The sequence below is a fragment of the Lissotriton helveticus genome, chromosome 4_1 (assembly GCF_964261635.1).
Source record: "Lissotriton helveticus chromosome 4_1, aLisHel1.1, whole genome shotgun sequence".
In the NCBI taxonomy this organism is placed as follows: domain Eukaryota; kingdom Metazoa; phylum Chordata; class Amphibia; order Caudata; family Salamandridae; genus Lissotriton; species Lissotriton helveticus.
The window spans coordinates 597,665,204-597,737,292 of NC_136063.1; positions in this window are offsets into that span (position 1 = coordinate 597,665,204).

Consider the following 72,089-nt stretch of genomic DNA (forward strand, 5'->3'; position numbering starts at 1 on the left):
ATTCCCCAAGAACATGTTATGCTATTTGCAAGAGTGCTAATAAGACACAAAGTTTATCATACGTGTTTAAATATTTATAGGACACTAAAAGCAAGCCCTCAATTGGCAAACAACTTAATTAAATGATTTTTCGAGTAATTAGCAGCAGATACTTCCCTATCTGCTTTGCATATCATTTGCCTGGTTCTCTGCGTGCTACAGCCCTCCTGTCAGTCAAACCTGGCTTCAGGTATATTTTCTTACTCTGCAGGGAAAATCTTCAAAAATTACATCTGAATTTGAAATATTTTGATTACCATTTTTTTATCTGACAAATTCTATTTTTCAGTTCATCTCCTATATGTCCCAGTAAAGCAGCACCATCCGGGGGATTTAGGGCCTGAAGATGAATTTCTGTATCAAGCCATGACAGACTTTCCAAAATGCTCTCCAGAGAACAAATTGAATCAATCTAGAATCAACAAACAGTGCAGTTAATTAATGAGTACACCATAAGGGAGCCTTTTTAAACAATGTTGACTGCTGCTGCCTCAGGACCAATAGCACCAGAAGTTATTGCTGGTTTGAAAGAAATGAGTTCTAAGCGTCACCCAAGGCGCATTTTGCTTACAATCGTTGTTCACTACAACTTTCCCTTTCGGTTCCACTGGAGGGAAGGTACAGCGTATTTGCTAAATTACTTTTTAAGCGATGCTTCCCCACGCCAGTAGCCTCAGGTACAGCAGTGAGGCTGCTACAGTGTTAACAACAGCAGATAAACTGACGTAGTTTAACAACAACATTTAGAGAGCGAATTATATCCATCCTTAACTTTGAAGTTTAGGTACAAAGTTGCACGGAAGTTTTTTTTGGGTTTCTTACAAGTTTAAGACTGAGCATGATTCATAATAGATTAGCACCCCAGTTACATTTCAGTGTAGTAAAGTGACATCTCCGAGAGTATATGGCAGAATTGTATTATTTATCTATGATATGCGGTCATTTATGCCATTTATATACATCCAATTAAGATAAAATGGTACAATTTCGGCCGCAGATAGAACATACCATTGGGATTTTTTCAGGTTTTAAATTAATCTGGTGACATGGGTATTCCCAGGCGAGTGGTAGAGAGACAGACCTTCCCAATGTTTTTTTTCACATGCATATTGCGCATTTAAATTTCGCACCCAAAAAAGTTAGTGCTTAATTTGTTCTGGTGTTTACCGGTTGCTGTCAGTCTATTTCTAATAAACGCACATGAGTAAAATGTTTAACAATTCAATATACAATTACAAAATAATCCCAGGGTGCTCTGCCCATTTTTGTAGCTTTGGGCCATCTGGTATCGTCCATATCAATGCATTTGTAGGACTGTAATGGTAAGTAGGTGTTGTTGGTAGCGTTGGCAGATAATGTAGGCCATGCAGACTGCAGGGACTTCCAGAGAAATATCTTAGGCCCTGGCACTTAATACTTTCCAATTTAAGCACTGGGAATACGGATGTAAAATCCCCACACACGACGACATTTTAGAGTGTACACAGAAACAAATAAATCGGCGATACCATTGAGTTTCTCCTAGGGCATTCAAAGGACATTTAAACTCTCTTTTTATCCTAGTAGGGTTTGAATACTTTGAAAATAAGTGAAAGTGTCATCCGGTTGCAGATTCTATGGGCCCGATTCACAGAACTAACTTAAGACAAAATCCTTAACTTACTACTTTTGGTATTCACAGAAGTTAGGATTTTGTCTTAAATTTGTCTTAAAACAGACTTAAGACAGACTTAAGACAAAATCCTAACTTAAGTCTGTCTTAAGACAAACTTAAGACAAAATCCTAACTTAAGTCTGTCTTAAGACAAACTTAAGACAAAATCCTAACTTCTGTGAAAACTAAAAGTAGTAAGTTTAGGATTTTGTCTTAAGTTAGTTCTGTGAATCGGGCCCTATATTTACAGACTGTGCTCATTTATTAAATCATACTACTGAAACATCATAATTCTGGAAATCCATAGAACAGTCTCTATTTTTCATATTTCTGTAATCTACTAAGCCTCTGCAACATTTCACTTGAGAAGGTATAAATGTATCTATTGAACGTAGGATCCTAGCATATCCATAATCAGGTTAATGGTTTTGTTTCAGACATTTACATCTTATAATCAATCATCGGGAAACTGATGAGTTGAGGCTGCCTCAGATTTCGTCCCAGAGTTTTTTAAAGATAGTTTCCTACACTGGCTTGCAGGAACAATTGAGTGGAACTCTGAGAAAGGCCAGAACTGCCTGCTGGGTGTATTGAATGTCTACAGAATTGAGAGTCTCTGTCAGTCTGCAGTGTTACACTACTAAAGCAGTCAGAAGAATCGGGATGACCTGCATCAAATGGACATTGTGGGCTAGTATCCAGTGGAAGTCACTGATAAGATGCTTAAACCTTTGCAACATGCATGACATAATGCATATCTGTGAAAACAGCCACTTTTAGCAACGATTAGGCTTTTTTTTATTACTGGTATTTAGGTGCGTAAGAAACTTTATATCTCAAAAAGCATTAATCGAGTCAGCATTTTATTAAACCTTAAATTCCGTTCAAAGTGGTTGGCCAATATTGACCTAAATGAGATGTAACTGGTAAATACCTAATTTGACATAATTTTAAGCCAACAGTTTTAGCCACTGGTAAGGCATGTCAGTATAAATAGATTTTTTGAAATGAGTAGAATGGTGTACACGCCTTACAACAAAACTTAAAATCCTTTTACAAAACCGTTTGTAAGTGAGTCACCCATAGATGATGCCTTTTTCAACAATGTATAATGTCTCAGATTTGTATTGAACTTCTGGAAATAAATATCTCTACCTTATAAATCTCCAGGTTATATGAATGCTGTCAATAGTACTGACAACACTTTAATGTCAGCCTGTGCACAGAAATCCACAGATGAATGATGTACTGTAAACATAAACTTTACTTTTTCTTACATATTTTGGCAATAGGACTTTGATTTGAACCAAAACCTATTTGTAACACATGCCTACAATTCACACTTGTTCCACTCAGTCTCTACCTTGTTCAAATTAAGCACTGTTCACTCTTACAATTTTGCTAATAGATATAGTGTACACCAGTCACAGCCCGTGGAGGGAGTTCCATGGGGTGGAAAGGCGGGGCGGGCGAGGGGCAGGGTGGGGGGTAGTAAACACTGGAATATGGATGATCGGAGGTAAGGAAACAATTAAATAAATAAAACGGATTTCATTGCGCGCCCTGCATTGCTGATATGGGAGGCTTTCCAAGGAATTAAGAACTTGGAGGATCACCAGTAAAGGACCCCAATGAAGGTGGTGGTATATTAATAGTACCCTTTTAATAGTGGACCATATTGAAGCTGGTACCACTCAGACTGATGCCATCAGAATTAAGTATGGTATTTTAAAACTTATTACTTTCATCACAAATAGCAGAGTGACAAGAAGTGGGTCCTGATGAATGCCATTGACACACCAAAACCTTGGACTAACGCAGTGATGGGAATGGCTCCACTTAACTCTCTGCACAGTACTCACCTGCTCTGCCCGGGGCCAGCTGCTTCGCCGTGCCGCACCGCACGCCTTGAAGGGAACGGCCAGGCGGTCACGGCCACAACTCCCAGAAGGCTTTGCGTGGCGCAGGGCGCTGCGAGAGGACGTTATCGGAGGTCGCAGGAGGCCTTCCTAGGCAGCGCGGCCATCCCGCAGCACGGGACGCGCACAGGCGTGCCCTGACGTTGCCTGGGCGAAGCCCGGGCCAAGGGCCGGCCCGTCCGTGTCCATCAGTGGCAGGAAGAGGCAGGGCTGGGCTACCCCTCCAACGTCTGTTTTGCCTTGTTGGCCAGAGCATGGAACTGGAGATCGAGCTGTGATTGACACCGCCCACAGGTACTGTTGTAGCTATTTTTGCGGTGACTGTTCTATTTGGAGACTTTGACCCATCACAGAAAACTGTAAAGACTGGATCTATTTTACCACCTTATATCCTAGCTAACAAGTGTCACATTATAGCAAGTTGTGCTAGAGTGTTGTATATCGAACCCTGCCTGTTCAAGCTTGACAATATTAATAATGGGTAAAAGAAAGTTGCTGGGTGTGGGTGAGGATGGAGGAGAGACAGGAAGCATTAGCTCAAATCGGCTTAGGGGGGGTAAAAGCAAAAGGGCAAGGAATCTCCAAACACATGCAAGTAGTAACTGTGTATTAGATAGGATAGACACCCTGATAGAAGAGTGTGAGGGTATCCTTGAGCTAGAGCCAATGAGGCAAGCATCGAGGGACTCACCTACTAACAAGTTGGCACATGCAGATAAAATGCTCATTACTACCATTCTGGCTATGTTCCAGAGGGATGTATGACGTTACAACGCACACTTTTACAACGCATACCATTACAACGCATTTTTTACACCGCAACATCCATTACAACGCACACCATTACAACGCATACCATTACAACGAATACTTTAAAAATACCTTTACAACGCATTCCACTACAACGCATAGTACATTTACAACGCATACCATTACAACGCATTACACTATTTTGCATATAAGGTAAGTGTTGGATAGTGAAGGGGTTAAAATTACTATTCTAACTCCAGGGGGTGCAACAGTCGGGTAAGTGTTGGATAGTGTAGGGGTTAAAATTACTATTCTAACTCCAGGGGGTGCAACAGTAGGGTAAGTGTTGGATGGTAATGTATGCGTTGTAATGGTATGCGTTGTAAATACTGCGTTGTAATGGTATGCGTTGTAGTGGTGTGCGTTGTAGTGTCATGCGTTGTAATGACTGCGTTGTAAATGCATGCGTTGTAATGGATTTTGCGTTGTAAAAGTTTCGTTGTAATGGTAGTGCGTTGTAAAAATTGTGTTAAAAACGTTGTATACCGTTCCAGAGATGCAAGAAAGGCAGATAAAGCACAAATGAGGGAGAATTGTCCAATGAGGATATAGCCAATATAGACCAAATTGCTACAGTGTTGCAGTGCACAAATAGGTACCTCCCACTACAAGATATTGAAACTAATGAATCAGGAGGCGATGGGGGGGGGTACATCAGTTATCCCCGAACACTCCACACCAGGGTGGGTCAAAACCATGTAAGGTCTACCAAGATTTAATCTTACAGATTAGTGCAATGAGGAAAGAAATGGGTGTAATGAGAGGCCAGATTGAGGAGCTAATTATGCTAGTGAAAACTTTGACCTCGGGTCAATTGCAACCAAGGGCCACAAGGGAAGGTATACTTATCCCCCCACATTCAAATCAAACACAGGCTTCTGGTGCCACATTTAACTCAGGTAGGCCTAGGGACGGGACTAAACTGTCATCTTTAACACGCCCGCGAGCACCCCCTAAGTCCTATCCAGACTAACCCTATTAATAATAACATCGGAAATTATTTACCAACAAACTCTGTCAGGGCTCAGGTATATCAGAACGGCACTAGGGCATTACGTCTTACCCAGCCAAGGCCTAGGGAGGAAAGTATGCATTTGGCATGCAGTTCTATGGAAACGCAAAATTCATCAAAAATTGTCATGGTGAATGTTCCAAAACTTGCCATGACAAACAGGCCAGAGAGTGAGGATTCCCTAATAAATAAATCATTCCCTAATAAATAAATCAATCAACTGGACAAGGCATGTGAGAGGGTGCCGGTAGGTGATTAGTGAAGACATAGTTAGAACCCCTAGGCTAGTAGCAACAGCAAATTCCCTGAATAGCATTGACCTTACGATAGCTAGGGCACATATAGTGGAAAATCTTTTTGCCCTAGAATTTCGCACTAGTGCACCAGGAATATCAAACATACAGTTTAGTCGCCCATCGAGGGGAGGTGATAATGTTCGCCAACATGGGTCCGATCCTCCCAGGCCTATGGGGGGAATCAACATTGGAAAATATTGATTGACTCGCGGGTAATCTGGATAGGGGGCAGCAGGGAAAACTGACTATGGAGGTGGCCCCCAAAACAATTTCATTTGGGTCTGATTCCCAATTAGTAGAGCAGGAACAAGTTGTAGGAGTGGAACCCTTGTTAAACAACCAAAAAGTAGGGATTATACAAGATAGTACCCGAAGTCTAAGCATACCAGTTGTAAACATCAAATCAGCGGACAAAGGGGCATCAGTAATGAATACCCTCATGACATGGAACATTGCAGGATTAGGTTCAACTGTGGGATCCCCAGAGCGGCATGCTTTAATGGAGAGGTTTGACGTCTGTCTGTTACAAGATACTTGGTCAGAGGTACCCATTTTTTGTGCTGGCTGTTTGGATTTTTATATTCCAACTATTAAAAGATTATGAGGGAGACCATCAGGAGGTCTGACAATGTGGGTGAGGCAAGATAGGGGGCTGAATATTCAAACTATCCCAACCCACAATCATGGCATTCAGGCAATCAGACTGTCTAGGGGCTCCAAGGGGATAGCAGTAATATACAATATGTTTGTGCATGGCTCAAGAGGGAAAAGGTCGGGTGTTTTAGCGGCACTTGACAATCTTCTGGAGAGTAACCAGCCATCCCTACCTTTGATTATAGAGGGAGATTTTAACACAACGTTTGAGCCACTCTTGAATGAGGAGGGCAACTCATGTTGGTGGGAGGGTGCTGGCTGAGGGAGGTGATGAGTTGGTCGGTGGTGATCTCGGTCCAGCTTCTGCGGGGAACCTGTTGCGGGTGGTGGTAGGTCATGGTTCTCCTGAAGTTGAAGTGTACGCAGCTGTGATCTGTCCAGTGAAGTCCGGTAGAGTGGCTGAAGGAGATGTGCTTGCTGGAGGAGAAGATGGGTTCTAGCGTGTGGCCGGCGTAGTGGGTGGGGGTGTCCACCAGTTGCTTGAGTCCGATGTTGGCGAGGTTGTCCAGCAGGGTGGTGGTGTTGCTGTCATTGTTGTTCTCCAGGTGGAAGTTGAGGTCCCCTAGGAGGATGTAGTCTGAGGAGGTGAGGGCGTGCTGGCTGACGAAGTCTGCGATGGCTTCGCTGAATTGTGTGCGTGGTCCCGGTGGTCTGTAGATGAGAGTGCCTCTGAATGTGGGCTTGGGGTCGGTGTGTATCTGTAAGTGAAGGTGCTCGGCAGCGGTGAGGGTGTCGTCAGAGTTGGTCGTGATTCGGATGGTGTTTTTGTGGACGATGGCGATACCTCCTCCCGTTTGGTTGACGCGGTCCTTCCGGGTGATCTTGTAGCCATCCGGCATGGCTATGTCGATGTCGGGGGCTGAGGAGGCGTTCATCCAGGTTTCCGTGAGGAAGGCGACGTCCGGTGCTGTTGTGTCGAGGAGGTTCCAGAGTTCGACGGCATGTCTGTGGACGGAGCGGGTGTTGAGCAGGATGCACTTGAGGTGATTGTTACTGGTGCCTGGCCTGGCGGGTGCGGTGCAGGTCCGGAGGCAGGTGAATTGGCAGGCTTGGCAGGTGAAGGGTCCGTCGGTGCCTTTCGGGTTGGCTTGGTAGCAGGCGGGGTTTCGGCCGGTGTTGAGTGCGTGGAGGGTGGATGCGTCGTAAGTCCGTCGCGTGGGCTGGCAACGAAGGAGGCCAGGGGTCCTGGTGCTGGGCGCGGTCCAGGTGAGGACGGGCGTAGACGGGCTTGCCTTTGGCGCGCCTTTGGCGCACAAACGGTGCGCTCGCTGCGCGCGCGCGCTGTGCGTACGCGTGGACTCCGCCATAAATGGCGAAGTGGGAGGGAGGAGCAGCTGGGAGGCGGGAGTGGGGCAGCGAATGGGGAGGGGATACAGAAAAGAAAGGTGCGGGGCTGCAGGGGAGCAGCAGCGGGGGGAAGAGCGGGAAAAACGGAGGCGAGGGGGAAGTAAAGAACAACGAAAAATATAGAGTCACTGGCAGCAGAAAAAGTAGAACAGTAATAACAGGCACAGCACAATACCAAAGCGAATAATCCTCAGCTGCAGGAGCAGCGGCGAATCACGGGCAGAAACAGACACGGACTACGAGACCCAGAATCCTCAGCTGTGGGGCAGTGATGAACTCGCAGCAGTAGCGGAGGACCTTGGGCACACTCAGGGGGGTCCGCGCAGTGTGTGGGGCGACCGGCCCTGGAGCAGGGTCAGGGGTCACAGGTCACCACTGCGTGAACTCCGCCATAAATGGCCAAGTGGGAGGGAGGAGCAGCTGGGGAGGCAGGAGCGGGGCGGCGAATGGGGAGGGGATACAGAAAAGAAAGGGGCAGGGCCGCAGGGGAGCAGCGGTGGGGAGTGGGGGGAAGAGCGGGAAAAACGGAGGCAAGGGGGAAGTAAAAAACAACGAAAAATATAGAGTCACAGGCAGCAGAAAAGTAGAACAGTAATAACAGGCACAGCACAATACCAAAGCGAATAATCCTCAGCTGCAGGAGCAGCGGCGAATCACGGGCAGAAACAGACACGGACTACCAGACCCAGAATCCTCAGCTGCGGGGCAGCGGCGAACTCGCGGCATTAGCGGGGGACCTTGGGCACACTCACGGGGGTCCGCACAGTGTGTGGAGCGACTGGCCCTGGAGCAGGGTCAGGGGTCACAGCTCACCACTGCGTGGACTCCACCATAAATGGCCAAGTGGGAGGGAGGAGCAGCTGGGAGGTGGGAGCAGAGCAGTGAATGGGGGGGGGATACAGAAAAGAAAGGGGCGGGCCGCAGGAGAGCAGCGGCGGGGATCGGGGAGCGGGGGGGAAGAGCGGGAAAACAGAGGCCAGGGGGCAGTAAAAACTACGAAAAATAAACAGTCAAAGGCAGCAGAAAAAGATGAACAGTAAAAACAGGCACAGCACAATACCAAAGCGAATAATACTCAGCTGCAGGAGCAGCGGCGAACTCGCGGCAGTAGAGGGGGACTTTGGGCACACTCACGGGGGTCCGCACAGTGTGTGGAGCAACCGGCCCTGGAGCAGGGTCAGGGGTCACCCCTGGCTTGCTGCTGATGCTACTTCAAATGTGCATCCAGCTCAGGCTGAGTCACCGCCAATATGCGGCCCATTAGTGGTGTCATGCTGCGCTGTGCCAAACGCCCAATGCGAGCAAGCAGCCCGAAGGTCATTTGATATTTGATATTTATGGGTATTTGTAGAGCGCAGACATTCGCTCCGGAAGGAGCATCTTGGCGCTGAGTTAGCATGCAGCGAGTACGGGAGAGATGGTACATGGTGAGAAAGCTAAAACTAGATAGCTGCCAGTACAGAGGTGTCTGATTGTTGGTAGATCCATGTCTTTAGGAGTTTTCTAAAGGTGCTCTCTTTGTCAGTTAATCTAAGCTTGACAGGTAGATTATTCCATGCCCTAGCTGCCAGGACGGTAAAGGTTTTCCCGCCCCTGGTTTTATACTTAAATCTTGGGATGGTAATAAGATTAGTACCAGAGGATCTCAAACATCGTGAGGGGTTGTAATGTATGAAGCGCTTTGCGAAGTAATGGGGTCCTGAGTTTTTCATAGTTTTAAAAACAGTAAGGAGAAGTTTGAAAAGAATCCTTTTGTGTAATGGTAGCCAATGGAGAGTGTTCAGCGCCATTGAAGCTGATGACCTTCTGGGAAGTCCCAGCACCAATCTAGCAGCTGCATGTTGTATGCTTTGCAGCTTTTTAAGGGTGGACTTTTTCACTCCCGCCATTAAACCATTACAGTAATCAAGTCGGGAGAGTATCAAAGCTACCGTGACTGATTTTCGAGCTGCAATGGGGAGGAGATCAAAAAAATTGTTTAAAGACTTAATGAGTCCAAAACACTGTCCGGCAGTGATCCTGACGTGGTCATCGAAAGAAAGGGATGAATCGAATTGCACGCCCAGGTTCCGTGCTGAATGTACAGCGCTGAGTGGGGCCTCAGATCCTGTAGGCCACGTTCTTTGCCAGCCCAGTTGTGAGGGGGAACACAGTCCCTGCACATCTCACACACATGCAGGATGCCAACACTGAAACCCCTATATGGCCTGCCCGCATCTCCAGTCCATTGTTGGGTTGAGCAACACATACATCACATATCAACCTGTGTCTGGGGGTGTACTCACTGTGTCCAAAACTGCGCAGCACTCAATGTCCCTGCCCTGTGAATAGATAACTGTGTCATGGATGTCACATTGAGGGACATGAACTCACAAATAGAAATTCCTCAACACAAGGCCAGTCATGTGCAATCTACAGTGCTGAGATAGTGTATAACTGAAGTGCAATGATAAAATACCGATGTAATACACTGTAAGTGTAGTGATGTGTCCTTGACTTTGTGGGCGGGCACTGTGCTGGCCAGCTGGGCTCACACTGAGATGGACAACAGGGGCACACACAGCCATTCAGCCAAGCAATCACTGTCCTGACTCCTGCATGAACAACCTTCTGCATCACTGTATGGCTGACAACACAACATAGGTCACTCATACCTACATCTGCAGGTAGGGAAACCTGTGGCATTGGGACACATACCTTCCCCCTGGAGACAGCGTGTTTGGAAGTGCATGACACAACCCCACACTCTCAGGCACATACTGCATCAGCCCAACTACATGTGTGACCCCCTGCCCTACACCCCCACTTTTAAGGACTTACCACGACATTTGGGGCACCATATAGCCTTGGGTACTGTGTGAGCACTTCGTCCACCAGGACCTCCAACTCCTCGCTTGTGAATGGACTGGCACGGCTCTTCTCTGTCCTTGCCATCACTCTGGACATGAGACAACTGCAGCAGAATTGGGTGGTGAGGGGTCTCGGGCAGCAGTCCCTGGAGGAATTAGCAGATGAGGGGTCTCTGGCAGCAGGCTCTGGAGGTAGCAGCAGCAGGTCAGGGGTCTCAGGCAGGAGTCCCTGGAAGCAGCAGCAGATGAGGGGTCTCTGGCAGCAGGCACTGGAGGCACAGCAGCAGGTCAGGGGTCTCATGTAGCAGTCCCTGGAGGCAGCAGGAGATGAAGGGTCTCTGGCAGCAGGTTCGGGAGGTAACAGCAGCAGTTCTTGGGTCTCTGGCAGCAGGCTCTGGGATCATTGGAAATGTGAGGCTCCCTCCCACACATATATAGCCCTCTGTGGTGGTTTCAAAATTGCCAAGCTGCAGCAATTGGTGGTCCAGATCTGCCTCTTTCAAATGCATCCAATGACCGCCTCCGCTGTGGTGGAGCTCGCCGACCGTGATTTTCAAAACTGCATCATTCCACCGCAATCCACGTTCCCATTGGCTGTAAATGCATGCTCCATGATGGTGACACACCGCAGGGGCCCGGTGCACGCTACCACGATGGTGTATCTTTCAAATGCATCCAATGTCCGCCTACCCGGTGGCGGAGCACACCTACCGCGATTTTCATAATTGCATCATGCCACCACAATCAATGTTCCCATTGGCTGTAAGGGCATGCTCCATGGCGGTGACACACCGCTGGGGCCAGGCGTTGGCTACCACGATTTGGGTGGCGGAGCATACCCACCGCAATTTGGGCATGTCTCCATTCCTATCGCTACCACACTTGTGTGAATGGGGGTCCTCTTGACACATCGCTGGGGTCAGGTGGAAGCTACCACAATTTTGGTGGTGGAGCATACCCAACGCGATTTGGGCATGTCTCCATGCCTATCACTACCGCACTTATGTGAATGGGGGCTGCTGGTGACACACCGCTGGGGCCAGGCTGTAGCTACCACGATTTGGGTAACATACAATCACATGAGGTACCGCGATTTGGGTGGCGGAGCATACCCAGTGCCATTTGGGTTTGTCGCCATGCCTATCACTACCGCATCTGTGTGAATGGGGGGTTGTTCTGGTGACACACCGCTGGGGCCAGGAGGTAGCTACCACGATTTGGGTGACATACAATGGCAATGGCCATCTTGCACACATCAACAGTGTGCAGTGGCCACATGGTCAATAGCACATCATTGTGCACACAATGCCAATGTTCCATTTACTCCACTAGTGAATACACATGCCATGTTTGTGTATGTGATTTTGTAGATTGGCCTGTACTCCCTCTCTCCTCTCAATGAATGATGTACTTTTTGGAATGACCTCTTTTCTCTGCTCATGCACACAATCATCATTTCTGCGCCAACTGTTGTCATTGTGTTGTGGATAAGTGCCAGGTTGAAATTAGGCATTAAGTGGTGATAGGTACAGCTGCTAGGTATGAGATAGTGGGGTTGATTTGTTACACATATGCTGGATGCTATACTCCCAAGCGTGCCCATGTGTAATGTGGCCATATCCCTATGCACAATCACATTGACCAAGGTGGTGTTTGAGGTACTTGTTTTGTGTGAGTTGACAGGTGTGCCCTTTGTGTAGATGAAGGTGTCCCTTCATGTAAGCTGGTCTGTAACTCAATTTTGATGGCAGTCATTGTTGGCATTGTGTCATCCAGAATGTGAGATTCTGTGCCCATCTCATGATGTATTGCATTGACATGTGTCCACTTTCATCTCAACTAGGAGGAGGCTAAATCTGCTTTGTCACATGACAGTGCTGGAGGACATGGAGGATGTGGCGATCATCCGGAAATTCGGTCTTGATAGAGCCACCCTAAAAACCCTGTTATATGTTGGAGCCCCACCTGTAGCCTCGCTGGACATATCCAACAGCTTTCCCCCAACTTATAAGGTGATGGCAGCCCTGCATTTTTTGCCACTGGAACGTTCCAGCAGACTGTTGCCAGCGCAGGTGGGAAATCACCACCGATGTTCAGCATGGTGCTGCGTGATGTTCTGTCCGCCATGATGATATACAAGGACAGATATATCCATTTCCCCAGGGGTGCTGAATTGCCTGCTGTGAAGGGAGACTTCTATCCCCTTGGGCACATCCCCCATGTTGTTGGTGCCATTGATTGCACCCATGTCGGTCTTGTGTCACCACAGGCAAGTGAGCACATTTACAGGAATCGCAAACATTACCACTCCATAAATGTGCAAGTGGTGTGCCTGGCAGATATGATCATCTCCCACGTGTGTGCCAGATTCCCAGGCTCAGCCCATGACTCCTACATCCTGCATAACAGCATTGTGCCCCAGCAGATGGCTAATCTGCTTCCATGCGTGCATGGATTGTGGGTGAGTATGCCTAGTCGTATGGTGTGCTGGGTGTGTGACCTGCTGCCCTCTGCCTCAGCGACATTGCGATGTCTATTTGTGTTTGTCATACCTAGGTGACTCTGCATATCCCAACCATCCCTGGTTCCTGAGCTCACAGCAGAATCTGAGGACCCCGGCTGAAGTCCGCTACAATGAGGCCTATGGGAGGACACGTTGTGTGGTGGAGCGTACTTTTGGTCTACTAAAGTCACGTTTCCGTTGCCTGGACAAGAGCAGAGGTGCACCGGCATACTCGCCCAGGACTGTGTGTCAGATTGTAGTGGCATGCTGCATGCTCCACAACTTAGACATTCACAAGGAGATTCCCCTGCTCCTGGATGATGATGAGGACCCAAGGCCCGTACCTGTAAACCAACCCGTGTCCAGTGATGAGGACAGTGGAGAAGAGGAAGGTGTTTACCTGCGTCAACAGCTTATCACCCGCTACTTCACTTAAAGGTGGGCGACAATGTATAACATACCCATTGTCTGATGATATTGCTGCTGTCGTGAAGGGGTATGTGAGAATTGTAACAGCAGCCAGTTGTAGACTCAGCAGTGGTTGGCAATGTTTCCGGAACTGGTCATTTGGGGACATCTACAGGACGTGTATATTGACACTTGTTGCCCATTGTGACATATACATGTTGGCTTATCTGGATGGTGGGTGTAGTGTGTTGTCTGTGATGCTACACCCAGACCAGTGAATGTTGTTCTGTTGTGTTTCCCTAGGTGCCTTCAACCTCTCCTTGCCTTCATACACTCCAGTCTCCTGGTACATTGTAATCATGGTGAAGACTGTACATCCTGGAATAAACACAGAGCTGACACAACAACATGTGTCTGTAAGGCGTGTTTATTTACAATGGGGACATGTGACAGGGGGGTGGATATCTACAATAAGATGATTGGTTAGGCAGTGATTTGACAGTCATGGTACATGAGGTAATCAGGTAGTCACCACATGGATGTGGCGACCCAGTCCAACAGACAGATCCCATTCACAAGGCAGTGTGGGGAAGGAAAGTCCAAAGAGTCAATGCAGTGGTGAAGAGGGTTGCCATCAGGGCTGGCTCTGTGACTGGCATGTGGCAGGTGCTATTCCTCCAGATACAACCCAGGGTCTTCTTAGGACTGCCCCTTCGTCGCTTGGGAGGGGCCCCTGCTGCATGGCCAGTGGGGCCTCAGGAATCACCCGTCTCTGGGGGCGCAGGGGAGGATGGGGAACTGTCATCCTGCGGCCCACCAGAGGGAGGTGGAGGTGTTGTTTGTGGCGCAGGCCTGTCCCTCAGTACCGCCACTTACTGGCCCAATAGGTCCACAATTTGTCCCATGCGGGTGTCAATGGACTTCATCAGCAGGATGAGCTCACATAACAGTTCATACTACCGACCTGTTTGTCCCTGGTCCTGTTCATAAGTGCCAAGGACTCTGGTGATGTGGTCCAGGGATTGGGTCCCAGCATCCTGGTGTCTGTGGGTGACCCTGTCCCTCCCACCTACTCCGCTGCCACAGATCTGTTGCCTCACCATAGTGTGCACCCGCATCCTCTCCCTGCCGTCCTCAGTCGGTGGTGTGAGGTGGTCATCCTCTGATACAGGGAGGATGTTGCAGGCAGCACTGGTGGTGGTGGTGGCGGTGGCCCACAGGCCATATTAGCAGGGGTCTGCAATGAAGTTGTTATAGCAGCAGATATTGTGGGGGGGACTATTGGGTCCTGGGACCTGTTGCTTCCTGGCACACCAGATGGGCCAGCATCGAGTTCATCGTCCAGAGGATCCTGGGAGTCAACATCCGAGAATACATGTACCGGGGGAGACTGGCTCTGCAGGTTGCTGGTGTTATCCTCTGCAGTGAGTTCTTGGTCACGTGTGGATCAGATCGGAAATGGTCATTGTAGTGCACCCCGCAAGCTCTGTATTAGCTCTGTGTCATTCACTGTTTGTATACTACACAATTGACTGATCATCACATTGTTTTCTATGTGCACTACTCTGCCTCCTGATATGATGCAGTGGTACATGCATTACTTGTCCATGGTGTGAGGTGTCAATGCATACCATGCGACCCGTGCATAATTTATGCCATCTAGGGACTGGCACATGTTTTTCATTGAGGACTCTTTGTTGATTTGTCTGACCTGGCAGATGTTTACATCTGGGCATGGACTGGCCATTGCCATTTCCTGCATATCTTTGTTATGTCATGTGCATATCTTGATTTGTACCACCACACATGCTTTCTTATTTTTTTAATGGTCCTTGTTGCTCTGGCCCCATGGCGATACACATGTCAATAGGTGCTGTGCATGTTTGTGCCCAGACTTTATTCTACATCTGCATTGGAGTGTGACACTTTAGTAGCTGTGACTGTTTCCGTTGCTTAGCTGTGTGCACCCTGTGCATGGAAATGGGCTCGGTGTGCATATTTGGGCAATGAGAGGGCTGGTGTTGTCATATGGCACAATTTCTTTTGTGACAAATGTGTGGGTGCATGTACTGGCTACTTACCTGTTACGTGCTCACATTAGGCTTTGTAATGTGACACATCTGTGTGTGCGTGGTGAAGGCTTACATCCTGCTCAGTGGTGTCATAAGACAGAATAATATGTCTACCTACCTGTTAGTTTGTTTGAGGTGGGCCATTATATGCCACATGCATCTGGGTGGTATGGAGAGCTCCATCTTGCGCTACTGGGGAACAAGGGTACATGGTGGGAGTAGTAATGCAGGCCTCCCACCCACAAACAGCCCTCCATCCTGCTCCATCCTGCTGTGGTGTGGACCAGAGGACATGGTGGGACTAGTGGTACAGGCCTCTCACACACAGACACCCTCCCATAGAAAATGGCTACCTACCTGTGAGTTTGCTGTGGGTAATGTAATAGGCTGACACATGCTTCTGGGTTGGGTGGGGGAGGGCTCCATCTTGCTGGGCTGTGGGACAGGAGGCATGGTGGGAGTAGTGGTGAAGGCTTCCCCCCAAACAGTCCTCCCAGGGAAGACGGCTACCTACCTGTTATATGAAGGGGAACAATGCAATGGCTTCCAACTGCTTCTGGGTGGGGGAGTGCTCCGTCCTGCTGGGCTGTGGGACAAGGGGCATGGTGGGAGTAGTGGTGTAGGCCTCGCAACCCCAAACATCCCTCCCAGAGAAGATGGCTACCTACCTCTTAGGTGAAGGTAAACAATGCAATGGCTTCCAACTACTTCTGGATGGGGGAGTGCTCCATCCTGCTGGGGTGTGGGACAGGGGGCATGGTGCGAGTATTAGTGCAGGCCTCCCCCCAACAACCCTCCCAGGGAAGATGGCTACCTGCCTATTGGTTTGATGAGGGTAATGTAATGGCAGGCACATGGTTCTGGGTGGGGTAAGGGGAGTGCTCCATCCTGCTGGGGAGTGGGACAGGTGGCATGGTAGGAGTAGTGTTGAAGGCCTCCCCCAAACAGTTCTCCGAGGGAAGATGGCTACCTACCTGTTAGGTGAAGGTGAACAATGCAATGGCTTCCAACTGCTTCTGGCTGGTGTGGGGGAGGGCTCCGTCTTACTGGGCTGTGGGCCAGGGGGCATGTTGGGGTTAGTAGTGCAGGTCTGCCACACCCAGATACCCTCCCAGGGAAGATGGCTACCTACCTGTAAGTTTGTTGGGTGTACTGCAATGGCTTCCAACTGCTTCTTGGTGGGGTGGGTGGAGGGTTCCATCTTGCTGGGCTGTGGGCCAGGGGGCATGGTGGGAGTGGTAGTGCAGGCCTGTCACCCACAAACAGCCCTCCCAGGGAAGATGGCTACTAACCTGTGAGTTTGCTGTGGGCAATGTAATAGGCTGACACATGCTTTTGGGTGGGGTGGGGGTGAGCTCCACCTTTCTGGGCTATGTGCCAGGGGGCATGGTGGGAGTGGTAGTACAGTCCTTCCACTCCCAGACACCCTCCCATGGAATATGGCTACCTTCCTGTAAGTTTGCTGGGTGTACTGCAATGGCTTCCAACTGCTTCTGGGAGTGGTGGGGAAGGGCTCCATCTTGCTCAGCTGTGGGCCAGGGGGCATGGTGGGAGTGGTAGTGCAGGCCTGCCACCCACAAACAGCCCTCCCAGGGAAGATGTCTCACTTCCTGTTAGGTGAAGGTGAACAATGCAATTGCTTCTAACTGCTTCTGGGTGGGGAGTGCTCCATCCTGCTGGGGTGTGGGACAGGGGGCATGGTGGGAGTAGCAGTACAGGGCTCCCCCAACAGCCCTCCCAGGGAAGATGACTACCGACCTGTTAGTTTGATGAGGGTCATGTAATGGCTGACACATGCTTCTGGGTGGGGTGGGGGAGTGCTTCATAATGCTGGGGTGTGGGACAGGGGGCATGGTGGGAGTAGTGGTACAGGCCTCCTTCCCAAACAGTCCTCCCAGGAAAGATGGCTACCTACCTGTTAGATGAAGGTGAACAATGCAATGCCTTCCAACTGCTTCTGGGTGCGAGTGCGAGAGTGCTCCAGCCTGCTGGGGTGTGGGACAGGGGGCATGGTGGGAGTAGTGGTGCAGGCCTCCTACCCCTAAACAGCCCTCCCAGGGAAGATGGCTACCTACCTGTTAGGTGAAGGTGAACAATGCAATGGCTACCAACTGTTTCTGGGTGGGAGAGTGCTCCATCCTGCTGAGGTGTGGGAAAGGGGGCATGGTGGGAGTAGTAGTGCAGGCCTCCCCTCAACAGCCCTCCCAGGGAGATGGCTACTTACCTGTTGGGTGAAAGTGAACAATGCAATGGCTTCCAACTGCTTCTGGGTGGTATGGGGGAGGGCTCCATCTTGCTGGGCTGTGGGCCAGGGGGCATGGTGGGAGTTGTAGTGCAGACCTGCCACAACCAGATACCCTCCCACGGAAGATGGCTACCTACCTGTAAGTTTGTTGGGTGTACTGCAAAGGCTTCCAACTGCCTCTAGGTGGGGTGGGGGAGGGCTTCATCTTGCTGGGCTGTGGGCCAGGGGGCATGGTGGGAGTAGGAGGAGAGGCCTCCCACACCCAGACACCCTCACTGTGGTGAAGATGGCTACCTACCTGTAAGTGTGTTGGGTGTACTGCAATGGCTTCCAACTTCTTGTGGGTGGGGTGGGGTGAAGGCTCCATCTTGCTGTGCTGTGGGCCAGAGAGCATGGTGGGAGTAGTAGTGCAGGCTTCCCACCCACCAACAACCCTCCCAGGGAAGATGGCTACCTACCTATAAGTGTGTTGGGTGTACTGCAATGGCTTCCAACTGGTTATGTGTGGGGTTGGGGGAGGGCTCCATCTTGCTGGGCTGTGGGCCAGGGTGCATGGTGGCAGTAGTAGGAGAGGCCTCCCACCCACAAACAGCCCTCCCAGGGAAGATGGCTACCTACCTGTGGGTTTGCTGTGGGTAATGTAATAGGCTGACACATGCTTCTGGGTGGGGTGGGGGAGGGCTACATCTTTCTGGGCTGTGTGCCAGGGGGCATGGTGGGAGTAGTAGTACATGCCTCCCACTCCCAGACACCCTCCCATGGAAGATGACTACCTACCTGTAAGTTTGTTGGGTGTACTGCAATGGCTTCCAACTGCTTCTGGGTGTGGTGGGGTGAGGGCTCCATCTTGCTGGGCTGTGGGCTAGGGGGCATGGTGGGAGTTGTAGTGCAGGCCTCCCACCCACAAACAGCCCTCCCAGGGAAGATGGCTCACTACCTGTTAGGTGAAGGTGAACAATGCAATGGCTTCCAACTGCTTCTGTGTGGGGGAGTGCTCCGTCCTGCTGAGGGCCAGTGGGCATGGTGGGAGTAGTAGTGCAGGCCTCCCACCCCCAAACAGCCCTCCCAGGGAAGATGGCTACCTACCTGTTAGTTTGATGGGGGTAATGTATGGCTGACACATGCTTCTGGATTGGGTGGGGGAGAGCTCCATCATGCTGGGGTGTGGGACAGGGGGCATGGTGGGAGTAGTGGAGCAGGCCTCCCCCCAAACAGCCCTCCCAGGGAATGTGGCGACCTACCTGTTGGGTAAAGGTGAACAATGCAGTGTCTTCCAACTGCTTCTGGGTGAGGTGGGGGAGGGCTCCATCTTGCAGGGCTGTGGGCCAGGGGGCATGGTGGGAATAGTAGTACAGGCCTCCCACCCACAGACACCCTCCCAGGGAATATGGATACCTACCTTTTAGTTTGATGAGGGTTGTATAATGGCTGATACATGCTTCTGGGTGGGGTGGGGGGAGATCTCCATCTTGCTGATGCTGTGGGACAAGGGGGCATGGTGGGAGTTGTAGTGCTAGGTACCTGTACACATGCCCCCAAGGTAATGTTGATGGCTACGTTTGTGGTGAATGGGAGTGGGTGAATATTGGATCTGTGAGACATGTTTTTGGGAGTGTGTGGTGCAGATGAATTTAATTTGTGCTAGGTGGTGTAGCTTTGTAGTTGAGCAAGACAGTACATATCAGTGTGGTGGTAGTCATTTGTTTGTACTTACCAGCCTCCACTCCTCAGCCTACTCCTGTGAGACTCTCTGGATGAAGTATGGCAAGCACCTTTTCCTCCCATGGTGTGAATGGTTTTGGTGGAATGGGAGGGCCACTGCCAGTCCTCCCAACCAGCTCACGGTTCTTGCTATTCTTCTCTTTGACAACCCTCTTCAGAACGTGCCACCGGTTCATGATCTCCTTTTTTGACCGCGGGTGGTCCCTACTGCATTGATCCTTTGGACTATCCTTGTCCACATTTGTATCCTTGTGGCTAATGGTATCTGTTGGACCAGGCTACCAAAGAGTTGTGGTTCCACTCTGACTATCTCATTTACCACGACTGTCAACTCACTGTCTGCGAATTTGGGCATTTTATGTGTTGGCATGGTGTGTGGTCTGCAAAGTGTTTGTGGGTGCAGGGGTGTGAGTGGTGGGTGTAGTAGTGATGTGTGTGGCGTGTGATGTGCAGGGGGTTGGTGGTGCAGGTGTGGAAATGGTGGTGGTGCTGTGTGTGGTGTGAGTAGTACTGGTGTGTTGCTTTGCCTATCCTTTGTTGTGAGGGTTGGTGGCCTTCAGTCTTGGAAAGTTGCAAACGATTATGGTCAAGGAAGGGGCTGGTTTTATACTCAGCTAAGTGGGTGTGTCCAAATGGGGTATTGCTGTCAAGTGTGTTGTGTGTGTTGTCCTAGGAATGGTATTTTTCTTTTTGCCATGTGTTTGTGTAATTGGGGTGTGTTTTGTGTATTTGGGGGGCATGGCTAGTTTGCTGTGTGCACTTTTTGGCCTTATTGTGGGTTTTTTGCTTTGTCTGCCATATTTTCCACAGATTGTCCGCAGCGGTGGCTATGCTGCAGCTCTTCCACTGGCTCTCCCATTCATTCCAGTGTGCGACCGCGGCGGTCAGAAACAGTGGAACGTACCGCAGGACCATCGAGGACATCCTAATTTCCCGTGCTGTGTCTCCGCTATGGTTGCGGCGAGTTGGTGTTTTTCCGCAGCAAATCCGACCGCCGTGGACGGATTTTGGCCATCACCACCCACTACGGGCAGTTTTTCTTGGACCCGTTCCGCCGCTGTCTGTGTTTTTTGGCGGAAGATCCTAATTTGACCGCCGTTTTTATCAACGGTACCGGCGGGAAGTTGTTTTCCGCTTCCATGGCAGTCGGGGTAGTTTTCCGATCGCCATCCTAATAGGCCCCTAAGTGTTTTGCCCAGAATCACAGGATGCTGAGCATTGTTGCCGAGACTGGAACCCTGTTCTCCAGATTTAAGGTCTACCGCCCTAGCTGTTAGGCCACATCCGCTCCCTCTATAACATTAATTAAACCATTGCTTTTTTCAGTTAATGTCTATGGCTTTTTTAATGTAAGGGAAGATCATATTACCATACCTGGCTATACTATCTACTTAATCTTTGGATTTTCCAGTAAATTTCTAGGATTTCTTTTTACATATTCAGCCAGCACCTCCACTGAGCACAGGGTTTATCCAGTTACATCAGGTCTTTGTCACATCCCAACCCCCTGCTTGTGGGAAACCCACTGCTATCTTCCCTCTGTGATCACCTTGCTGCCCTAGCTCCCTTCCTGTTTGCCCTCTGTTCTCCATCAACATGACCCTACCTCCACCTATCATTGCCTGTGGTCAGCTTGCTCCCTCTAACCCCTCCTACCTGCCATCTGTTGTACAAGTCTGTCCCTGCCCCCTCCCTCCTGCCCTGTGTGGGCTTTTTTGCTGCCACTGCCCCTCTTGCAGTTGCCTTTCAGGATTATCTTGCAGATCCTACTCACCTCGTCCTTGCTGCTGCCCCCTTCCCCACCCTCGATTTATGGAGTCTATGCTCCTGCTCACTCTCTCCAGCCCTGCATGGTCCATTGTGCTGCCAATGCCCCTTCGCCTGCCCTGCATGGTTATCTTGCTGCACATGCCCTTCTCCACCTTCCCTCTGTTGTCCATGTGCATGCCCATGTCCCCTTTCTCTTGTGCTCCATGGTACTTTGAGCTGCCACTGCACCTTCGGCCTCCATGGTCCACTGTTCTGCCACCATCTCTGCCACCTACTCATCATGGTCAGATTACTGCCTGGGAGCCCCCTCCCTTTGCCTTCCATCATGCAAGTCCATTCACCAATCCCCTCCCTCCCTCCGCCCTCCATAGTCCATTGTGCTGCTCCTGCCCCTCCTACTTGATCTGCTTGGTCAGTAGGCTGCCCCTGTCCTCTGAGTCCAGCCCCTACCTGCTCCTTTCTTCCCTTCCTATACATGTCCCAGCTCCGTCCTTCCTGCCCACTACTGCCTGTTGCCCACCTGCCATATGTGTTCCATTGAGCTGCCTTTGCCCCTCCCACATGGCCTGCATGATCAGCTTTCTGCCTCTGCCCTTGACCTTCCCTCTGTTGTCCCTGTACGTGCCACTGCCCCATGCTCTCTATACCTGTCTTTGCCCCTCCTGCTTGCCCTGCCGGGTCTGTTGTGCTGCACTGCCTCTCCAATCTGCCCTGTATGGTATGCTTGTGGCCACTGCCCCTGCCGCCTGCCCTCCAATGTCCACACCTGTGCTCTTACTCCCTCCCTCCTGCCCTCTATGGTCGACTGTTTTACCACTCTGTCTTTTGCTAATCCTGCATGGTCCATTGTGTTACCATTGTGCCTCCCATCTGTCCTGCATGGTCAGGGTGTTCCTGCCCCAGCCACCCTCCCCCTTGCCATTTGTTGTCTGAGTTTACCACGCATCACTTGCCTCCTGCCCTCCATGATATATTGGAATGTGCCTGCCACATCCCACCTACCCTCCATGGTTTTTAGCCCCACTACTGCCCCTCTTATCTCCTCTTACATCCCCGCCCCCTGCACTTCACTGTTGTGTGCATTCTCCTGCCCCCTCATTCCTGCTCTCAAAGTTCTGTTGTGCTGCCACTGCCCCACCACCTGCCCTGCATGGTCAGCTTACTGTTCCTGTTCCCCTCCACTTGTCCTTTGTGGTCTGTGTGTGGGCCCCTGCCCCCTACCTCTTGTCCTCAACAGTCTAAGGTGCTTCAACTGTGCTCTGCCTGCCTTGTGTGGCCTATTGTGCTAGCATTACCCCTCCCTCTTGCCTTTCATGGTTTGTTGTGCCGCCACAACCTCAGTCACTTGTCCTGCATGGTTGGCTTGCTGCCCTTACTCACCTCCCCCCCTCTCCTCCAGGGTCCCTTGTTCTGCAATTGCCCTTCCTGCCGCCCTGTATGGTTCATTGTGCTACACTGCACCTTTCACCTCTCATAGTCAGCTCACTGCCTCTGCACCTGCTTCCTTCCCTTTGTCCTCCATTGTCTGAGCCTATGCCCCCGTTACCACTCTAAGGGCCAGATGTAGGTAATTCATATTTACTGACTCTTAAATACCGAATTTTACCGATTCGGTATTTAAGAGTCAGTAAATATGAAGGGGGGAGATGTAGGTATTACAGAATCTGTAAATACCGAATCTTTAAGATTCGGTATTTACCGATTCTGTAAATACCGAATCGGTATTGCCCATTGATTCCTATGGGCCTTGAAGCCCATAGGAATCAATGGGCAATACCGATTCTGTAATTACAGAATCGGTAAATACCGATTTTAGCAAGGGTGCAGGGGGTGTCACTTTGACACCCTCTAGCACCCCAAAGACGGGCATGTTTGCCATGTGACACATAGACATGCCCTAAGGGCATGTGTGTCTGTCACATGGCTAGGTGTGCATGCACACATGTGCATGCACACCTGGAATCGGTATTTTACCACCCAATTGGATTGGGTGGTAAAATACCGATTCTGTAAGGCCTTAGGGACTCTGAGAAGTCCCGCCTACATCTAGAAGGTACCGAATCGGTAAAAATACCGATTCGGTATTTTACAGATTCTGTAAATTTACCGATTCGGTAAATTTACAGAATCTCTAAAATCTGGCCCCCTACATCTCAAGATGCCAAATACCGGTCGGAAACGGCCGAATTCGGCCGTTTCCGACCGGTATTTGCCACCTACATCAGGCCCATAATCTTTAACATTCTGTATATATGATAAAAGTGTTGCACACCTGAAATCATCTTGATGGAATCAAAGCTGTAAAACGTCCAGTATTTCCTTCGGAAATGAGCAAAACAAGTTTTTTTCACACAGATATTAGGTTTAGGGCTCTAGACGAATTCAGACAAACTATCAAGTTAGATATGTCAACTTACACAAATATCGAGTTGTAAATATCGTGACAGAAATATCGACAGCAATATCGTGGTCAAGAATATAGATTTTAAGGCAAGAAATATATTTTTAGAAAATATAGAAATCATTAATATTGTTTGAAAAATTATAGTTGTTTAAAATATTGCTTGTTTTATTAGTGTTATGTATTTTAGTATATATTTTAAATGTATGTGATGTATTTTTTTGCATTAGAATTGTTTGCGTTTTTTAATATATGTTTTACACTTTTAGTACTTATGAATTTTATTTTAATTACATTTTGCATTTTCTAGTTCCGTAGCTGGTTGTGGGTTTATAGAGGAATAGGATGGGAAGTAATTTAAATATAATAAATGAATGATTATTTTTTATGCATTAATATTTATTTAATTGAGGTTTTATAGTGTTAATTGTATGAAGTAATGTATTTTTAATTAATTATTAATTGGTTATTGATTAACATTAATTAATTGGTAATTAATTATGGTAATTGTGTACATATTTTAAGTGTGGGTTGTGGGGTTTATAGGGGAAAGGGTAGGAAGTAATTTGTTTTTAATTATTTAATAATAAGTTGTTAATTAATATTAATAAATGAATTGACAATTAAATATTGAGAATTCCACCTCGTCACAACCATCGCCGGGAATAGTCCCCACAGGAGTGGGATGAATTCCCCTGCCACCTCACAAACAAGAGCCCTATATATCTTTTGACATGGGAGCTGTAGAGGTGATTACATGAATGTATATGGAGGTAGAGGGGTTTTATTGAGAACGGTAAAGAATCTACCGTAATGTGTACTTTGCATTGTGTATTTTAAACATTGTATTATTGACATGTACCTGATGCTTGTTAGAATATGCCAAAGGTAAATAAAGTTACAAACATTTTTTTTATATATGGAAATTGTGTAATTAATTTTAGGTGTGCGTTGCACGGTTTATAGGTTTAAAAGGTGGGAAGAAATATATGTTTAAGTAATTAATAATAAGCAGATCATTAAAATTAGTTAATTAATTGATATTTACTTAGGGTAATATTTTTGCTGGTAGGCTTTACCTTCATAGGGTTAAAGGGTGTGGAGTAAATTATTGTTACTTACTTTATAATTAGTTGTTAAATACTATCAGTTTTTTAATTGAAAATAATTTTTAAATGTGTGATTAATTTTTTTACAGTTTAATTTTAGCTGTGGGGTGTGGAGATTATTGGAGTAAAGTGTGGGAAGTTATTAATTTGTATGAGTTTTAATTTGTTTTTAATTAATAATATTTCTTTAATTGGCAATAAATTATGTTATTTATGGAAGTACATTTTTTAAAAATTTCGATGTTGGTGGTGAATTGTGTGGTGTTATAGGGTGGGGAAAAAACGAAATTCACGTAATATTGTTTTTGTTTCTAAATGTTTTCTAATTAAAAATTAGGTATTTGTTTGAAAGTAATGTATTTAATATACTTTTTGTAGGTATTTGTCACATGTATTTAACAATATAATATGTTTTATTTAAAAAAATATAATATTAAATATAGTTGTGTTTTAGTTTTTAACCTATTTATCTATTTTTAATTTATTATGTTTTTTAATTTTTGTTGTTGATATTTTATTTGTTTTTATTTTGAATGGCTGGAGTGGGAATATTAATTGTTACCCCTTCGTAATACTACACTTTCCCTACTGTTGCACTGCTTAGAGTGTGAATAGTAAATTTTGTCCGACGCTATCCAACACTTTCCGTACTATTGCACTCACCAGAGGGGGAATGGTAATTTTTACCCCTCCGCTACCCAATACTTTCCCTACTGTTGCACTCATTGGAGTGGGAAAAGTAATTTTTACTCTTCCTATATCCAACACTTTCCTACTGTTGCACTGACTAGAGTAGGAATGGTACATTTTATCCCTCCACTATCCAACACTTTCACAACAGTTGCACTGACTGTAGTGGGAAATTTAAGTATAAAGATTTTAATTAGTGGATTGTTTTAATTTATAACAGAATGTTTTTTTTTATAAGATCTTCTTTTATTGGCATATATATGTATGGATATATTCACTTTAAAAACACAGGTTTCAGGGACATTATAGTTAGTTGGACATTTTACTCAGACAAAACCAGAGAAATGTGTCCGTTATAGTTAGTTGAGGTAAGTTAAGTATAACTCGCGTCCCGGCAATGCACTGCGATGATATCACATATTACATCACACATGACATGGTCAGTGACATCACTGATGACATAATTCAGTGATTGTGTGTTTCAGTAACGTTTAAATATGTTACATACATATATATATATATTCACTGAAAAAACCATAGGTTATAGACCATATATAGTTAGGAATTAGCATTTAAAAAACCTTATTTTACTCACACAAAACCATTGAAATTCCATATATAGTTAGTTGCACTAACTATATATCGCGCACCCGCAATCCACTGTGATGATGTCACATATTACATCATTCATGACATGGTCAGTGACATCACTGATGACATCACTGATGACATCTCAAATGACATCACTGATGACATCACTGATGACATCTCATTTGACATCATTCTTGTGCTAATACGATAAACCTCTTCAGACTCTAATATAACCTTAGATACACTCAGTGTATACAGACACTCACACACTGTCACTCATCCATGGAGTTACTCACACACCTAGTCAGTCATGCAAAGAAACAATCTCACCTCCATTTCCTCAACTATACAGTTATACGCACCTTACTTATTCAAACATATACTAACACATATTTACTCTCTTATACAATCTCTGATACAAGTTCACAATGATCCATACAGTCACTCACACATTCAGTGGCTCTCATGCACAGTTATTTATATATGCCAACTCTCACATGTACTGTGTTTTACATATGTACTTACTATGACATGTAGCATTGAGATATCCATTCACTCATCAATACACTCATGCACACAGTCAACCGCCCATGTAGCTTTTTCCACATGCACTCTTGAACTCATACACCTAATGAATCAACTGCTCACACATCTATGCACAGAGTCACACACCTCCCAGCCACCCCCACACAAACTCAATCTCCCATACAAATACTTGGGCAACCAATCAATAACACATATAGCCTCTTGTATAGCTAATGATCAACACATGCAGCAGTTTACATCACAACAGACATACTGATGCACACATTCAGACAGTTTAGTCACTAACCCATGCATTTAGTACGACACATTTATTCACTCACTCATACAGTCAGTCACGCACCTACTAAATCCTTCATCCAGACACTTATACATCCACTCATTCTTCAATATATCAAACATATTAAAACTTTACAGAAACACACAGTCACTGGATGATGTCATCAGTGATGTCATCAGTGATGTCATTTGAGATGTCATCAGTGATGTCATCAGTGATGTCACTGACCATGTCATGAATGATGTAATATGTGACATCATCAGCAGTGGATTGCGGGTGCGCGATATATAGTTAGTGCAACTAACTATATATGGAATTTCAATGGTTTTGTGTGAGTAAAATAAGCTTTTTTAAATGCTAATTCCTAACTATATATGGTCTATAACCTATGGTTTTTTCAGTGAATTTTCAAGGTTTTGTAAATGCTAATTCCTAACTATATATGGTCTATAACCTATGGTTTTTTCAGTGAATTTCATTGGTTTTTTAAAAGATAATATCTGTAGCTGTAAAATGTATTCTTCTTTAAATCCAAAAATATATTTTATATGTTTATTAATAAATTTTTTTAAATATTTTTTTTTGTTCGCGAACCGGGAAGCTTCCCGTTAGCTCAATTTGATGCCGCGACCCGGTCCGCGCACCGGTAAACGTTCTGTTTGCGCAACTGCCGCGTTAGAAATCAACATCGTGACGCGTCGTGGAAGCGCGACGTATCACGTTGTCGCGTAATGCGTCTTATGATGCGCTGCGTTAGCGCACCCGAAAGTGCTCCGGTACGCGAACTGAGACGCTAAGCGCAGCTCCCCGGAAGCGATCCGGGGCGCGTCGCGAAAGCGCGACGTATAGCGTTGCCGCGTAATGCGTCTAATGACGCGCCGCGTTAGCGCACCCGGAAGTGCTCCGGTACGCGAACTGAGACGCTAAGCGCAGCTCCCCGGAAGCGATCCGGGGCGCGTTCCGCAGCGCGTAACATAGGTGTAACAGGTCATGTGACTTGTTAATAAAACTTTTCATTGGTTCATTTCACTTTTGGTTTCCTAATGATGTAAGGCTAGGTCAGGTGACCTAAAAATAACACTTTTCATTGGTTTAGAACTATTGTTTTTCCCAAATGATGAAAACCCCTCCTTCTTTCCTCACTCTGACTTTCATCTTTGTGAGAGGAAGACCTTTTTTGATATTTGAGCAATGGCTTCATTGGTAGCTTCAGCTGGTGGACCCCCACCACCACCACCACCTCCTCATGGGAAGAGAGGACCACCTCCACAGTTCATCAGCAACACAGAGGAGGAAGAGGATGAACAAGAGGAAGAGGAGACAGAGGGACCACAGTTTTTAGAAGAGGAGCCCCGGGTTTCTCATCGTAAAACTAGTTTTATTTGGCAGTTTTTTTCAATCCCTGAAGGGCAGAAAAAAGTTAATGCTAGATATGTGACGTGCCTCATATGTAAAGAGGACTTATCTAGAGGCACCTTAAAAAAGTATAGCTTCGGCAACTACACCATGCACCGTCACATGCTGAGGTGGCATCCATTAAACTACAGCCGGGCAGAGATGCGTGACCTGCAGGACAACCCACCAACTCCTGTGGCCACGACATCAACACAGGTATCTTTGTCAGGACCAGAGGCACAGGAAACCGTGCCAAACATTCAGGACAACTTTGTCCATATGAAGATTACCTGTTTGTATTGCGGTACATTACTGTCATGTGCCAATATGAGCATTAACTTAATCAACAGAGCATTTGAAAATCAAAAGTGCTCTAAACGCCCCAGAAAGTAAAATTTTTTTTTGCTCCTGTTGAGCCCTTTCCAATGCCTGTTTTTTGTTGTTTCCCCTCCAAAAAAAACAAAAAAAACATAAAACTGTTCAAAAAATACAAAAAAACAAAAAATGTTCAGAAAAATAAAAAAAGAATATAAAACAACAAAAACATTAAAAAAAAGTTCTTTTCAGAACTACCTCCCCTTTCAAAAAAAATTGCTAGAATGTTTAGCACTCTGGCAAGCTGTATTTCTTTTGGTTCGCTTCCTGGTTCGCTCACCGGTACGCGAACCGGGAGCGAACCAAAAAAAAAATTTTAAAAAAAAAGAAGAGTAAGTATAAGGGAAGTAAACAGAGAGTAATGTTAAAACAAAGACAGCTATAGGGTCTAAACCAGAGATACTGTTTAATAGATTTATTTACCGAAGAAAAGAGGGAAGAGGATATAATTGTGAAAAACAAAATAGATAAGGAAGTGAAAGAAAAAAAAGAGAGTAGAACAATAACAAAGAAGAGTTTCTTAGAGAATATGAGTGAATGTTCAAAATAAGATTAAAACATGTGGAATAACAGAGAGAAAAAACAAAAAGCAGAAAAGAAGAAGTAACAAAAAAAGAATAATTGAAACAGCAAAAAAAATGTAAATAACATAGGGCCATATTATCAACATAGGCAATAAAAGTTTTGCAGCTTTTATCGGCAGAAATGTGTCGCTTAAGCCGCTTTTGCGGCAGAAAACTGCCGCTAAAACCACTTTTGCAGCAGTTTTCTGCCAATAAAAACAGCAATAATTTTATTGGCTGTGTTCATAATATGCCCCTTAGTGTGCTTCAACTACACAGAAAAAGCATAATGAACAAGTAGTGAAAGAGTGATCAGTCAAAGACACTAAGAGTAATAGAGACGGAGTGAGTTAACAAGAGTGAGGAACTATGAGAAGAGAGGGACTGAGAAAAGGAGTGGAAGGAGTAGAGTAAGTAGGTAATAGAGAAAGGAATGAGGGAAGTAGCAAAGGCAGGAAACTGAGGGTTAAAGAAATGAAGCTGTGGAACTAATAGTAGGTGAATGTGATAGAAATGTAACGAAAAGACTACAAAACATTTACCTTATAATTGTCGTTAAATTACTCACTTTTTATTTTTATACTTTCAATCTGTGAAAGAGAGAACAAACATTTGAAAAATATTAAAACATGTATTTAAAAATTAGAAAAGACAAGGAAAAAGATTGAAGGAGAAGCAGTTTTTCAACAACTTTGACACTTACAGAAGCTTCTGCTTCTCCAGGCCCCCTACACAGTCCTAAAGATATACATTTTAAACTAACAGTATCTTGATGCAGATGAAGTGAGGCCTATCTTAGAACATGGTGCATTTTTTGCACTGCTGTTGTCTCACAAAAGTGTCGCAAGACACTAACATTTTAAATGATTGTTTCAAGATGCCAATAAGATGTGTCCTATCCAGAGGTTTGTTTGAGGTGAGGCCTACTCAGGGTTCCAAATGAAATTTCGAGTTGTTGAAGAGAACAGAGGACATAATACATGTGAAGGTCTACCAATGAAGTAAATCATGTCCACTTCACTCTTGAACAAACGCCAGACCTCTTCTGTGTCGGTGGACAGACCTAAAGTTCATCTGCACAATGTCATTCGTAAACTTAGGAAACACAGGTGATGTAATTGAAAAATGTGGAGTTTCTTTTCCTCATTTCACAATCACATCACCTGTGTTTCCTTTGCTTAGGTATCTCATAGTGCAGATGGAGTCTAGCATATCAAAGAGTACACAAAAGTTGAGCAGTGTATACAACAATTTTGACATTTACAGAAGACTCAGCTTCTTATCTTGTTGGAGATGAAGTGAGGCCTGTCTTGCAACATGCTGCATCTTTTGCATCACTGCTGCATCGGTTTCATGTGGCACGGGTTTTTTACAGCATGACACATCTGCCTAGATGCATCAATTTGTAATTTTGTCGCCTCATAGCAAATCTTTTCCACCGCCAATGCATCACAAAAGTGACGCACAGTGGCGCAAAAGAGGCATACACCTATCATAAATCTGTCCCTAACATTTTAAATGATTAATTCAGGATGACGATAAGGTGTGGCCTCTCCAGAGGTTTGTTTAAGGTGAGGCCTACTCAGGGTTGCAGATCAAATTTACGCTTGTTGCCTACCAATGAAGTAAGTCATGTCCACTTCACTCTTGAACAAAGGCCAGACCTCTTCTGTGTCCGTGGACAGACCTAAACTTCATCTGCACAATGTCATTCGTAAACTTAGGAAACACAGGTGATGTAATTGAAAAACGTGCAATTTCTTTTGCTCATTTCACAATCACATCACTTGTGTTTCCTTTGCTTAGGTATCTCATTGTGCAGATGTAGTCCAGCATATGAAACAGTACGCAGAAGTGCAGCACTGCATGCAACAACTTTGACACTTACAAAAGCTTCAGCTTCTGCATGCCCCCTACACAGTGCTAATTATATACATTTTAAACTGATGGTATCTTGCTGGAGATGAACTGAAACCTATCTTGCAACATGGTGCATCTTTTACACAAAAGTGACCCACAGCGGCGCAAAAGAGGCGCACGGCCATCATAAATCTGACCCTAACTTTTTAAATGATTGTTTCAAGATGCCGATAAGGTGTAACCTATCCACAGATTTGTTTCAGGTAAGTCCTACTCAGGGTTGCAGATGAAATTCAGGTTTGTTGAAGAATACAGAGGAGATAATACATGTGCAGGCCTACCAACGAAGTGAGTCATGCCCACTGCACTCTTGAACAAATGTCAGACCTCCTCTGTCTCCTGGAACAGGCCTAAACCTCATCTACACAATGTGATGTGTAATGTTAGGAAACACAGGTAATATAATAGGAAAACGTGCAATTTTTTTTGCTCATTCCACAATCATATCACCTGTTCATATCACCTGTGTTTCCTTTGCTTAGGTATCTCATTGTGGAAATGTAGTCTATCATATGAAAGACTACGTAGAATGTGAGCACTGTATGCAACAACTTTGACACTTACAGAAGCCTCTCCTTCTCCATGCCTCATACACAGTTCTAAATGTACATCATAAATGCAAACAGTACAGAATTAATTATACATGTTAAATGGTTTATTTTTGCTGTTCTCAGAATGTATCAAATTTCACTAAAAACAGTGACTTGAAGGTATTCATCATATAACAGCGGGGAAAAAAAAACACAATCAAAATGATTGTGTTTAAAAAACCCATACAACATAACAAATCAGAATTCAGAACTCCTTAAAATTAACTTACTTTCCATGACGTCGAAGGATGTCCTATGAACAGCTTACACTCTGTTGTGCTGTTATTACTTTCAGCCCGCCACTTTCTGAAAGAAAACCTCCATCGTTTTGAAAAATATGTTACATACAATAAATGACTTCTCGCTCTCTACCACACGTTTCCACAAGGCCAAATCATGTAAGAGCCATTTATAACTCTTGGAATTCTTGTAAGCCAATCCCGTCATTTTGTATTTCCGCAACTTTCAGAATTAAAATGTTGAAGATCATTTTCACAATCCTGGACTAGTAATATCTTACCCTTCTTGCTCACTCATGTTCTACATTTCCTATGACACTGATACTGCTTACTATGAAGCAGACTTACACTACCTCTATGACTACTACAATTATTTAATTCTGTACATCACTTTTAATCACCAAGCAATATAAAACAGTAGACAGCATTGCAGACTTACATTCCCTCTACTCCATGTTTTGATTGGCTGCTTCAATTAGCTTATAAAAAGAAACAGTTTTTCTGAACTCATTCAAAGTGCAGTTATTTTTCCATGACGTCAAGTGTTATGGTAAGAAGTTATGTCTCTGTACTACACTTATCCTCAAGGCCAAATCGTGTAGGAGCCATTAGAACCTCTTGAAATTCCTCAGAGCACATCCCGAGATTCTTTCCCTAAAATTTTGGTTTTAAAATCACCAGGTAAGCATTTTTAAGGTCATACGGCAATTTTTTTTTGAAAGTTAAAACAGAATCGTTGCAGAATGACCAGCCAATTCTAGACTTTAAATAAGCTGTGTAATGTCCTGATGTTATTGAAGGACCGTCATGATATATAATTGCTGCAGTTACAAAAGTCCTTCCTGATATTGACAACTGTGAAGCCACAAAATTTTTAATTAAAGTTGTCAATTTTGTTCCATCAGGCCTACATCGTTGGAACATTAAAATGACATACTGGCCATATGTTTGTATAAATAATGTGGACAGCATTGCAGACTTACATTGGCTACACTCCATGTTGTGATCAGCTGCTTTTACTAGCTTATTAAAGGACACTGATTTACTGTCTGGCAAAGTTAAATATATAAATCTTTCTGAGTCTACACTAGTAGTACTTGATACCCTACAGTTCTCGCAGTCATGCTGCCATTGATAAGAAAGCCCAAACAGGTGATCTACATCTACACCTTCAGCATGCAATACATCAAGCATATACATTAAAAACTCCTGACAATCTTGCTGAATATTTTGAGAGAATTGTGTTTGACCTGAACATCTGTCTAACAGATTTCGAATTTCAGACACACTTTCTATTTTTGTTCTATCAGTGCTACATTTCTCTAACACAGAATTCAACAAACTGCAAAATCTTTGATCCGAATTGACCACAATCTCTTCTTTTACATTTTCTAGAGAAAACAAAACATTAACCACTACATTAGCATAGCAGTTGACACCAGAACTGTTTTCAAATTGAAAACCAACAGCATCTTCAACAGAATACTTTTTCTTTCTGCTTATAACTTCAGGTTCATCGACTTTTCGTCTTTTTGCTACAACCTCTCTACTATTGGTCACATTTCTTCGTTTCCGGCCTACCACATGTTTCTCAAACAAAGGATATTGAGGCAAATGTGGCGCATACTCTCTTCTTAACCTATTGTATTCCTTAACACAATCTAGATCCGCACAAATGTTTGTGACATCACACTCAATCAAGTACAATCCCGATAAAGTTCTAACTCGTGACAATGCCACATATGCCATACCCTCCTTGAACACAGAACTGCCAATATTCACCAATGCACTGTCTACACTTAAACCTTGCGATTTATGGATTGTCACCGCATATGCCAAGCAAACAGGAAACTGCTTACGGCGAACATATAAGTCTTTTACAAGCAAAAATCTAGCAGAACAACGACCAATTAGCTGTACTTCCTCAATGCCATCAAATTTAATTTTTAAAAATTCAATTCCATCTCTATTTCTGTATTTCACAAAATCAACAACATTACCCATTGATCCATTTACCAGACCTCTTTCAACATGTAAATTCCTTCTTAAAATTATACGGCAGTTTAAGCACACATTCAGAGTCTTTTCAAAACCTGCAGTTTTAGATATAGTCTTCTCTAATGAATCCAATTTTGATTTCAAATTCTCAGACAAAATAATTGTTGATCCCATATGCTCTACTCTGTCAATAGCTTCCAGTTTCACAATCTCTTGGTTTTCTAAATGCAACATTTTGTTGTTGAAGATGGCACATTCTGCAAGAGTTGGCATCAAACATATTCCAGATTTCTTCTCAGTAATTTTCTGAAAAATATTCTCAGGCACAACATCTTGTTCTGGATATAAATTTGACAGTAAACGTGCATGTAAAGCTTCTTTCCCATGCTCGGTCACTTTTCCAATTCTAACATCTTGTAGAATATTCTTGTAAACTTCATCCTTCGCCTGACGCATATTTTCATGCAGTTCAGCATAATTGAAGTTTAACCATATATTGACGTTGCCAATGCTCCCTAGGCACTTCCTGGTATCTTCATGCGGGAGCATTTTGAACACAGGTTGTCCTTTCACTGGTGTCAGCTGCAGAAGATCTCCGAAAACAATGATGTGTTTGCCACCAAATAACACATCATACTCTGTTTTGAGAACTTCTTGCATTCTCAAATGCACAAAGGCAAGCATGACATTGGAAACCATGCTTACTTCGTCAATGATAAGAAGTTTCATTTTCCTCAAGACTCTTGAAACTTCACAACAAGCATCTCCAGATAGCTTGTGATATTGTAATTTGTTGTCATGCTCCACTGGCAGCATCAGTAAACAATGTAAAGTAATCCCTTTAATGTTATGTGCTGCCAGTCCAGTTGGAGCGGTGACAACACAAGACAGCGATGACTCAGTCCTTTCCTGCAAATAACATGAAATTGCTTTAATGAGGAAACTTTTTCCAGTTCCCGCTTCTCCACTCACGTACAGTCGGACAGGCTTCAATGACGTACATGAGCACTCTTTCTTCTCATGACTTAATCCATGATCTATTTGCTTGGTAACTTCGTCATATATTTTCCTCTGCTCAACGTTGAGTTGTCTTTCCAAGTCTTCTAAGTTAACCGCATCCTCCTGAGCATGTGCCATGGCTCTTTCCACTTCATCCATGGCAGTGGCAGCTTCATTTTCGATAACAGGTCCTCCTAGTGGATCCTGACTCAATGAAACAGAACTCTGACTGTCCTGAGAACTGTCTCTGGCAATCTCGGCTGCAATCGTTGCTTCCTGCTCGATTTCCGCATTCAACATTTCTACATATTTGGGAAAAGCAGGACATTCTATGGTCTCCTTGGCGGCAGTGAAAGAGTCTTCGTAACAGAGGAAATCTCCAAGCAGTTCCTCTTCTGCACGCCAAGGTTTGAAAAGTTGCAAAAGTGCTAAATAGAAAAACTCCTTTTTTTCAGGAGATTCGCCACTCAATTTTCGATGGTTTACCAAGTGGCATTTTCTTTGCTTGACCAGACATCCCTCACTTCCAATTACAGCATACACTCCTTTCTCAGTATCTTCTTTGATGTTCCTCTTGAATATGTAATTTTGTAGAACCTCATACAGACAAACATTCTCGAGGTGACTGCTTCAATTTGGATAATATGTATCCAACATGTTGGTCTTCAAAATGTCGGTACTGTTTGGCTCCTTTTCCGCCAAATACTCAATTTCCTGCACAGGTTTCAGAACTCGATTACGCGTTGCAGCAAGACCAAGACTCGCCCAAACGATACTCCTAGATTTGGCATAGAGACTTGCTGAAGACAACCGGTCAGAACATTCGTAAGCTCCGATTTCTCGATGCGACAACATCTTCAGACTGAAACTGTACAACTTCTTACTGAGGCTCTTTTCATGGGAAATGTCCTCCCACATATCCTTCAATTCTGTCTTTTCTTTTTTGGTGATGTAAGATGTCACATACCGAGCCACAGACATACAGTTATCAGCCACAAACTGTATATCCATGTTAGCATTCCACATGGACAAAATCACTGGGTTGTAGTCGTTGATGTACTTGGACTCTTCGTTCCTCTTCAAATTGTATGTGTTTTTCGGTGATTTCTTCATCACATTATGTCGTAGCGAAGACATCAAACTGTTTACTCTTCCTTTAGAAATCACCGGTCGTGGAAAGCCGAAACGACATTTGGTGTAGAACTTGTCCTTGTTTCCGAATTTACGACGACAGTACTTTCCACAACTTTGGCTTTGGAAACGTAGAACTTTTTCTCTTAGGCTTTTCTTCTCCTTTGCATTTGGAACAGCACACGTAGAATACTGTTGTATGAAAGTCATCACTGAGTCTTCTGGATCTGTTCCAAATTTAGGTGCATCCTTGATCCACAGCAGCATATGTATATGAGGAGCACCTCTTGCTTGGTACTCCTTTCTCCAGAAGAAATCCAACACCTCTCCAAGAGGTGGATTCTTCTTATTCATGATGAAAGACATCATAGCTTCAAATCTATGATTGAAGTACCTGCATACATTGACTGGATCCAAAGAGCACAGTTCTCCGGGTGTCTTGAATTCGATGTTTTCAATGTTTCCATTTGCCTCTCGTAGAAATTCAAGTAAGTCTTCCCAGCCATACTCGGCACAGCTCAGAGTGAGGAACCATGTGGGTCTTCCTAAGTTCCTCAGCATACATTTTAAATCACCATGGCGACGGTACCAGTACTCATTAGTACCACGCTGACACGTCATGAGATTAATCAGGTGACAATCCAAAATACTGTCTTGGACATTGACTTTATCCATAAAGTCACTTGCCGAGATGTTTTGCATGTGTATACCACTTTTCAAGATGTGGTTCACTGCATATGACAGTCCAGACAGATCGCTTTCAAACAGGAGATGAAACAAATAGGGAATACATTGTCGAAACCTAGCATCTCCTGCATACAATCGCAAAGTCCGGTATTCAGAAGCAGGAATTTGATGAGGTCGCTCATCATATCTTCCTCCCTGACCTGTTGAAAAAAGCTGTGGGAAACACCGAGCTTCCAAACTTTCCTCCCAAACACTAATGGGACTCCCTTTGGCTTGTTTCATTTGAAACAACTCAATAGCATTCCCCATGACTTCCTTGGAATGCAAAGGATGAACACTATAATGTTCATATATTTCTTCACTAGTAGAGGGTTCTACTTTCTCAATTTGACCAGCACACAAATCGCTATCCTCTTCCTCACTTACTTCCTCTTCTGCAACATATACATTCTTATAGTACTTATTATTTTTTTTCAAATACAATGTTGCCTTTTTGACTTTCCTAACATCCACTAAATCTTGCCATATTTTCTTATTCTTTGTCGGAACCCCATTAACTAAGATAACCAGAGGTTCCTCTTCCACTTTTTCTACTCCAATTGAGTTAATGTTTTTCTTCAAATCTAGAGGCAAATAAACAACTCTTCCCTTTAATCCTCTCTGTAAATCTGATGGAGGCAATTTCCCTGTCTTTGGCTCCATTCTTACAATAGCCTGAAAGGGATGGATACTTTGAATCAAAATAGATTCATAAGTATTTAAATCCTTCAATTCAGAAGGAATCTCAACCAATTCCAGATTATTATGAACTGCTCTAGCAGGCATCTGGTTTTGATTTAATTTGGTACAACAATAAGTACACACACGTTGATCCGATCCCAAATCAAAACAATTTTCTACCATCAAGTATGTTGTGAAATCCTTCCATTCACTATTATTTTCCCTTTCACTTTTTGCATATAAATCCACTAACTTAGGGGTCCATTAGGATGACGGGCGGACTTAGTCCGCCCGCCACCCCAACGGAGATCGGGACCGCCCGCCTAAAGGGCGGGGGTCCCGACATTGGCATTAGGATGCGCCCGCCACAGTGGCGGGCGCATTCCTCAAGTTTACATTGTGGCGGGCGGTGCTCACTGCACCGCCCGCCACATTGTGAAAAACAAAATGCACGCATTTGCATAATCGAAGCGGCAGGCACCGCGCGGTGCCTGCCGCTGCGATTATGCAAATGCAGGGGGGTACCACAGGTAACCCCCGTGTGCCACCCCCCTCTGGCCGTCACTCTGGGGGCCCAGAGGGGGCCCCCGCAGCAATCACCGCCTGCCTTTCCGTGGCGGCCTTGCCGCCACGGAAAGGCCTGACAATATGCGCATTGTAATATGGCTGGCGGTGTCTAACAGACACCGCCACCATATGAAACACATTCCGCCCCGGCCGCAAGGCGACCGGGGCGGAAAACAGGCGGGCGGTGTTTTTCACCGCAACGGTCCCCCCCGCCATCCTAATGTGGCGGGGGGGAATTGGGCAATGGATGTCGGGCGGATTGCCTCCGCCAGGCCGGCGGTGGCTACCGCCAGCCTGGCGGAGGCAATCCGCCCGACATCATAATGGACCCCTAAGTCTGATTCTTATAATAAGTGCGTCGACAACACACACAAGTGAAATTAGGCCTCTCACTTGATTTCACCTGAAACGTCGCAATTTCCCTCTGAAAATTATCTGCACTGGAAACCTGTACAATATCTTCCACATTACCCTCTTCTTCCTGGTCAATTTCAACATTCTCCTCTTTACTTCCAAAGTAACAAAACTCAATTTCTGCACAAATATTCTTCACATCTACTTCTGAACCATGCAAAAGAGCAGCGCATAATTGTTTAAGCATAATTGCTGGACTCTTAGCATAATATAACATTCTAACTAATTTCCTCACTTTATTATGATGCACTGCTAGCATCCTGAAATGATGAAAAACACTCTGGCATACTCTCCTGGAAAGACAAGCCAGTGAATGACCATGCAAACCTGTCACTTCTCTCACTCTGCAAGGATCTAATTCTTGCAACAACTTCATTTTCTGCTTCAAACTTTTCTTATTAAATGTCCGTACAAAATCACAAAGCAAATTGATGGAATCCTGTCGCACACTGCAAATACTACTACACTTCCAGGTGTACACAGGACCCTTAGGACGTCTTCCTAAAACATCATTACCTAACACCTCTTCTGTCTCTGTTGTCACAAGTTTTTCTTTTTCAACTGGACAAACATCTTTCACCTCATAAGCTCGACCGCTGGTGTCAACTGCATGCACCAAATCATTATCCTGGAAATAACTCTCCTCATTGAAAAATGCCTCACAACTTGAACTATGCATCCATTCTCCGGAAAAAACTTCACAAAAATTACTACGATTAACTATTCTCTTCCATCTACTATTTCTTTTGAAATCATAAATTGCCTTGTTTAGCTTCCTAATTCTATTGATTATCAAAATAAATAACTTACGTTTAATTTCAAATGCCTGATCAATAACTTTCTCAACTTTTTTTTTTCTCTTATAAAAAACCACTTTCTGTTGACCTTTCTTAATATTTTTTAACAAATTGCCAATTATCCTGTTGCGGAACATTCGTTTACGAATGTCCCTAAACTGTTGTTTCCTTCTACTATCATGCACAGAGTTATCTCATTGGCCTTTCCTTTCCGTTTAAATTGCTTCTCTTTTTCTGGACTGAAACATTTTCTGTAGTAATACTTTTTTTACTACAAATATTACTTATGAATGATTTCGTGGTCTTACCCGGTGCTTTCTTGGTGACTTGACAACTTTTTTTTGTAGAGGACTGCTGCAGTATTTGATACACCTGCTGTCTTTGACGTTTTGTAGCCTTTCTAATTCGAGCCTTAGTTGGCATTTTCAAATTTTGAAATGGTCTGCAGTTGAATCTGTGGTAAAATATAATAAAAATTTTTATTAACCACTATTACCAAACAGTAAATCAATAACAGTCGTCAAAAACTTAACACACTACTTGACATTTTTACATAGAATATTTTTTAGTGCGTTGGCAAATTTAGAATACACAAATAGCAGAAAAGAAATGGAATTCTTCTTCATTTACCTGTCCTGTTTTATATGTGAATCTGATCTAATTTTATGAGCATATTTTAATATTTTATTGAAAACACTACACATAACCTGTTTTTGAAGGTGTGTTTAATTTAAAATTAAACAGTTTACATTTTTACTTTTCATTTATTGTAAATTTTAAAAATAAATGTTTATAGTTCCATAGGCTCAAGCAGGTCAGCTTCCCACCCTATGTCATACAATTCTGACAAATCTGCATCCTCATCATGTTCTTCTTCATCCTCAGGATTTAAATCATCCAAGGGATCTACTTCCACTGATGTTTCAATTATGAGTTCAATGATGAGGTCGAGATCAACTGATTGCTGATTGTCGCTCATGTTGATGTTGTCGTTATCTTTAAAGAAAGATAACAACAATGAGATGTTGCAGAGTAAAAGACAAATCTCAGAGATTATAATAGTAAAATTGTTTAACAAGAGTAACATTTTGCAGCTATTATTTATCCATGTCCAGCGATGCTGAGGAGGTGAGGCCTATGTCCAAGTTTTCAGTGAACAGGACTCATCTCTTCTTAACCTTGGATAAGCCTCACCGACTCTGTGTCCCCTGCTCATACTTAAATGTACAGGGGCAGATTTATGCTAAGTGGCGCATCCCCACGGATGCACCAATTAATGTGCACCGCTGCTCTGCCAGCCATAGTGTGCCGAATTTACAATGTGGAGCACCATTGAGCAAAAACAGCACAGATGCGTCACACATCTGTGCCGCAAAAGCAGCACATTGCAGGAATCACGTCATAAGCGCGACATGTCTACTGCAATGCACAGGAGGAACCCTCACATTGCATGGTGTATCACTTCTTATGCCTGTTTCAAACAGGCGTAAGGATTTGATTCAGCAATGCTATAAAGCTGACTCAGTGAAATCTTCTAAATTTCACTATGTTAGTTTTACAGGGCTTTCTTGCAAATTAATGCATACCTTGCAACAAAACACCTATATGAAAACTGACGCAGGTTTCATGTGGCACAGGACTTTACAGCATGACACATCTGCCTAGATGCATCAATTTTTAAATATGTTGCCACATAGCAAATCTTTTGCACCACTGCTGCGTCACAAAAGTGACGCACAGCGGCGCAAAAGAGGCACACGCCTGTCATAAATCTGTCCCTAACATGTTAAATGATTGATTCAGGATAACGATAAGGTGTGGCCTATCCAGAGGTTTGTTTAAGGTGAGGCCTACTCAGGGTTGCAGATTAAATTTACGCTTGTTGAAGACTATAGAGGAGATAATACATGTGAAGACCTACCAATGAAGTAAGTCATGTCCACTTCACTCTTGAACAAAGGCCAGACCTCTTCTGTGTCCGTGGACAGACCTAAACCTCATCTGCACAATGTCATTCGTAAACTTAGCAAACACAGGTAATGTAATTGAAAAATGTGGAGTTTCTTTTCCTTATTTCACAATCACATCACCTGTGTTTCCTTTGCTTAGGTATCTCATAGTGCAGATGGACTCTAGCATATGAAAGAGTACACAGAAGTTGAGCAGTGTATACAACAATTTTGACATTTACAGAAGATTCAGCTTCTTATCTTGTTGGAGATGAAATGAGGCCTGTCTTGCAACATGGTGCATCTTTTCCATCACTGCTGCATCGGTTTCATGTGGCACGGGACTTTACAGCATGACACATCTTCCTAGATGCATCAATTTTTAAATATGTCGCCACATAGCAAATCTTTTGCACCGCCACTGCGTCTCAAAAGTGACGCACAGTGGCGCAAAACAGGCATACACCTATCATAAAGCTGTCCCTAACATTTTAAATGATTAATTCAGGATGACGATAAGGTGTGGCCTATCCAGAGGTTTGTTTAAGGTGAGGCCTACTCAGGGTTGCAGATCAAATTTATGCTTGTTGAAGAATACAAAGGAGATAATACATGTGAAAGCCTACCAATGAAGTAAGTCATGTCCACTTCACTCTTGAACAAAGGCCAGACCTCTTTTGTCTCTGTGGACAGACCTAAACATCATCTGCACAATGTCATTCGTAAACTTAGGAAACACAGGTGATGTAATTGAAAAATGTGGAGTTTCTTTTCCTCATTTCACAATCACATCACCTGTGTTTCCTTTGCTTAGGTATCTCATAGTGCAGATGGAGTGTAGCATATCAAAGAGTACACAGAAGTTGAGCAGTGTATACAACAATTTTGACATTTACAGAAGACTCAGGGGCAGATTTATGAAGGCCTTGCGCCGCCGATGCGTCACTTTATTTGACGCAACGGCGGTGCAAACAATGCGCCCTATTTACAACGTGACACATCTAGGAGATGCATCACGTTGTAAAACCCTGCGCCATAAGGAGGCGTTCCTGCGCAGGGGGGGGCGTTCCTGCGCAGGAACGCCTCCTAAAAGTGGCTCAGTGAAATCTATGAGATTTCACTCAGTCACTTTTAGGACAATGCTGCGTCAAAACCCTGCGCCTGCTTGAAGCAGGCATAGGTCTTGACGCAGCATTGTGGAGATGGGGCACCCCTGAGCCTTGCTGGAGCTGCGTCGCGCTTGTGATGCAGCTCCAGCAATGCGCCACCTTTACGGCACAGATGCGTCACACATCTGTGCCGTTTTTGCCCCATGGTGCGCCGCATTGTAAATGTGGCGCACCATGGGTGGCGGAGCAGCGGCGCAGGATGACTGGCGCATCCCTGGGGATGCGCCAGTCATCATAAATTTGCCCCTAAGCTTCTTATCTTGTTGGAGATGAAGTGAGGCCTGTCTTGCAACATGGTGCATCTTTTGCATCACTGCTGCATCGGTTTCATGTGGCACGGGTTTTTTACAGCATGACACATCTGCCTAGATGCATCAATTTGTAATTTTGTCACCTCATAGCAAATCTTTTCCACCGCCACTGCGTCACAAAAGTGACGCACAGTGGCGCAAAAGAGGCATACACCTATCATAAATCTGTCCCTAACATTTTAAATGATTAATTCAGGATGACGATAAGGTGTGGCCTCTCCAGAGGTTTGTTTAAGGTGAGGCCTACTCAGAGTTGCAGATCAAATTTACGCTTGTTGAAGAATACAAAGGAGATAATACATGTGAAAGCCTACCAATGAAGTAAGTCATGTCCACTTCACTCTTGAACAAAGGCCAGACCTCTTTTGTGTCCGTGGACAGAGCTAAACTTCATCTGCACAATGTCATTCGTAAACTTAGGAAACACAGGTGATGTAATTGAAAAATGTGGAGTTTCTTTTCCTCATTTCACAATCACATCACCTGTGTTTCCTTTGCTTAGGTATCTCATAGTGCAGATGTAGTCCAGCATATGAAACAGTACCCAGAAGTGCAGCACTGCATGCAACAACTTTGACACTTACAAAAGCTTCAGCTTCTGCATGCCCCCTACACATTGCTAATTATATACATTTTAAACTGATGGTATCTTACTGGAGATGAACTGAAACCTATCTTGCAACATGGTGCATCCTTTACCCAAAAGTGACCCACAGCGGCGCAAAAGAGGCGCACAGCCATCATATGCATTTGAATGACGCATTTCTGGGTCACTTTTAACATGGCTATGTTAGTCAAAGAATTAAAATCTAAATTTGCCAAGCACAGATGGGGGCATATTTACAAGGACATTGCTCCACGGGGAAAGGTCTTAAGTTAAAATGGGAAAAATAAAATCAGAGAGACTCAAATGCCTTATAAATATGCCCCAAGCAACCTATGAAGCTCTAACAGTACATTTCAAGAAACCTAATATTTTTCAAAAAATTATTTTAAACACATCAACAAAATCAATGATATACCTACATTCAAGGGGAAATGACTTACAATGCCCTAAGACACATGAAAGCGTTTTTTAAGGCCCTTGCACCATTTCTGGGTCACTTTTAACATGGCTATGTTAGTCAAAGAATTAAAATCTAAATTTGCCAAGCACAGATGGGGGCATATTTACAAGGACCTTGCTCCACGGGGAAAGGTCTTAAATTAAAATGGGAAAAATAACATCAGAGAGACTCAAATGCCTTATAAATATGCCCCAAGCAACCTCTGAAGCTCTAACAGTACATTTCAAAAAACCTAATATTTTTAAAAAAACGATTTTAAACACAGCAACAAAATCAATGATATACCTACATTCAAGGGGAAATGACTTACAATGCCCTAAGACACATGAAAGCGTTTTTTAAGGCCCTTGCACCATTTCTGGGTCACTTTTAACATGGCTATGTTAGTCAAAGAATTAAAATCTAAATTTGCCAAGCACAGATGGGGGCATATTTACAAGGACCTTGCTCCACGGGGAAAGGTCTTAAATTAAAATGGGAAAAATACCATCAGAGAGACTCAAATGCCTTATAAATATGCCCCAAGCAACCTATGAAGCTCTAACAGTACATTTCAAGAAACCTAATATTTTTTAAAAAACGATTTTAAACACAGCAAAAAAATCAATGATATACCTACATTCAAGGGGAAATGACTTACAATGCCCTAAGACACATGAAAGCGTTTTTTTAAGGCCCTTGCACCATTTCTGGGTCACTTTTAACATGGCTATGTTAGTCAAAGAATTAAAATCTAAATTTGCCAAGCACAGATGGGGGCATATTTACAAGGACCTTGCTCCACGGGGAAAGGTCTTAAATTAAAATAGGAAAAATAACATCAGAGAGACTCAAATGCCTTATAAATATGCCCCAAGCAACCTCTGAAGCTCTAACAGTACATTTCAAAAAACCTAATATTTTTAAAAAAACGATTTTAAACACAGCAACAAAATCAATGATATACCTACATTCAAGGGGAAATGACTTACAATGCCCTAAGACACATGAAAGTGTTTTTTTACGGCCCTTGCACCATTTCTGGGTCACTTTTAACATGGCTATGTTAGTCAAAGAATTAAAATCTAAATTTGCCAAGCACAGATGGGGGCATATTTACAAGGACCTTGCTCCACGGGGAAAGGTCTTAAGTTAAAATGGGAAAAATAACATCAGAGAGACTCAAATGCCTTATAAATATGCCCCAAGCAACCTATGAAGCTCTAACAGTACATTTCAAGAAAACAAATATTTTTCAAAAAACGATTTTAAACACATCATAGAAATCAATTTTATACCTACATACATCGGGACATGACTTACAATGCCCTAAGACACATGAAAGCGTTTTTTTAAGGGTCACTTTTAACATGGCTATGTAACTCAAAGAAACAAAATCTATTTGTAAAACACTTGACACAAAGCAACATTTTAAATACACAACTTTCTTCATAATTTTCTCCCTAAACCATACTATTCTCTATCTAAATTAAATGAATCTTTTCTCACCTTAGCAAATACTTTATGAGTTTCAAAACAGTCTCAGAAATACACCAATTTGTCTTCAGCAGAACAAAGGGTATGCACTCCAGAGGCTGCAGCTATAGAAAGCACAGAAATGCTGTAATTCTTCACACATATCTCTCATGTCACCCAATCAAAACTCTTCCCTCACTTTTTTCAAATCAAAACCCTTCCCCCCTCTGCCCTTTCTGCCTTTTTTGCATAGCAACCACCTCCTGGAAGACCTCTGGTGTTTGCAAGTTCACACAACAATGTTTCAATTGAACTCTGAACTCTCAGTGCACCTGCGTATCCAGTGCAATCTTTCATTAAATGATTTTTTTTTGACCATTCAAATTACATCTTTCAAAGAACTCATCCATGCACCCTAACTTTCTGTTTTCAGCAATCAAAATCCACCAATCACTGTTACTGCTTCATTAACACAGAAACTCCACAGTTTTTTTCATTTTAAACTCTTATTTTTTCAACTGCCATTTCATTACCACACTTCATCTGACTGCAGCAGAACCTTCTCTCACCATGTTTTCTGTCTGGATTGTTGGACATAGTTACATCTATTGGGCTCAGAGGTATGCTAAGAACAGAAATTTACCTAACCTCAATTTACAAGATGTGGAAATTAAGTGGTTTGGCCACAGAGGATTAAAATGTCACCAATTGATACCATTGGTGAAAACCTTTATGCATTTGCCAAAACCTGACCTGTTAATTGTGCACTGTGGAGGTAATGATTTAGGCACTTTGACTGGAGTAGGTCTGGAAATACTTTTAAAGGACACCTTTGAGCAATTAATGGCACTTTTTCCTCAAACTGCCTTGGTATATTCAAATATATGCCAAAGACAGAAATGGAGGTGGTCGAACCAATTTTGTCCACAAATTGAGAAGTCGAGGAAGCATGTAAACAAATCTGTTTCAGCTTACATGAGAGACCATGGAATGGGCTCCGTGTACAACAATAACTTGCGTTACTACATGCAAGATATCTACAGAGGAGATGGAGTTCACTTCTCAGATGAAGGGAACAGAGTTTTCATTCTGAATTTAAAAATGTGCATTGGTACCTACTTATAAGTAACTAAATGTACCATAAACCCAAAAGCTCTTCTCAGAGCTACCCTACATCTGATCACTCACAATTATTATTTTACTCTAACTTTTTTTACTAATTTTCAACAAAGTACGCTCCCCGGAGCGCTACCCGGTACGCGAACCGGAAGCTAACCGCGTGAAATTATTTTAAAAAATGTTTTTTTTTCGCACATATGGGCCTCCTCAGCCATCCTCAGAAAACCTAGGGGGTCAAAATACGTCTACCGTGTCCCCTTCTACCCATTCTGAACATTATGTGCCCTCCATCTTGTATCTTAATTCGACCGAAACACAAAATGGTGGACTCCCGTAACGCTTAAGGTTCGCGTACCGGGGCGCTCGCCAGTTCGCGTACCGGGGCGCTCCCCGAGAAGCGCTCCATTAAAAAAGGTGGGAAAGTAATTTACAGAAGAAACCCTTGAGACACTTTCACCAAATATAGATTTGCTCATACTACATACCAATCCCTACCATTTTCACAAATTTTGTTGAAATTCCATTTAGCCATTTAGCCTGTAGACCTCTCTAAATACCCTGAGGTAAATTACTTCACAAAACACATCTGAAGTGTTGGAATTCACAACCAATTAAAATGTTACTTTCATTTTCTATTTTTTTTTTTACCTGACATTTGATTGGTTATGTACCTGAATATATATAAAGGAAGAGAAGGAAACACAGCCATTTTGACTACTACTTCCTGGTGTACATTTCAATAGGATTTTCACTAATCACTTCAACTTCTTTGTAAAGGTAAGTTGTTATTTTAAAAACTGAAGTATATTGTGCACTATAAGTAAGTTGTTATTTTAAAAACTGAAGTATATTGTGCACTATAAGTTAATATGGTAAACTTTTTCTGATAGTTATATACTATCCCTCTGTAGTAGTTATAGATTTAGATAGACTTCTCTGTTATAGTTATGGATGGAGTTAGGTTTCTCTTGTATAATTATGAATTTACTTACGTTAAATCACATACACTTTTTTATATTCCTACTTCCACTCTGATACTATACACTGCCCAAAGATAAATTCACTGTTAAACACTGCCTATCTAAAATTAATCCCAACAGTGCCCTATCTCTACTAATATATTTTTTATCCAAATTTCAGACACAATGGAAGGCGAACACAAAGTTTCATTTGAAATTGTCCTGCAAGAGACCAACCAAGAAATAATTGATCCAAATTATATAGAATTTATGGATGAAACTTGGGACCAAGAACTACTGCAATGTGTGCAAGCAGTAGATGTCCTCCTTGAAAATGAGGACATTTTACACACTCAAACATTACAAGCTATGTTCAATGAAAATAACGACATTTCAGACAGTGAAATGTTAGACATTTTATTAAATTTTGAAACACAATAAATAATTGCTTAAAAAAAAATAAAAAATAAAAATAATCAACAAAACCAACAATCAATTAACATACAGTATTTGAAAAGTCTATCATTCTTTTTTCCTCATAGTACGCTCCCCGGGCCGCTTCCCGGTTCGCGAACCGGGCGCTATCCACGCAAAAAAAACAATTTTTTTTTTGTTGCCCCGCGGGGCCCTTTTAAAGCCTCCACATCAAACCTAGGGGGTCAGGGAGGATCTACTATGCCCCCTTATGGTCATTTTCGCCTTTGTTTTGACCTCCTCTTGTCTCTCGATCCTACCGAGAGACAAGATGGCGGCCGCTCCGGACTGTTTAGAATGTTGACAGACACCGAAGAGCCAATCAGCTTCGCTTCGCGAAGTTCCGTTACGCGTCAAGTACGCGAACCGGGGCGCTGCCCGGAGCGCGCTTACAGATATATATCTTTTTTTGAACGTTAATTTCTCAAAATCCACTGGAGCACATATATTGAGACCTAGCAAAGGCACATCGGGCTAACAGTCCCTACAATTTTGCCAAGTTTCGTGCAAATCCATTCAGCCGTTCGGGCTAAAAGTGAGGCCAACCGCCCTATGGAAATTAACATGGGAAAAACGCATTTTGGGACCCCCCTTTTTTCTCGGCCCCCCCTGACGAACCCCCCCCAAATTTTTAGGGCCTACCCAGAAACAAAATGTTCCATTTTCCTGAAAATTTTAGCCAATTCCGTCCACAAACGCCAAAGTTATTAGACATAGAATTTTCAAAAATCCCATAGAGAAAAAATCCTAACTATATATACCTACTGGCGACCGCCAGTAGGTAATATATATATATATATATTCACTGAAAAAACCATAGGTTATAGACCATATATAGTTAGGAATTAGCATTTAAAAAACCTTATTTTACTCACACAAAACCATTGAAATTCCATATATAGTTAGTTGCACTAACTATATATCGCGCACCCGCAATCCACTGCTGATGATGTCACATATTACATCATTCATGACATGGTCAGTGACATCACTGATGACATCACTGATGACATCTCAAATGACATCACTGATGACATCACTGATGACATCTCATTTGACATCAATGACCACATCACTGATGATATCATTCATGTGACAATACAATGCATCTCCTCACATTTTAATATAACCTCTGTTACACCCAGTGTTAAATACAGAGTATAATTTTTGAAACCATTGACACACCAATACTAGTTACTACATACGCACTCACTGATTCCTACGTCTACACACACATTCACTCATTCACCCATACAATCATTCATACATACAATCACTCATCTTTACAACACTATCATATGCACTCATACACCTATACAGACACTCACACTCTGCCACTCATCCATGGAGTTACTCACACACCTAGTCAGTCCTGTAAAGAATCAATCACACTTCCATTTTCTAATCTATACAGTTAAACATAGAGCACCTTACGTTTTCAACCATATACTAACACATACTTACTCTCTTATACAATCATTGATACAAGTACACATTGATCTGCACAGAGTCACACACCTCCCAGCCAGCCACACACACACTCAGTCTCCCATGCAAATACTTGGGCAATCAATCAATAACCCATATAGTTACTAATATAGCTACTGATCAACACATGCAGCAGTTTACAGAACAACAGACATAATGATGCACAAATTAAGACAGTTTAGTCACTAACCCATGCACTCAGTGAGACACATTTAATCACTCACTCATACATTCAGTCATGCACCTACTAAATCCTTCGTCCAGACACTTATACATCCACTCATTCTTCAATATGTAAGACATATTTTAACTTTACAGAAACATACAGTCACTGGATGTTGTAATCAGTGATGTCATCAGTGATGTCATTTGAGATGTCATCAGTGATGTCATCAGTGATGTCACTGACCATGTCATGAATGATGTAATATGTGACATCATCAGCAGTGGATTGCGGGTGCGCGATATATAGTTAGTGCAACTAACTATATATGGAATTTCAATGGTTTTGTGTGAGTAAAATAAGGTTTTTTAAATGCTAATTCCTAACTATATATGGTCTATAACCTATGGTTTTTTCAGTGAATTTTCAAGGTTTTGTAAATGCTAATTCCTAACTATATATAGTCTATAACCTATGGTTTTTTCAGTGAATTTTCAAGGTTTTGTAAATGCTAATTCCTAACTATATATGGTCTATAACCTATGGTTTTTTCAGTGAATTTCAATGGTTTTTTAATAGCAAATATCATAAGCTGTCGAATGTCAAGTACGTGGTAAGTAAAAACATTTTCGTGTTTATGCACACTGATCTGCTTTGAATGCTGCCCCCTCATTTCTATTAGGAGTACTCTCTCTTTGCAGATAGTGAAGGGTAGTTAACGCAGGCCTTTGCCCCCGTTGTAATCCGTCGTGCCTGCTTCTCTCTCCATTTGATTGATTGTTATCCAAGCATTTACTGTTTTAGAATTGGTTCTCTTTGGTTCATTCTCTATTTACAAACAAGCACAGAGTCGCAATACTCTGTTTAGTCTTTGCAGATAGTGAAAAATCGTGTAAAAAAACAAAAGGAATCGAGCAAAATCAGTAGGCCACTAATGGGATCTCTTTTTGACCTCGCTAAAATAGAAACATTAGGAACAACCTCTCATGAGAAATACGAAACTAGAGAGATGAACTGAGCTCCACACCATGATGGCTGCAAGACAGCTCGGCTCCGCCACCCACCCCGCCCAAAATAACGATAAACTCTATGCAAATATTACAAATATATACAACACACCAGCAAAGTAACAGGGTAAAACATTTTATTAAATAACTATTTACATAACTATTTTATACTTTTTGTTGCCCGATCCGGCTAGCTCAATCGATCGAGCATGAAACTCATGCACTCTGATAGTTCAAAGTTTTGAGGAGTGCTTGTTAGACTGTCTGAAGCTTATTTGCACCTGCTACAGCTTCACTATTCTCAATGTAAGTGGGGGCTGTTTGAGGACGTGACTGCATTTGAAAACAATGTGATGCGGTGCCTCCCTGAACCGCTTGACGGAGGCCCCCGAGGGACGGTGTGATGGCTTTTTTCTCTATGGGATTTTTGAAAATTCTATGTCTAATAACTTTGGCGTTTGTGGACGGAATTGGCTGAAATTTTCAGGAAAATGGAACATTTTGTTTCTGAGCAGCCCCTGAAAATTTGGGGGGGGGTCGAGAAAAAAGGGGGGTCCCAAAACGCGTTTTTCCCATGTTAATTTCCATAGGGCGGTTGGCCTCACTTTTAGCCCGAAAGGCTGAATGGATTTGCACGAAACTTGGCAAAATTGTAGGGACTGGTAGCCCGATGTGCCTTTGCTAGGTCTCAATATATGTGCTCCAGTGGATTTTGAGAAATTAACGTTCAAAAAAAGATATATATCTGTGACAGCGTCCCGGGTAGCGCTCCGTTTTGCGTACTTTTCGCGTTACAGAGCTTTGCGAAGCGAAGCTGATTGGCTCTCCGGTGTCTGTAAACATTCCAAACAGTCCGTAGCGGCCGCCATCTTGTCTCTCGGTAGGATCGAGAGACAAGAGGAGGCCAAAGCGAAGGGGCAAATGACCATAAGGGGGCATAGTAGATCCTCCCTGACCCCCTAGGTTTGATGTGGAGGCTTTAAAAGGGCCCCGCGGGGCAAAAAAAAAAAATTGTTTTTTTTCGTGGGGTGCGCCCGCTTCGCGAACCGGGAAGCGGTCTGGGGAGCGTACTACAAGAAAACAAGAATGATTGACTTTTAACTTATTGTATGTTTATAGACTTTTTTTGATTTTTTTTTTTTTTTTTTCCGAGTGACGTCTCGGCCTATCTCCACGGGATGCAGTCCCTACCATCTCGGCGTTTAAGCCCAGGGGGACCGGTAGTGTGGGAGAGATAACGTCTGTTAACGTTCGATTCGAAGGAAATCAGGAAGTGTTGAAAAACATTGTCTGCGCCATCTTGCCTTTTTTCAAATGCCACGCTTTTGTCGTGCACGGCAGCCATTTTAGATGCCTTGACCAGACCCACTCTCTGCACGCTGTGGATCCTTAGCATGGCTCCCCACCCTCGCAAGCATCTCCCCCAGGCACTGGTCACCCCCGCTCTCTGTCTTATGCATGGGCAATAAACCTCCCCCCATCTGCGCTGCTCTTCCTTGAGAATCACACCCTGTGCCCGCCCGACACCTCCCTTTCGCCCTATTCACTACCGCACCCTCTGACACTCCTCTTCCTCTGTGTCCGATTGTCCAGGCCGGTCCCAGGCTATCACCTAGCCCTGCAGATGTAGTTTATGGCCCCAGCTGTAAAGAATCACCTCTCTTCAAAGGAGTTACAGTAGATCAAGGCCCCCACCCGATGAGATCCGTCACACCACACGCGTTCCTACTATCTGAAAACCATCCTGTATTGTGATTGGGGAGGGGACCGAGCCTGAAGCGGAAGATTCCAGGGATGCCTCTTTGTACATCAAAGTTTTTACAATTATGTGTCACATTAAATATATATAGCACTCCAACAAAGTAGTAGGATAATAAAACTTTAATAACTTATAAATATATACAACGCAACAAAAACAGTAAATACATTTAAACATTTTTTTGAAAAAGAAGCAACAATGGTCAGTAGCTGTGTTTTGTGCGAATAGTCCCAAGGCAGCACAACGTGCTGAGTTCTGGACGGCACCCAGGTGATGTTACCTGGGTGCCGCACTGGTTTTGGGTATCCTACAATGCAGCTCCGAAAAACGGCGTGGGGCGTCCCGGGGGGTGCGGGGGGAGGCCTCATCAGTAGCGGTCTGTTGTGCGAATAGTCCCAAGGCAGCAGAACGCGCTGAGATGTGGATGGCACCCAGGTGATGTCCAGTAAGTTGCCGCACTGGTTTTGGTATCCTACAATGCTGCTCCGAATAACGGCGTGGGGCGCCCCGGGGGGGGGGGAGGCGGCGTGAACGGGCCTCCCCAGGTGGAGGCTCGTCTGCTGTAGTGGGGCGCCCCTTTACCGTTTCAGTTGCCATTCCGCCCGCTTTTGGTACACTGTGCCAAAATCCGCCATTCAGCTGAGTTGCGCCCACTCTTGCGGTGCAGCGATAGGCGGCTGCCACATGACTCTCAAAATGGCTGCAGGCTCTTTCCTTTTTGGGCCTGGTCCACTGAAATGGCCCTGGGACACCTTGGAACTCGGACGCTTGTCTGCTAGGGCTTGGGCTCCATTCTCGAAAGCGTCCCCTCAACCTTGAAGATTCTACAAAAGTCTTGGGGGCCCCCGACTCCCGCAGGCTTCTGGTGGGGAGCGGCTGCCATGATTGCTCGTGGAATGGCCACGACGGAGCTACGAGATGGTGGTGCTCTCATGCTGACGCCAGCTTCAGTCTGAAACATCCAGAAAGACTGTAGACTACCAATTCGATTAGTTCTGGTAGCGCCCCAACGTGACCCGGTAGAGAAGAACTTGCCCTCCCCTCTTTGACTGATGGTTCTTGTTGCCTGTCCCTTCTGTTGTCATTTAACAGAACTATTTAGCCTGCTGAAAGGGGTTGTGTTCCGACCGCTGGTTGGAGGAGACATTTTGACTATATTCTGGACCTGCGTTGTCGCGTAATGCGTCATATGACGCGCCGCGTTAGCGCATCCGGAAATGCTCCGGTGCGCAGCTTCCCGGAAGCGATCCGGGGCGCGGCGCGCGGCGCGCAGCGCGTAACGTAAGCATAACAGGTCATGTGACTTGTTAATAAAACTTTTCATTGGTTCATTTTACTTTTCTTATTCTAATGATGAAAGGCTTGGTCATATGACCTAAAAATTACACTTTTTATTACTTTCGAACATTATTTTTTCTTAAACATATATGTTATAATGTTCCAGGCTAATGTACTTTCCCGGAAAATTTACAACTGTCCTGCAAGTAAAATATATTCCTTTTTCGAGAAAAAGGGCGTTTCTTCGTCCCATGACGGAGCCGTTGAGCAAAAGAGGCTCGGCCTGCTGTCTTAGTCGCCGATACGCCTGAATATCAGATTCTTATCGATCACTTTATGTTGCAGGAGTAGAAAACACAACAGCCCTTGACCATTTATCTTTACTGCGTTCCTGCGTATTATACCTTTTACCCTTCATGTAATTGGACTGCTTTATTTCACTTGCCTTTTACTGATTCGAAAACAGTGACTATTATTAAAAACTTTACCAATGTAAATACTACTACCATGTTTTCTTTTAAAAACCTTTATTGTGAAAATGTCAGTATACAAATACGGGCCTATAACCACGTGGGCCGGCCACGGAGCAAACTGTAATCGTATATGATGAGGAGACATTCACACTGTAGAGGAACGTAACGGGCGGGCCATTAGGTTGCAAGAACTAAGGTGTCTAACAGTTGCGGAATCGGTGGACGTACATTTTATAATTAAAATACGACAGGGCCAGTTACAATAAAATTATCTAGATATACATTTGCGGGCAAGTACCATGGGTGACGTTAATTCGAACTTTCAATAGTACAGTAATCAATAACACATCAGAACTTAATATCAATAGGGATGTCGAAATATTCAATCAATTCTCGTCCCCGCCCGCCATGTGCTTCAAAACTGCATACGTATCTCGTGATATCAAGGTTGTGCAACCAGTACACAACAAGGAGTTACGAGTCCCATTTATTCCGGCGCCATTTTGGGATAGGACGGGCAGGTCCAGGATATAGTCAAAATGTCTCCACCAACCATCGACTATGATGATGTTCATATGCTGTATTTATTAGAGTAACACTCATCTGTCCACATGAAATTAATTTGCCACAATCTAAACATGTCATTTTAATCTTTCCAAAGTTCTTCTGAATATTTGGGACCGTTTCCCTTGCCTCTGATGCTGTCAGTGCCACTTCTTTGGTGAATGTACTGGCAGGTCGGGGGTTGTCCTCCAAATCTCTCTTTTGTGCAGCACTATAATTAATCGGTGCCACCTCTCCATATGACGATGCATGGTATAATTACCATAACTATATTTTTTTTCGGTTCCTCTGGAGAGTACATCGTGGCAGATGAGGCAGGTAACGTACCGTGCAGTTACCTTTTTTGCATGTAGAGGAAAGGAAAAAAAATTCGAGCGTCCGAGTTCTAAGGTGTCCCAGGGCCATTTTAGTGGACCAGGCCCAAATCCAAAGAACAGGCCGCCATTTTGAGAGTCCTGTTGCAGCCGCCTGTCGCTGTAGCAGCAAGAGCGAGCGAAACTCAGCTAGACGGCGCTCCACTAAAGGAACATAGACTTGCTGTGGACCTTTCATCTTTTCAACACACACCAGTGCGGCAACTTGCTAGACACCACCTCGGTGCCATCCGGATCTCGGCGCCCCACTGCAGATGAAGTGCCTCCACATGGAGGGAGAGACTCGTTTGCGCCGCCTCCCCCCCGCTTCTCAGAACTCTCAACTATGACACCACCTCGGTGCCATCCGGATCTTGGCGCCTTGTGCTGGTTCCGGCCTATTCACACATCGGTTCGCTACTGACGCCACCTCACAGGCCAACGGGGCACCCCACGCCGACTTTCGGCGCAGCATTGTAGGATGGCCACACCAGTGCGGCAACTTGCTGGACACCACCTTGGTGCCATCCAGATCTCGGCGCGTTGTGCTGCCTTCGGCCAATTCGCCGCAAGTGCGCACGCAACTCAGCTGCATAACGAGTGAAACACCAAGGGGCGCCCCACTGCAGCCGAGGAACCTCCATCTTGGGGCGACGCACAGCATCACATTGCTTTCCAATGCAGTCAGATCCTCAAACAGCCCCCACTGACTGACACGAACTCACAGGCCAACGGGGCGCCCCACGCCGAATTTCGGCGCAGCATTGTAGGATGGCCACACCAGTGCGGCAACTTGCTGGACACCACCTCGGTGCCATCCGGATCTTGGCGCGTTGTGCTGACTTTGGCCTATTCGCACATCGGTCCGCTACTGACGCCACCTCACAGGCCAACGGGGCACCCCACGCCGACTTTCGGCGCAGCATTGTAGGATGGCCACACCAGTGCGGCAACTTGCTGGACACCACCTCGGTGCCATCCGGATCTTGGCGCGTTGTGCTGCCTTCGGCCTATTCGCACATCGGTCCGCTACTGACGCCGCCTCACGTGCCAACGGATTTTCTACGCTTTTTATAGCCCTATGCCGCATAACAGGTCATGTGACTTGTTTATAAAACTTTTCATTGGTTCATTTTACTTTTGGTTTCCTAATGATGGAAGGCTTGATCACATGACCTAAAAATAACACTTTTCATTGGATTAAAACATTTTTTTTCCCCAAACGATGAAAGCCCCACCTTGTTTCTGGATGTTTCAGACTGAAGCTGGCGTCAGCATGAAAGCACCACCATCTCGTGGCTCCGTCGTGGTCATTCCGCGAGCAATCATGGCAGCCGCTCCCCATCGGAAGCCTGCAGGAGTCGGGGGCCCCCAAGACTTTTGTAGAATCTTCAAGGCTGAGGGGACGCTTTCGAGAATGGGGTCCAAGACCTAGCAGACAAGCGTCCGAGTTCCAAGGTGTCCCAGGGCCATTTCAGTGGACCAGGCCCAAAAAGGAAAGAGCCTGCCGCCATTTTGAGAGTCCTGTGGCAGCCGCCTATCGCTGCACCGCAAGAGTGGGCGCAACTCAGCTGAATGGCGGATTTTGGCACAGTGTACCAAAAGCGGGCGGAATGGCAACTGAAACAGTAAAGGGGCGCCCCACTACAGCAGACGAGCCTCCACCTGGGAGGCCCGTTCACGCCGCCTCACCCCCCCCCGGGGCACCCCACGCCGTTATTCGGAGCAGCATTGTAGGATACCAAAACCAGTGCGGCAACTTACTGGACATCACCTGGGTGCCATCCACATCTCAGCGCGTTCTGCTGCCTTTGGACTATTCGCACAACAGACCGCTACTGACGAGGCCTCCCCCCGCACCCCCCGGGACGCCCCACGCCATTTTTAGGAGCAGCATTGTAGGATACCCAAAACCAGTGCGGCACCCAGGTAACATCACCTGGGTGCCGTCCAGAACTCAGCACGTTGTGCTGCCTTGGGACTATTCGCACAAAACACAGCTACTGACCATTGTTGCTTCTTTTTCAAAAAAATGTTTAAATGTATTTACTGTTTTTGTTGCGTTGTATATATTTATAAGTTATTAAAGTTTTATAATCCTACTACTTTATTGGAGTGCTATATATTTTTTATGTGACACATAATTGTAAAAACTTTGATGTACAAAGAGGCATCCCTGGAATCTTCCGCTTCAGGCTCGGTCCCCTCCCCAATCACAATACAGGATGGTTTTCAGATAGTAGGAACGCGTGTGGTGTGACGGATCTCATCGGGTGGGGGCCTTGATCTACTGTAACTCCTTTGAAGAGAGTTGATTCTTTACAGCTGGGGCCATAAACTACATCTGCAGGGCTAGGTGATAGCCTGGGACCGGCCTGGACAATCGGACACAGAGGAAGAGGAGTGTCAGAGGGTGCGGTAGTGAATAGGGCGAAAGGGAGGTGTCGGGCGGGCACAGGGTGTGATTCTCAAGGAAGAGCAGCTCAGATGGGGGGAGGTTTATTGCCCATGCATAAGACAGAGAGCGGGGGTGACCAGTGCCTGGGGGAGATGCTTGCGAGGGTGGGGAGCCATGCTAAGGATCCACAGCGTGCAGAGAGTGGGTCTGGTCAAGGCATCTAAAATGGCTGCCGTGCACGACAAAAGTGTGGCATTTGAAAAAAGGCAAGATGGCGCAGACATTGTTTTTCAACACTTCCTGATTTCCTTCTAATTGAACGTTAACAGACGTTATCTCTCCCACACTACCGGTCCCCCTGGGCTTAAACGCCGAGATGGTAGGGACTGCATCCCGTGGAGATAGGCCGAGACGTCACTCGGCAGAAAAAAAAAAAAAAATCACAAAAAGTCTATAAACGTACAATAAGTTAAAAGTCAATCATTCTTGTTTCCTTGTAGTACGCTCCCCAGACCGCTTCCCGGTTCGCGAACCGGGCGCACCCCACGAAAAAAACGTTTTTTGTTGTTGTTTTTTTTTGCCCCGCGGGGCCCTTTTAAAGCCTCCACATCAAACCTAGGGGGTCAGGGAGGATCTACTATGCCCCCTTATGGTCATTTGCCCCTTCGCTTTGGCCTCCTCTTGTCTCTCGATCCTACCGAGAGACAAGATGGCGGCCGCTACGGACTGTTTGGAATGTTTACAGACACCGGAGAGCCAATCAGCTTCGCTTCGCAAAGCTCCGTAACGCGAAAAGTACGCGAAACGGAGCGCTACCCGGGACGCTGTCACAGATATATATCTTTTTTTGAACGTTAATTTCTCAAAATCCACTGGAGCACATATATTGAGACCTAGCAAAGGCACATCGGGCTACCAGTCCCTACAATTTTGCCAAGTTTCGTGCAAATCCATTCAGCCGTTCGGGCTAAAAGTGAGGCCAACCGCCCTATGGAAATTAACATGGAAAAACGTGTTTTGGGACCCCCCTTTTTTCTCGGCCCCCCTTGACGAACCCCCCCCCAAATTTTCAGGGGCTGCTCAGAAACAAAATGTTCCATTTTCCTGAATATTTCAGCCAATTCCGTCCACAAACGCCAAAGTTATTAGACATAGAATTTTCGAAAATCCCATAGAGAAAAAATCCTAACTATATATACCTACTGGCGACCGCCAGTAGGTAATATATATATATATATATATATATATATATATATATATATATATATATATATATATATATATATATATATATATATATATATATATATATATATATATATATATATATATTATATATCCCTTCAAAGAGCCCCTGAGCTCAGAGACGCCACTCCACAGAAGAACAGGAAACTCCTTTTATTAAATGCAACCGGCTCACATTCCCGGTAATTCATCAGTCCCTTACGCGTTTCGATGCACCTGCATCTTAATCATAGGGCGGGGAAAGTCACCAACACGGAAAACGGACTACAATCATTTTCACCCATTTGATGTGACCACCTTCCAATCCGTGGTATTCTGGATATTGTAGTCCCAATTACTGCCCTCCAGTGGGGTCCGTGTGATTGTCCTTGATTAAAAAACCCCAATTGTCTTCCTCAATGTAATAGCCCTCCAGTGGGCCCCAGGAAAGTGCTCCGGTTTAATTAGCGATTCCCTCTGTGCTGAAAGGTGACTGCCGTCATTTTTAACAGCCACACAGACCTGTCTGTTTCATCAGGCGGTGCAATCTCCCACGGCCGAGGCCGCCGTGTCCAAACATCCCTTCAAAGAGCCCCTGAGCTCAGAGACGCCACTCCACAGAAGAACAGGAAACTCCTTTTATTAAATGCAACCGGGTCACATTCCCGGTAATTCATCAGTCCCTTACGCGTTTCGATGCACCTGCATCTTAATCATAGGGCGGGGAAAGTCACCAACACGGAAAACGGACTGCAATCATTTTCACCCATTTGATGTGACCACCTTCCAATCCGTGGTATTCTGGGTATTGTAGTCCCAATTACTGCCCTCCAGTGGGGTCCGTGAGATTGTCCTTGATTAAAAAACCCCAATTGTCTTCCTCAATGTAATAGCCCTCCAGTGGGCCCCAGGAAAGTGCTCCGGTTTAATTAGCGATTCCCTCTGTGCTGAAAGGTGACTGCCGTCATTTTTAACAGCCACACAGACCTGTCTGTTTCATCAGGCGGTGCAATCTCCCACGGCCGAGGCCGCCGTGTCCAAACATCCCTTCAAAGAGCCCCTGAGCTCAGAGACGCCACTCCACAGAAGAACAGGAAACTCCTTTTATTAAATGCAACCGGCTCACATTCCCGGTAATTCATCAGTCCCTTACGCGTTTCGATGCACCTGCATCTTAATCATAGGGCGGGGAAAGTCACCAACACGGAAAACGGACTACAATCATTTTCACCCATTTGATGTGACCACCTTCCAATCCGTGGTATTCTGGGTATTGTAGTCCCAATTACTGCCCTCCAGTGGGGTCCGTGTGATTGTCCTTGATTAAAAAACCCCAATTGTCTTCCTCAATGTAATAGCCCTCCAGTGGGCCCCAGGAAAGTGCTCCGGTTTAATTAGCGATTCCCTCTGTGCTGAAAGGTGACTGCCGTCATTTTTGACAGCCACACAGACCTGTCTGTTTCATCAGGCGGTGCAATCTCCCACGGCCGAGGCCGCCATGTCCAAACATCCCTTCAAAGAGCCCCTGAGCTCAGAGACGCCACTCCACAGAAGAACAGGAAACTCCTTTTATTAAATGCAACCGGCTCACATTCCCGGTAATTCATCAGTCCCTTACGCGTTTCGATGCACCTGCATCTTAATCATAGGGCGGGGAAAGTCACCAACACGGAAAACGGACTACAATCATTTTCACCCATTTGATGTGACCACCTTCCAATCCGTGGTATTCTGGGTATTGTAGTCCCAATTACTGCCCTCCAGTGGGGGCCGTGTGATTGTCCTTGATTAAAAAACCCCAATTGTCTTCCTCAATGTAATAGCCCTCCAGTGGGCCCCAGGAAAGTGCTCCGGTTTAATTAGCGATTCCCTCTGTGCTGAAAGGTGACTGCCGTCATTTTTAACAGCCACTCAGACCTGTCTGTTTCATCAGGCGGTGCAATCTCCCACGGCCGAGGCCGCCGTGTCCAAACATCCCTTCAAAGAGCCCCTGAGCTCAGAGACGCCACTCCACAGAAGAACAGGAAACTCCTTTTATTAAATGCAACCGGCTCACATTCCCGGTAATTCATCAGTCCCTTACGCGTTTCGATGCACCTGCATCTTAATCATAGGGCGGGGAAAGTCACCAACACGGAAAACGGACTACAATCATTTTCACCCATTTGATGTGACCACCTTCCAATCCGTGGTATTCTGGGTATTGTAGTCCCAATTACTGCCCTCCAGTGGGGTCCGTGTGATTGTCCTTGATTAAAAAACCCCAATTGTCTTCCTCAATGTAATAGCCCTCCAGTGGGCCCCAGGAAAGTGCTCCGGTTTAATTAGCGATTCCCTCTGTGCTGAAAGGTGACTGCCGTCATTTTTAACAGCCACACAGACCTGTCTGTTTCATCAGGCGGTGCAATCTCCCACGGCCGAGGCCGCCGTGTCCAAACATCCCTTCAAAGAGCCCCTGAGCTCAGAGACGCCACTCCACAGAAGAACAGGAAACTGCTTTTATTAAATGCAACCGGCTCACATTCCCGGTAATTCATCAGTCCCTTACGCGTTTCGATGCACCTGCATCTTAATCATAGGGCGGGGAAAGTCACCAACACGGAAAACGGACTACAATCATTTTCACCCATTTGATGTGACCACCTTCCAATCCGTGGTATTCTGGGTATTGTAGTCCCAATTACTGCCCTCCAGTGGGGTCCGTGTGATTGTCCTTGATTAAAAAACCCCAATTGTCTTCCTCAATGTAATAGCCCTCCAGTGGGCCCCAGGAAAGTGCTCCGGTTTAATTAGCGATTCCCTCTGTGCTGAAAGGTGACTGCCGTCATTTTTAACAGCCACACAGACCTGTCTGTTTCATCAGGCGGTGCAATCTCCCACGGCCGAGGCCGCCGTGTCCAAACATCCCTTCAAAGAGCCCCTGAGCTCAGAGACGCCACTCCACAGAAGAACAGGAAACTCCTTTTATTAAATGCAACCAGCTCACATTCCCGGTAATTCATCAGTCCCTTACGCGTTTCGATGCACCTGCATCTTAATCATAGGGCGGGGAAAGTCACCAACACGGAAAACGGACTACAATCATTTTCACCCATTTGATGTGACCACCTTCCAATCCGTGGTATTCTGGGTATTGTAGTCCCAATTACTGCCCTCCAGTGGGGGCCGTGTGATTGTCCTTGATTAAAAAACCCCAATTGTCTTCCTCAATGTAATAGCCCTCCAGTGGGCCCCAGGAAAGTGCTCCGGTTTAATTAGCGATTCCCTCTGTGCTGAAAGGTGACTGCCGTCATTTTTAACAGCCACTCAGACCTGTCTGTTTCATCAGGCGGTGCAATCTCCCACGGCCGAGGCCGCCGTGTCCAAACATCCCTTCAAAGAGCCCCTGAGCTCAGAGACGCCACTCCACAGAAGAACAGGAAACTCCTTTTATTAAATGCAACCGGCTCACATTCCCGGTAATTCATCAGTCCCTTACGCGTTTCGATGCACCTGCATCTTAATCATAGGGCGGGGAAAGTCACCAACACGGAAAACGGACTACAATCATTTTCACCCATTTGATGTGACCACCTTCCAATCCGTGGTATTCTGGGTATTGTAGTCCCAATTACTGCCCTCCAGTGGGGTCCGTGTGATTGTCCTTGATTAAAAAACCCCAATTGTCTTCCTCAATGTAATAGCCCTCCAGTGGGCCCCAGGAAAGTGCTCCGGTTTAATTAGCGATTCCCTCTGTGCTGAAAGGTGACTGCCGTCATTTTTAACAGCCACACAGACCTGTCTGTTTCATCAGGCGGTGCAATCTCCCACGGCCGAGGCCGCCGTGTCCAAACATCCCTTCAAAGAGCCCCTGAGCTCAGAGACGCCACTCCACAGAAGAACAGGAAACTGCTTTTATTAAATGCAACCGGCTCACATTCCCGGTAATTCATCAGTCCCTTACGCGTTTCGATGCACCTGCATCTTAATCATAGGGCGGGGAAAGTCACCAACACGGAAAACGGACTACAATCATTTTCACCCATTTGATGTGACCACCTTCCAATCCGTGGTATTCTGGGTATTGTAGTCCCAATTACTGCCCTCCAGTGGGGTCCGTGTGATTGTCCTTGATTAAAAAACCCCAATTGTCTTCCTCAATGTAATAGCCCTCCAGTGGGCCCCAGGAAAGTGCTCCGGTTTAATTAGCGATTCCCTCTGTGCTGAAAGGTGACTGCCGTCATTTTTAACAGCCACACAGACCTGTCTGTTTCATCAGGCGGTGCAATCTCCCACGGCCGAGGCCGCCGTGTCCAAACATCCCTTCAAAGAGCCCCTGAGCTCAGAGACGCCACTCCACAGAAGAACAGGAAACTCCTTTTATTAAATGCAACCAGCTCACATTCCCGGTAATTCATCAGTCCCTTACGCGTTTCGATGCACCTGCATCTTAATCATAGGGCGGGGAAAGTCACCAACACGGAAAACGGACTACAATCATTTTCACCCATTTGATGTGACCACCTTCCAATCCGTGGTATTCTGGGTATTGTAGTCCCAATTACTGCCCTCCAGTGGGGTCCGTGTGATTGTCCTTGATTAAAAAACCCCAATTGTCTTCCTCAATGTAATAGCCCTCCAGTGGGCCCCAGGAAAGTGTTCCGGTTTAATTAGCGATTCCCTCTGTGCTGAAAGGTGACTGCCGTCATTTTTAACAGCCACACAGACCTGTCTGTTTCATCAGGCGGTGCAATCACACGGACCCCACTGGAGGGCATTAATTGGGACTACAATACCCAGAATACCACGGATTGGAAGGTGGTCACATCAAATGGGTGAAAATGATTGTAGTCCGTTTTCCGTGTTGGTGACTTTCCCCGCCCTATGATTAAGATGCAGGTGCATCGAAACGCGTAAGGGACTGATGAATTACCGGGAATGTGAGCCGGTTGCATTTAATAAAAGGAGTTTCCTGTTCTTCTGTGGGTTGGCGTCTCTGAGCTCAGGGGCTCTTTGAAGGGATATATATATATATATATATATATATATATATATATATATATGACCTCCCCTGTAAGACCCAAGTACATAACAGGGCAGGGGGATTAAAACTATCCCTAACTCAGAGGTGCAGATAGAAGCAAGAGAAGTGCAGAAAAAAGTACAGAGTAGCCAAAAGAGGCAAGAGAGGTGCAGAAAGAAGAAAGTGAAGTGCAGAAAGAGGCAAGATAGGTGAAGAAATAGGCAAGAGAGTTGCAGAAAGAGGCAGGAGGGATACAGAAAGAAGTAAGAGAAGTGTAGAAAGAGGCAAGAGAATTGCTGAAAGAAGCAACAGAGCTGTAGAAAGAAGCAAGAGAAGTGCAGAAGGAGGCAAGTGAGGTGCAGAAAAAAGCTGGAGCAGCGCAGAAAGAACTAAAAAGAGGCAAGAGGGGTGCAGAAAAGGGTAAGAGGGGTGCACACAGAGGCAAGAGAGGTACAGAAAGAGGCATGAGGGGTGCAGAAAGAAGGAAGAGAAGTGCAGAAAGAAATAACAGAGGTGCTGAAAGAGGCGTGAAGGATGCAGAAAGAGCAAGAGAAGTGCAGAAAGAGGCAACAGAGGTACAGAAAGAGGGAAGAGAGGTGCCAAAACAGGCAAGAAAGGTGCAGAAAGAAGGAACAGGAGTGCAGATAGAGGCAAGAGAGTTGCAGAAAGAGAAAAGAATGGGTGCAGAAAGAGGCAAGAGATCTGCAGAAAAAAGCAACAGAGGTGATGAAAGAGGTAAGTAGGCTTCAGAAAGGGGCAAGAGATCAGCAGGAGAAAAGCAACAAAGGTGCAGAAAGAGGCAAGTGAGGTACAGAAAGAAGCAATAGAGGTGCAGAAAGAGGCAATAGAAGTACAGAAAGAAGCAACAGAGATGCAGAAAGAGACAGGAAAAATGCAGAAAGAGGCAACAAAGGTACAGAAGCAGGCAAGAGAGATGCAGAAAGAGGCAGGAAAGGTACAGCAAGCGAAAATAGGGAGGCAGAAATAGGCAAGAGATCTGCAGAAAAAAGCAACAGAGGTGCTGAGAGAGGCAAGTGAGGTACGGAAAGAGACAAGAGATCTAGAGAAAAAAGCAACAGAGGGGCTGAAAGAGGCAAGGGAGATGCATACAGAAGCAAGAGAGGTGCCGAAATAATGAAGAGAAGTGCAGAAAGAAGTAACAGAGGTACAGAAAGAGGCAACAGAGGTGCAGAAAGAGGGAACAGGGTGCAGAAAGAGAAAAAAGAGGGTTGCATAAAGAGGCAAGAGATCTGCAGAAAAAAGCAACAGAGGTGCTGAAACAGGCAAGTGAGATGCAGAAAGAGGCAAGAGATCTGCAGAAAAAACAACAGAGCTGTTGAAACAGGCAAGTGAGGTGCAGAAAGAGGCAAGAAATCTGCAGAAAAAAGCAACAGAGGTGCTAAAAGAGGCAAGTCAGCTGCAGAACGAAGCAAGGGAGGTGCAGAAAGAAAGAGGAGAGAGAAGCATAGAAAGAAGCAAAAGAGGTTCTCAAAGAGGGAACAGGGATGCAGAAAGAGGCAAGAGCAGTGCAGAAAGAACCAAATGAAGTGCAGAAAGCAGCAACCTAAGTGCTGAAAGAGGCACCAAGGGTGCAAAAAGAGGCAAGAGAAGTGCAGAAAGAAGAAAGAAAGGTATAGAAAGAGGCAAGAGAGTTGAACAAAGAGGGAAGACAGGTGCGTGCAGAAACAGGCAAGAGAAGTGCAGAAAGAGGCAAGAGAATTGCTGAAAGAAGCAACAGAGGTTTAGAAAGAAGCAAGAAAAGTGCAGAAAGAGGAATGTGAGATATAGAAACAGGCACGAAAGCTACAAAAAGAGGGAAGACAAGTGCAGAAAGATACAACAGGGGTGCAGAAAAAAGCAAGACAGATGCAGAAAGAAGCATGGAAAGTACAGAATGAAGCAACAGGGGTGCAGAAAGAGGCAAGAGAAGTGCAGAAAGAAGCAACAGAGGTGTAGAAGGAGGCAAGAGAACTCCAGAAAGAGGCAAGAGATTTGCAGAAACAGGCAAAAGGGGTACATAAAGAGACAATAGGGTATAGAAAAAAGCAAGAGAAGTGCAGAAAGAAGCAAGTGAAGTACAGAAAGAGGCAAAAGAAGTCAAAAAGAGGCAAGAGAATTGCTGAAAGAAGCAACAGAGGTGTAGATAGAAGCAAGAAAAGTGCAGAAAAGGCAAGTGAGATGCAGAAACAGGCAAGAAAGGTACAGAAAGAGGGAAGACGAGTGCGGAAAGAGACAACAGGGGTACAGAAAGAGGGAAGACGAGTGCGTAAAGGGACAACAGGGGTACAGAAAGAAGCAAGACAGGTGCAGAAAAAAGCATGAAAAGTACAGAATGAAGCAACAGAGGTGCAGAAAGGCGCAACAGAAGTGCATAAAGAAGCAACAGAGGTGCAGAAGGAGGCAATTGAATTGCTTACAGAGGCAAGAGAGTTGCTGAAACAGGCAAAAGAGGTACAAAAAGAGGGAACATAGGTGCAGACAGAGGCAAGAGAGGTGCAGAGACAGGTAACAGGGTTACAGAAAGAGGCAGGAGAGTTGCTGAAACAGGCAAAAGAGGTACAAAAAGAGGGAACAGAGGTGCAGACAGAGGCAAGAGAGGTGCAGAAACAGGTAAAAGGGGTACAGAAAGAGGCAAGAGGGTGCAGAAATTTGCAGGAGAGGTACAGAAAGAAGCAAGAACAGTGCAAAAGAACCAACAGAAGTCCAAGAAGAGGCAAGTGAGGTGCAGAAGGAGGCAAGAGAACTACAGAAAGATGCAAGATAGTTACAAAAACAGGCAAAAGGAGAGCAAAAAGAGGGAACAGGTGGGCATACTGAGGCAAGAGAGGTACAGAAAGAGTTTAGAGGGGTGCAGAAATGTGTAACAGAGGTGCAGGAAGAAGCCAGAGCAGTGCAGAAAGAACCAACAGAGGTAAGTGGAGTGCAGAATGAAGCAAAAGAGGTGCAGAAAGAACCTGAGCAGTGCAGAAAGAACCAACAGAAGTGCAGAAAGAGGCACGAAGAGTACAGAAAGAGGCAAGTGGAATGCAGAATGAAGCAAAAGAGGTGCAGAAAGAACCAACAGAGGTGGAAAAAAAAGAGGCAATAGGTGTGTGGAAAGGGGTAGGAGAGTTGCATAAAGAGGCAGGAGGGATACAGAAAGAGACAGGAGGGGTACAGAAAGAAGAAGAAAACTTCAAAAAGAAGCACCAGAGGTGCTGAAAGGTGCAGGAAGGGTGTAGAAAGAGGGGAGAGAGGTGTAGAAAGAGGCAAGAGAGTTGTACAAAGAGGAAAAAGGGTGCAGAAAAAGAAAAATGTGCAGAAAGAAGCAACAGAAATGCAGAAAGAGGCAAGAGAGACGCAGAAGGAAGCAAGAGTGGCTTGCACACCATTAGTACCAATTTAATACCCACATTTATCAATAAGTAACAGGTGACCATTCTAGGTTTGCAAAGGGTCTTCCACCACGCTGTAACACTTGTCGCTGCATTTTTGGTAACATTTCAGCCATTTGAGCAGATTAGGGAGCAGATGATGAATTATGTTGTTAATGCAGAAAATGTATAATTGTGCAAAAGTTGGTGCAGCCAAACAGTCACATAATTCCAGTGGCCCTTCTCATACCTCTGACTAGGTCCACAGGTGCTCCTTAGTAATTCCTTATTTTTTTACTGCGTTCATAGTTGAGCTTCTATGGAAAAGAGGAAGACTAAACCTGAGGTTACCACTCCACAACACAATACTTCCAATATTATGGACTGTCCACTATCTTTAAAAATGTTGTAAGCCCATAAATTCTCGTAGGAAACCTGGACTGAACAAAAGTATTTTAGTTCGGCCTTGGCGTAAACTTACTCCAGACGCTTTCTCAGCTCATTTCAACCAACAGCAGATATGCCATTCCGATACTGTGGAACAGGCCTGAACTATTTTAGAAAGTTCCATCATATCCATATTAGATACGGTTGCCCCTCTAACCAAGGTCATAGTAAAAAGTAAAGCTTCACCCTGGTTTACGACAATGTTGAAAACTGAAAAACAAATTAGTAGAATAGCTGAACGTCAGTGGAGTAAAACCAAAACTGATGAAGATCGTAGGAACTACAGACAGTCTCATCTCAATTATATAAAAAACATCAAATTGGCAAAAAATCATATCTAACTCAGCGAATAAATAAGGCCGCACATTCCAGTAAGGAACTCTATAAAATACTGAAAGAGTTCACATCCCCTCAGATTGAGCAGTCCTCTTTTCTGTATCACCCATTTTTGATAATAAAATTAAAACAATTTATTCATCTTTTCCTCATTATGACACTGATTACCTGCATCAAACCAGCAGTATGTCTATGGCACCTCCACTGCTTGAAATAAATGATGTTCCCCTGCTAATTGAGTTTGAATCCATAACCGTTACTGAAGTGTCAGAATGTTTCAAGATTAAATCCGGCTCTCCAGTGGACCCCTTTCCATCCCGTTTCTGCACAAAGATTATGCCCTTACTTGCCGATATATTAACTGTATTCTTTAATATGTCACTAGAGCAAGCCAAAGTTCCTACTCGGTGGAAACATGCTCAAGTCAAGCCTATCCGTAATAACCTTCGGCTGACCCTAATTTACCAGTCAACTATCGGCCTATCTCACTGCTACCTTACTTTGGGAATGTATTGGAGCATTAAATAAACGTCTCACTGCCCATCTCGAGAAACATGGTCTCCTGGATCCCTCACAATCAGGTTTTCTTGTCTGCGCATGGCAAGGGGACGGCGGTTGTTGAGATTACCGATAGCATGAGGCTCACATTGGATAAAAGAGAATCAGCAATCCTGGTTCTCTTGGATTTATCTGCAGCATTTGATACCATCTCCCACAGCATCCTGAAACATCGGCTGTGGGAGATAGGTATCAGAGGGAAGGCCCTAGACTGGTTTGAGAGTTATTTGGCGGATCGCACAACCACCGCTCTTGTCGATTCGATAACCTCTTGTAGTCGTCCAGTCACTATTGGTGTCCCACAGGGCTCTATTATTAGCCCCATGTTGTTTAATTTGTACCTAACACCTCTAGCTAGTATCATCAGATGATATGGTTTTGGGACCGTGTCATTTGCCAATGATATCCAAATGCTTGTCACCTTTGGTTCTGATTACATTGACACGTGATCACATTTCAAGAGATCATCTTTTTGGCAGAACAGAGGAATTTTGGGCACATGATTGGTGGCCTCTTGAATTAGGCCCATGTCCTTCCCCCAAGGTATTAGTACGTAATCTAGGAATTACCATTGACAGTTCATTATCTATGAAAATCCATGTCAACCAGGTTCTGGGTGTCTGCTACGGGATTATGCGTAATCTCTGCAGAATTTTTAAGTGGCTACCCATTGAAGCTAGAAAATCTCTGGTGCAGGGTCTTGTCATTAGTCGACTTGACTATGGGAATGCCTTGTTTGTGGCACTCAAATGAAGACCTGCTTTCCAAGCTTCAGATTCTTCAAAATACCGCAGCCAGACTTATCCTTGATCTTCCCCCTAGATCCCCCTTTGCTCTTAACCTTAAAACCCTTCATTGGCTCCCAGTACGTCAAAGAGGCCATTTCAAAATGTTAAGTCTCACACAAGGGACAATATATGATACTGGCCAAAAATATCTTGCATTAAAACTCCAATGGTACATACGTGGAAGATCCTTAAGGTCTGGCACCAATACTGCACCTTGTTCAGCCTCGTATTCGAACTTCTCGCAATAGTGGCAGTCCATTCTGTTATCTTGCCCCCATGCGGTGGAACAAATTACCATTACACCTTTCGTCCATAACTGATTGTAGAAAGCTGAAAACCTGGCTTTTCACTCAGAAAGCTCGCCCTAATGCTCTTGTTGCTGTCCGTATCACTTTTTTGTTGTTGCTAGCACCATGAGAACTTCCGGTGAGATGTGCGCTTTACAAGAATATTTGACATTGACATTGACATTGACAACACAGACTACCATACCACATAATTACTCTCCATAACACATAATCCCTCTCTACATAATTCCTATACACTAAATACCGCATGATTTCACTGCACAACATACCACATAATTCCACTATACACAACATACATCCCCTCCACTCCAAAACACATTACTAAAGAAAATTTGCATTTACAATACCAATAGCTTTAATTCTCGCAAAAACCTATTACATTGCAAACACTTCTTTAACTAGTAGTCACGTTTGCAGAGTGGTGTTGAAAGGGCATGGCCTCGGACCACCTCTCTGCAATCCAGCTGTGTGGCGCTTACTGGAGGTACCTGGTTGGCTAGTTGGCCCCAAGGGACCCTCAGTATTCAAGGAGACTTAATTCCCCAACTTAGAACATACCAGAGGGGGGTGTTTGCAGAGTCATGCACAGAGGGAGCGGGGCCCCCTGCGAGCTGCAGGTATCTTTTTTTAAAATGTTTTGTTATTTTCTGGGAGGGCGTCAGCGTGGCTCCCCTCCAGAGGCCAATTTTGGCCCCAGGGGCCCCAACACCCGGGGCTTGGCCATCCTTCTTCTTTTATTCTTTTTTTGGGGGGAGGGGGCCGCGTGGCCCCCCTCCTTAGGCCAATTATGGCCCAGGGTACCCCATCTCCCGGGGCCTGCCTTCCTTTAAAAAAAATATGTATTTTAATTAAAGGGGAGGTTGCCGAGTGGCCCCCCTCCCAGGCCACTTCTGGCCCTGGGGACCCTATCCCCCGGGCCCGGGCCATAGGTCTGAGGACCATGGGGGGAGCCCCAAAACCCCCACGTCCCTGATGGCTCCCTGCCTCCTGCAGGAGCCGGCATTGCTTTTGGACAAGGTCAGCTGCTAACATGTAGCTTCCCTTGACCAAAAGCAATTGTGCTTTAATTTTTGGAAGTGAGAATAGGTTTCCTGCTCTCGCTTTCATGAAGCAAAGCAGTGTTTGCAATGACAGGGCGGAAGCCTCACAGCTCCCGCCCTATCAGTGTAAAATCGCAATGTCCTGGGGTGGGCACCCAGGTACATCGCAGGACAGGCCCTGGGGGTGGTTCCTAGGGCCACCGAGGGCTTCAGGAGGGGCACCATGCCCCCCAACATTTAACAGAGCCCCAGGAGGAAGCAGTCCCTGGGACTATGGGGGGGCTAGGTGCCCCCGCATACAATTAACTAAGCCCCGGGGAGGTGGCAGTCCCCAGGGCTGCAGGGGCCCATGCTTCTTTTAAGAAAAAACACTGCCGGATTCCTGCACCCAGCGCAAATTTGGCTGTTTAAAAAAAAAGCTTTTGTTTGGCCTGGGGATCCGTGTGGGACTCCCTGAGCAGCCTAGGGGGTCAGGGTCTTTCTACTCTGTCCCCTTTTCTTTATTTTTAATCTTTGTTTTACCTTTTTCTTATGACTTGGTAACCAAGTGTGTGAGTGTAACAGTCGCTGTATAGTTCTGAATGACTGTGTAAGTGTATTGATATGTGAGTGAGTGCATCAGTAGCTATATTGGTGAGTGAGTAGGTGTGTGAGTAAGTGTACTTATATGTAAATTGGTGCATGAGTATCTGTATGGGAGAGTGTATGATAGTAGCTGGATGCAAGAGTAAGTAGTTGTGCTAGTGATTTTTAAGGATGTGTGAGTGGGTGTGAGAGTGGCCGTATGTGCGAGTGAGTTCATGTGTCAGTGACTGTATGGGTGAGTGAGTGGATGTGCCACTGACTGTATGGTTGACTGAGTGAATGGGTATGTGGTAGGCCGTATTGTTGAGTAAGTGCATATGTGAACAGCTGTATAGGTTAGTGAGTGAGTGCACCAGTGACTTTAAAGGTGTATGAGGGGGTATGAGTGGCAGTATAAGTAAGTGAGTGTTAGTGACTGTTTGGCAGCTCTGTGAGTGGGTATGTCTATGACTGTATGGGCAAGTGAGTGACTACATGGGTGAGTGAGTCAGCTTGAGACAGGCTGTATGGTTGGGTGAGTGAGTCTGTGTGTCAGTAACTGTATGTGTGAGTGAGTTGGTGTATCAGTGGCTGTGGAGTTGTGTGACTGGGGGAGTGAGTGCATGTATCAGGGACTGTGTGGGTGAGTGAGTCAAGGACTGTATAGGTGAGTGAGTAGGTGTATCAGTAGCTATATGGTTGAGTGATTGGGTTTGTCAGCGGGCATATGGGTCTGTGAGTGGGTATGTGAGTGCCTGTTTAGGTGAGTGATTAGGTGTGTCAGTAGTTATATGGAGAGTGACTGGGTGTGTTACTGATTGTATGGGTGTTTGAGTGGATGTAGGAGTGACTGTATGGGTGAGTGAGTGCATGAGTTAGTACTTGTACGAGTGAGTGCATGGGAGTTTCTGTTTGGAAAAGTGAGTGCATGTGGTAGTACATGTGTTAGTAAATGAATTGGTGTGTGATTGATTGTGTCAGGAAGTTAAGGGATGTCAGTGTGTGGCTAAATGGGTGAGTGACTGAAGGTATGAGTGACTCTATCAGTGTGTGTTTGGATGTGTCAGTGGCTCTATGACACTCTACCTTGGTGTATACCTTGACAATGTAAATTTGTAGAAATATACAGAAATAAGTAATTAGAAAATTACTTTACTCCAATAGATGGAGTAAT